The 59036-nt window shown below is 36.2% G+C and overlaps 9 protein-coding genes across 15 annotated transcripts; 4 read left to right on the forward strand and 5 right to left on the reverse strand.

The window, feature by feature from the left end:
* Positions 1-7403: 7403 nt before the first annotated feature.
* Positions 7404-8422, reverse strand: UK114 (reactive intermediate imine deaminase A homolog UK114). 2 transcript variants are annotated; one of them, XM_090162689.1, is made up of 2 exons: positions 8342-8422; positions 7404-7933 (listed from the first exon to the last, which is right to left on the reverse strand). In XM_090162689.1, the coding sequence occupies exon 2, from the start codon at positions 7856-7858 to the stop codon at positions 7445-7447; it is 414 nt and encodes a 137-aa protein (XP_090018815.1). In that variant the 5' UTR covers positions 7859-7933; positions 8342-8422; the 3' UTR covers positions 7404-7444. The 2 variants fall into 2 exon arrangements, with proteins under 2 accessions (XP_090018815.1, XP_090018816.1); XM_090162690.1 differs by having other exon boundaries at positions 7404-7902; positions 8342-8391.
* A 417-nt stretch (positions 8423-8839) lies between these two features.
* On the reverse strand, positions 8840-11364 carry LOC149921374 (protein fem-1 homolog C). Its single transcript, XM_090163498.1, has 5 exons — positions 11310-11364; positions 11172-11248; positions 10935-11084; positions 10540-10873; positions 8840-10476 (listed from the first exon to the last, which is right to left on the reverse strand). Exons 2-5 carry the CDS (start codon positions 11229-11231, stop codon positions 9140-9142), a joined length of 1881 nt encoding a protein of 626 aa, XP_090019624.1. The 5' UTR covers positions 11232-11248; positions 11310-11364; the 3' UTR covers positions 8840-9139.
* A 2528-nt stretch (positions 11365-13892) lies between these two features.
* Positions 13893-16762, forward strand: mst (misato mitochondrial distribution and morphology regulator). 2 transcript variants are annotated; one of them, XM_090162436.1, is made up of 11 exons: positions 13893-14186; positions 14243-14368; positions 14430-14775; positions 14837-15005; positions 15063-15180; positions 15247-15390; positions 15450-15734; positions 15794-15975; positions 16035-16118; positions 16177-16292; positions 16449-16762. In XM_090162436.1, the coding sequence occupies exons 2-11, from the start codon at positions 14291-14293 to the stop codon at positions 16658-16660; spliced, it is 1734 nt and encodes a 577-aa protein (XP_090018562.1). In that variant the 5' UTR covers positions 13893-14186; positions 14243-14290; the 3' UTR covers positions 16661-16762. The 2 variants fall into 2 exon arrangements, with proteins under 2 accessions (XP_090018562.1, XP_090018561.1); XM_090162435.1 differs by having other exon boundaries at positions 14255-14368.
* Positions 16692-20555, reverse strand: pr (6-pyruvoyl tetrahydrobiopterin synthase purple). Its single transcript, XM_090162442.1, has 6 exons — positions 20303-20555; positions 20158-20237; positions 20076-20098; positions 19491-19547; positions 19340-19410; positions 16692-16979 (listed from the first exon to the last, which is right to left on the reverse strand). Exons 1-6 carry the CDS (start codon positions 20368-20370, stop codon positions 16847-16849), a joined length of 432 nt encoding a protein of 143 aa, XP_090018568.1. The 5' UTR covers positions 20371-20555; the 3' UTR covers positions 16692-16846.
* Positions 20556-20829: 274 nt separating this feature from the next.
* Positions 20830-22278, forward strand: LOC149921377 (ADP-ribosylation factor-like protein 15). 2 transcript variants are annotated; one of them, XM_090162441.1, is made up of 4 exons: positions 20830-20913; positions 21096-21240; positions 21305-21573; positions 21643-22278. In XM_090162441.1, the coding sequence occupies exons 2-4, from the start codon at positions 21108-21110 to the stop codon at positions 21772-21774; spliced, it is 534 nt and encodes a 177-aa protein (XP_090018567.1). In that variant the 5' UTR covers positions 20830-20913; positions 21096-21107; the 3' UTR covers positions 21775-22278. The 2 variants fall into 2 exon arrangements, with proteins under 2 accessions (XP_090018567.1, XP_090018566.1); XM_090162440.1 differs by having other exon boundaries at positions 20836-21015.
* LOC149921378 (COMM domain-containing protein 10-like) lies at positions 22242-25629 on the reverse strand. 3 transcript variants are annotated; one of them, XM_090162438.1, is made up of 8 exons: positions 25535-25629; positions 23462-23584; positions 23308-23398; positions 23141-23251; positions 22999-23070; positions 22856-22939; positions 22468-22632; positions 22260-22413 (listed from the first exon to the last, which is right to left on the reverse strand). In XM_090162438.1, the coding sequence occupies exons 2-8, from the start codon at positions 23536-23538 to the stop codon at positions 22375-22377; spliced, it is 639 nt and encodes a 212-aa protein (XP_090018564.1). In that variant the 5' UTR covers positions 23539-23584; positions 25535-25629; the 3' UTR covers positions 22260-22374. The 3 variants fall into 3 exon arrangements, with proteins under 3 accessions (XP_090018565.1, XP_090018564.1, XP_090018563.1); XM_090162437.1 differs by lacking the exon at positions 25535-25629 and adding an exon at positions 23660-23792 and having other exon boundaries at positions 22261-22413; XM_090162439.1 differs by lacking the exon at positions 25535-25629 and having other exon boundaries at positions 22242-22413; positions 23462-23576.
* A 9349-nt stretch (positions 25630-34978) lies between these two features.
* Positions 34979-37176, forward strand: Edc3 (Enhancer of mRNA-decapping protein 3). 2 transcript variants are annotated; one of them, XM_090163289.1, is made up of 7 exons: positions 34979-35341; positions 35404-35540; positions 35594-35682; positions 35749-35923; positions 35992-36145; positions 36204-36421; positions 36618-37176. In XM_090163289.1, the coding sequence occupies exons 1-7, from the start codon at positions 35166-35168 to the stop codon at positions 36959-36961; spliced, it is 1293 nt and encodes a 430-aa protein (XP_090019415.1). In that variant the 5' UTR covers positions 34979-35165; the 3' UTR covers positions 36962-37176. The 2 variants fall into 2 exon arrangements, with proteins under 2 accessions (XP_090019415.1, XP_090019414.1); XM_090163288.1 differs by having other exon boundaries at positions 35594-35923; positions 36618-37174.
* A 16-nt stretch (positions 37177-37192) lies between these two features.
* On the reverse strand, positions 37193-38293 carry LOC149921380 (coiled-coil domain-containing protein 124). The gene is made up of 3 exons (XM_090163290.1): positions 37802-38293; positions 37636-37747; positions 37193-37575 (listed from the first exon to the last, which is right to left on the reverse strand). The coding sequence occupies exons 1-3, from the start codon at positions 38112-38114 to the stop codon at positions 37368-37370; spliced, it is 633 nt and encodes a 210-aa protein (XP_090019416.1). The 5' UTR covers positions 38115-38293; the 3' UTR covers positions 37193-37367.
* A 1076-nt stretch (positions 38294-39369) lies between these two features.
* On the forward strand, positions 39370-41787 carry LOC149921381 (U3 small nucleolar RNA-associated protein 15 homolog). The gene is made up of 11 exons (XM_090162878.1): positions 39370-39541; positions 39680-39772; positions 39838-40022; positions 40100-40223; positions 40285-40339; positions 40401-40526; positions 40626-40758; positions 40816-40900; positions 40969-41118; positions 41181-41475; positions 41583-41787. Exons 1-11 carry the CDS (start codon positions 39443-39445, stop codon positions 41750-41752), a joined length of 1515 nt encoding a protein of 504 aa, XP_090019004.1. The 5' UTR covers positions 39370-39442; the 3' UTR covers positions 41753-41787.
* Positions 41788-59036: the final 17249 nt, after the last annotated feature.

Genomic DNA, 59036 nt, shown 5'->3' on the forward strand with positions numbered 1-59036 from the left:
TAGCGCTATGGCTAAAGTAGGAATTAGAATCAGACGATTCTGCATCACCTAGTATTTCTTCTTGGAAAACATCGGCAATTATCTGTCTCTTTGGTTTAGTGTATCCGGATACTCCTGGTTCGTCGCAATCGTCACCGTCTGTTTTATTCAATAAGAGCACTTTGGTTGATTTTGTTTTAGTTTAAATTAAAAATCGATCCATAATTGAACTTTCAAGTAGCTAAACTTTCGTAATAACATTGAACTGCGAATTTAAAGAGAAACTAGCAACAAAATTGAAAACATATGAGCTCGAAAGCTTTGATGCTTATAGTTTTGGCGTTTGAATTAAAGTGTGGTGGACTGGACTACTAGATTAAGCATATCAGAGTCAAAATGTCAGAGTAGAATTGACTGATGTCACTTGTTAATTACGTATAAGTACATCCTCGAAAGGACCAAAGTTTACCCCCCCCCCCCTCACAAAGACCAGAATACCCGGAAATTAGAAAAGAGATAGTAAACTTGACCAACAAATTTTCAGCTGTTCGTGGTAGACAGTATAATAATAAATGGGGGAACCCCTCTCGTTTGGAAAGGTATTGACTTAGTTTCTACTGCATTCCTCTTCCACTCCCCTCATCACATAGCTATTAGCTACTTATATAGGGGAGGATTAGAAGAACTTAACAATCAACAGAAAAAGGCGGGAGAGTGAGGGAAAGTTGGGACACTTCAATAAGAGATAACACATTCTTTTGTAAGATCTTTTATTCCCCGAATCCCCGGCTAGGGCCGAGTTTCCCCATTCTACTACCGGATATTAACTGACCCCCGTTTGATAAGCTTTGAACAACCACCTGGCCACTGCCAAGTGCCACTGGCAGTCTGCCTGTATTTCAGGTGTAATTTTTGTAAACCACCTACTGTGCAACGAACTTTGAATGAGTGAAAAACGGGGAATATTTGGGGTATTTCAATGGTTGACCACTCTTTGCGCGAGAATCGTTTTTATTTATATACGAAAATTTTCATAACGTAATAAAAACCATTCATTTATTCCAAAATTGTATTTTGGCATTGAAAATAATAAAAACGTACTAAATACGTTGAAAAAAATCCAAAACGTATTTTTGTACTTCAAATTTCAAAACGTACTAAAAAAGTACAATTGTACCGTCCGGAACATCACTGATTGACTCGCAAACCCAGGAAACCAATGACTGTATTAGCAGAAACACACGAACCGAAATTATCAGCGAACAAATTTTTCTCGGGCGGCAATTTCCCCGTGCGACCAGAGATACTGACAATATAGAGATATGAAACTCCGCCTGAAAAGCGACCCCCGGAATTTTAAAAAAATCCTGAGCGGAGCGACGCCTAACGGCCGGGAGAAAGCGTATTTTTCGAAATCCCAAACAGCGGATTTCAGACGCAAAAATTTATATACACGTTTTGTCTTAGAAATTATCATCTTGAGGGTTTGTATCAATAAAGAAATATGCCTGGAAGTATTTGTTCTGTAAAATTTTGTAACAGTTCCAAAGAAAAGCAAAGGATCTCCTTGTTTAAGTTTCCAAAAGAGCAAGAACGGTGGGAAAAATTAATTAATAGCTTTTGTTAGGCCTATCTTTAATATGTGGTTTTTCAAGAAACTTAGCTTCTTCCGACATTATCAGCCATTTCTCAGAGCTATCTTTATTTGAAAGATGCGATACATTTACATCATAATAAAATATGCGCCCTACATTTTGAGGATTCTTGTTTTAGGAATAGTAAAAACCAAAAACAGATTGACATCAAACGCTATTCCAACAATATTTTCAAATGAATTTAAGCCAACAAGTAAAGATTGAGTTTTAAGTATTGTTTATTTATAAGTTAATTTAAATGAAACATATTTCCCAAGGGAATGATAATTTAGCTAGTTGCTCAAACGTAAAGGTTCCGGAGAACTTAGTAGAAAATGATATCAAGGACTATCATAAAACAACTGGTACGATGAAATTTATACATTGGTAACGGGGTCATAAGTTAAAACTCAATTTTCGAATAGAATCTAGTAAACGGTCTGTAGAAATGGTGGAAGAGCGTAGGAACCAGGCGGGGGGTAAGGGGGGCAATGCCCCTCCCTAGAATTTTACTGGGAGTGGCAACTAATGTTATTGCCCCCTCCAACATTTTTGTCAGTTGAAATCTTCGCAAGGCTCAAATTCTCATTTTAAAAGCATATAAAGCTTATAGAACCTCAACTGTGTTTAAATTTCAGTCTTTTCCCGCCAATGTATATAGTAGAAAAATGTACAAATGCATTTGGAAAAGCTACACTCCATTAAAAATTCAAAACCCTTCTCCAGACCCCTTTTGGTTTCACTTTGCCCCCTCCAACTTCTAGAACGTTCCTACGCCCCTGAAGAGCGCAACAATAGACCTACAAAAAGGACCTGTGTTTCAGTTGCAGCAAGTTCCAGCGAAACTTTATTTACAGAACAGGATTGTTAACAGTTTCATTCAAAACAACTCTATTAAATTTTAACATGATTGTTTTTATCTGTGGAAATTCCTACAATTGAAATTCAGCAGGCTACTAAACCTAATATCGAGACTAATTCCTTCTTAACATTGACTTATATAAGACCCATATAATAATTCCAGATGATTATGATGAAAGTCTTCAATCAGCAAATAATTATTATCCCAGCGCATGTTCGGAGGAAGACTTTCAAATTTGTAAAAATTCACTTGAAAGCCAAGGGCCTGAAAAACAAAACACACTATCTTACATTTCAGGATATGTCTTATCTCGTTGTAATAAAAACCACAATTGTGAATCATGCAAAACCAAACTTGTAGATGAAAAACAAACACTCAACCAGTCAAATATATTAGCATAATTTAAGTCTCGTGATACATCAACATTCAGTGGCTTGACAATACCAACTGAAAGATTCCAGAGCTACGTATCTGAGATCAAGGACAAGTTTGATAAACTTTTCCCAATGGTAATACAAATGAATAAAGTCAAAGAGAGGATTACCAGAATTATTTCAAGAACAATCGATCAATCTTGGTTTATTTCAAAAGATGAGATGCATCAGCATGTTCCATGTGTTGATTACTTGAAAGAAATAATCAATTTTTTTGTACAACTTTCCATTCGTAGTACATTGGTAAAACATAATTTAAACCACAAGTATGACAAAACCCCGAAACATCTAGATCGCAAATTACTTAAGGTTCAACATTAACAAATACTTACCAAAAATTTTAGCCGTTAACTATTTCGAAAACATATACTTGGATTAATCTTGGATCCCAGAAATACCCTTGGATTAATGATCATTAATTTAACCTCTGGCCATGATTCAAGTAACAAAGGTCTAAAATAACAAATTATATTGAAAATCCTCTAAGCAATCGTATTTCTTTATTAAAGCTGCACATATGATTCATTGAATTTCATTCAAAACGTAAACCTACTACAAATAAACACGGGAAGAAAAAGATTTCTCCCGGCTGATAGATGGCGCCGACGTTAACGAAAAAAAAAGGGGTCGCAGCGATGTATAGGGAGTTTCATATCTCTATATTGTCAGTATCTCTGGTGCGACAGGGGATGGTTAAATATTGAGGCCTTGTTAATTTTCCACCTCCCGCGACTACAGGGAAAATTTCGAATGCACCACGGGTAACTAGACCGCCATCTAGTGAGGCTAAGAGAAATTATTTCATCGAAGAAAATCTTGAGAAATGTGGTCTGCAGACCTAGGCTTAGCCGTGTTTGGTTTTTGATAGAGGTCAGTGGAACTGTGGAACGCGGTAGCTGCAGCTAAAAGTAGATAAATTAAAACCTTTTAAACTATTCTTACCAGACCATTTGCTATTCAGTTTTATATTTCAAATAAAACAAGTACAATTATTTTAACAAATTAATACAAATATTTATTGTTTATAATTCTTAACGTAGTCAAGTTAGTCTACTTTTTATTAGTCGTTAACTGGGCTTTATTAATTAATAACAACTGATTACGATGATATTTGTTTGAGCGATTCTTGCCTTGGACGTTTCTTCTAATAGTGACAGCCTTTCTTCCACTGACACATGATGCACTTGTAATTTTTCCCCAGCAACATATTTTATTTATATGTTTTTCGAGATAGTTTCGCTCGGCCGTCGCCAGGTAGCGTATTCAAACCTTCGCCGCGGAGGTGGGGAAGTTCTCTTTTCGAGGAGGGGAAGATGTCGTGGCCACTAAGCTGGGGGAAAACGGGGAACTTGCCTCCCGTGTTAGAGGAATAGGACGCTGATAATTTCGGTTCATGTATTTCTGGTATTGGGAATCGTAGATATCCAAATATCCACACCAAATGTATTAACAAGAAGCAAAAACCTTACCATCAACAAAGCACAAAGAGCCACTTGGCTAAACGCAACACCGAATGTCAATAAACGTTAAATGAACGCCTTCGCTGTATTGCAACTATATTTAAGACGATTAGAAAACCCATAAATAAATAACAAAAAACCAACAAAGTGGATCACCCTTTAACCCTCTTAACTCTGCTGACTGCACTAAAACAAGATTTGACCTTTAAAATTTCATACTTAAAGAATGTAGACTTTAAAAACCATTAATATACTATTCCACTAAGCTGAGTTTATAATTTTCAAAGAAACGTAATGTGTATCGGTGGTTCTGTGGTAGAACATTCGCCTGTCGTATAGAAGGGCTCGGATTCGAAACCTGGGCGGCGCATTCTTTTTAATCAACAGAGAAGACGTTACATTAGAATATCTTCGATGCAATAGTTTAAATGGAACACGAAATTTCGTTCTATTTCAAAAACCTAAATTTAATACTCTGTTAAATTGCAATAAACGCTTCCGCTTAAGCTGAGTCCATAGAAATCTCATAGGTAACTAGAATGCTGCCGTGTAACTGGCAAATGGACCAAACGCCGTGGCAGACGATAGCCAGATCTCAGCCAATCAGAGCTCAAAGAGTGGTTCTGCCAAGAATTTAATGTCACCAGAAATAATTACGTCACCCATCTCCCACTATAGTAGCAGAATCAAGAAGGATTATTATCCTCCTTGGCGGAACCACTCTACGGCCTCTCATTGGCTGAAGGTTCAAAATGAACTGGCGTCAAGCTCGGCCGTAGGCGGCAGCATTCTAGTTACCTATGAGATTTCTATGGCTGAATCCCGCCCGATGCGATCGCAAATTGATACTAAGACGAATACCGTAAACAATTGGTGGAAACCCTGCCATTGGACGTTGAGAGGTTGCATAACACTTAGCACTCGGTCCGTCCCAAAAGTCAATAAGAAGAAGTTGGAGAGTAAACAAAACGCAAACACAACTAACTCCTCACCCACAACCGCCATAACTCAAACTCAACATTCCCACTACAATAATAAAATTTCCAATGGAACTGAGTTGAAACGAAAAGAAACAACCGCACCAAACGCACATTTATCCGTTAACGCTCACCGTCAGACGCTGGTTTTGCCAACCTTTAAACTGCAAAAACGGTTTTTCGACTTTGCTCCGGCATGGAGGAATAGTAGAGGAGGGGAAAGGAAAGAAGGCGCTAAATCCGACAGCGTAGTGCCAGTTCGAGGCGGGGGGGAAAAAGGGGGGAAAGTCGAGGTAGACTTTTTAAAGAATTCAAACCCTAACCGGTAGATCGCGCTGCCTTTGTTGGAATGTATGTATAGATAAAAGTCTACCTCGACATACCCCCCATTTCTACATCCCCCTTTACGCGATTTCTGAAGAGGAATGCCAGTGCTTAGACCAATCAGAACTATCAATACCACTCCAGGGCTATTCCTCTATGGCTCCGGTAACGCGTTTTGGACTTTGCCCCCGGGAACGCGTTCGCACACAGACACACACACACAGACACGATGATTGTAAAAATGTATCTTATTGACACACTTAGGGTAATTATGCCACTTATGATAACACGAGTGATATACGCAAATGCCGAGGAAACCGGCGCGGGCGCAAACAACGACAGAAAAAGAACTATGGTCTGAATGCTATACTGGCCGCAATTTTGACCACCATCTTGAATTTCTAACTTCCGGTGACGCTTTTGTCCTCGGAAACGAGGGTAAAGTCCTAAATAACATGTGTGCGCAATTTTAAAATGGTCAAATTGATGCATTTGGAGTAAATCTAAGAAATCGCTATTTTGGCCGCCATCTTGAATGTATCACTTCCGGTCGAATTTTCATGCCTTCCATTGTGTTCCTTGACCCCAAAAACAGAAGTAGACTCCAATTTCACTAGAATAGGTTGATTTAGACGAGAATAGCGCTAATATCGTTAAAAATCGCCATCTTGAATATTTCACTTCCGGTCACTTTTTCGATTTGGCAACAGGCAGATTCGGATTGAGCAGGGTCGAAATAGTGGGAAAACGTATGTTGCCCGATTGTTACACGAAATGCTCCTAGGATGCCCATTTTTGAATATCTGGCTCTGACTAATATATAGATCTTAAAGGCTTTTTTTTGGTTGGGTTTCTTTTAAATTCTTTTATTATGGAAAAATGTTAATCAAATATTTTTTTCTAAAAACGATTTGTTAATTTACTTTAAATCATCGCTACATTTACATTAGCGTCAACGGGAATTGTAGTTTAATTTTAACCAAGTTACGCGTGAGCTCGCCCCTAGAGGCACTGCGCGTCAATCGCTCGTACTCTATAGTAGTTTGATATTCACCATAGATTAATGTTTATGATATTCACAATGAGGTAGAATAAATAGAGATCCAAACAAATCTGGGATTCGCGGGACACGTTTTATTTGAGTAGGAGAACTAGGCTTAAGTTTCAACTTTATCCAATCGTGTTGGCGCCATCTGTTTCTATAAGCAGACACTTTTGCAAAATATATTTAGGTTTAGTTTTCCAATAACACGATAGATGGCGCCAACACGATTTGATTAAGTTCCAACTCAACAGGTGGTTTTTTTTCGCCTGTCCGAGGACAAAAAGTGTAAACTTTTTACCCTAAAACGATTTATTCGCCTGTTCTCGGGGTAAGATTTACCCTGTCCTGAATTTTGTTCGCTTGTTCCGGAGCTCAAATGTTACACTTTTTACTCCTCCTCGAAAGGAGGTGTAGAGGGAGTAATCTAGCTTATATAGAACTTTTTAACCTGCTCAAAAAACCGAGAACCGGCGAAAAAAAACACCTAACAAATACTGTCTCGCGAAACGGTAGGTCCTGGAAGGCGGATTTGGATATCCATGGTTGAAGGAATACATTTATTTCTTACCGCGTTATTGCAAAATTTTTAAGTTAATAATTTGAAAAAGTTCAAATAAGATTTTTTTGGCCTTGACTATGCGAATAATTTTCGCTGACAACTGTAATACTAAAATAACAGAAATAACCGTTGAATGAAAAATATAAATTTATTAAAGGTCAAAACAGTGCTTACAAATTGGAATCTACAATATTACCAATGACAGCTACGGCTTCAATTTCAACTTTGGCGCCAGCAGGAAGCTTGCCGACTTGATAGGCCGCTCTGGCGGGGAATTTATCCGGGAAGAATTCTTTGTAAACGTTGTTAACGGTAGCGAAATCTTCGATGTTGTTCAAGAGCACGGTACATTTGACGACGTGGTTGAACGTGGCGCCGGCGGCCTTCAGTATTTCGCCCATGTTCTGCAGCGCTTTACGAGTCTCTTCCGCCGACCCTCCATCCACTAATTTCATGGTTGTTGGGTCCATTCCTATTTGTCCGGAGACGTACAGAGTGTTGTCCACTTGCACCGCTTGACTGTAGGGTCCGAGGGCCTTTGGTGCAGCCGTTGTACTTATAATTTTACGAATAACCTTCGCCATTTCAATTTTAAAGCCGAACGAACGTCAATCGTAATAATCACCAACTGGAAGATGAAGCGAGAGCCTTGGAGATTTCTTTTAAGATTGAAAAATTACTTATCTTAATAATGGGAGACCTTTTTGTAGATGCATTTTGAAGTGTAGCTGCGTCGTAACGATGATTGGTTGTTTTAGTAGCTTTAGCTTATTTCATAAATTACGCCCATTATCTCGTCTTTTTTTACGAGAAGATATCGCTTCAAATATTTCAGTTATTGCGTTTAGGTAATTTACACGCCTGTAGCCTCATCTTGCGGCTACACTTCAATCATGGACTAATTAATGTATACATTAATTAGTCCATGCTTCAATATTTGTTTCGTTTCTTTTAAATTAGTTTTTAGCTTTGCTATCATTTTTTAAATGAAATTTTCCAAAGTTTATTTATCATTAAAAATTATATCAAGGCTAAAAACTAATTAAATAACAATAAAACATTAATACCTTGACTTTATTAAAAGTATGTAAAACTTGTTCAGGACCTCATCAATTTTATCATCCGCTTTGCGTTAAAATTATAAGCAATGTGTGAGGATTCAGTATCAAACTCCACCTAGCGGGAAAATGGTTGGTCAAATAATTAGTCTTTTCAGCTTATATGGAGCTCCGTAGCGGTCAACGCCTGAAGCTCAAACACTATTATATTTTCGTCTGCTAAGCAGGTGTTTTGTCTGTCCCATAATAGCATGGTCTCCATAGTAGGCGAATATCCAACAGTTTATGAACTGACCGTTTGGACAGGATATTCTTGTTTATCCACCATTTTTTTTGTATATAGGTCCCTCTTTCCTGACCTACCATGTAGTAGTTTTACTTTTTAAATTCATTTACCTCATAAGGGGTCAAATGCTGTATGGTAAGGGACACCAAGTTGGCTGTGGTATAAGATTTCAATAAAAAATGGCGATTTATTTTTCTAAGAAATTTATTTTTATATATATGAGCATTTTTTAAAATATTTTTTTTTACAGTATAATTATCTATACACAGGTGGAGGGTATATTGTCAACTACAAGTTTTTTATTATAGATCTTTCACTCCCTGATCATAATATACGAAGGCACGAATTCCTTTTGGTTTACTTATAATTTACTCAACCATTAATCGTTAATTTAGTTAAATTAGTAACAACAGCGACAAACTGGGTAAAGGAAGTTTGATTGTTAACATTCTTTTTAATGTAAATCTTGAAAACGTTTGAAGTCTTAGAGTTATAATCAACGATAGTTAGATCTACAACTTCTAATGGTTCGACACAAACTCTTCTAAACTTTGAGGGATTACGTTTTTATAGGGTAGCTGGTGCTTCATTATTACTTGCGCACATAGACATTTCAGTGTTAGATGTTGCAAAGGATAAATGTTGCTATTACTATTAACATAGCCGTTTAAAAGTTGTAGCGGAGATCGTTTTTCCAAGTTGCAAATGTCAAGATGGGCACCGTGACTGAGTAAAACCTTGACGACATTTCGAGCAAATGGTTTGTTAGTGGCTGCTACATGCAAAGGCGTATTACGATCAAAATCAATTGCGTTGGGTGCCGCCCCAACTTGCAACAATAAGTTGACAACCTGGGCAGAAGGGAAGCTACAAATTGGGAAGCGAATAACGGAAGAATTATCTTTGTAACAGGCTAGATGTAATGGTGTCCAATTGTTACGACCTCTTGGATTCATTTTAACTAGTTTATAAACAGCCTTCTTCAATTCTGTATCTTCCTCTTCAGATAAAGTTGATTGTAAGTGACACATCAGACCCATTAGGTGCATAACAATAATTAAGGTGCGATGGAAGTAGCTTGAATCTTGTTCGGCTGATGGAATTTTTGCCATGTGACGCATGGCCATTTCAACTTCCCTTAAAGCTCTTTGGAAGACTGCTAGCAGATCAGAGAAAAGTACAACTGGTTGTCTGTTGCGATTGCGCATCCATGACTCTGAAATCATGAAGGAGAACAGCTCAGCGAAAGACATGAGGCTACTTTGGACCCTATTCGTCAATGGTTCCAATATTTGTTGCTGCATATCCAACGCATACATCCACAAACGAATGCAACGGTCAAAATTTCCAGTATCAGCGTACACTGCTCCTCGATACCTAATGTAGTAAGATGTATCTGGATGGGCGGGTCCAAGTATTCTTTCTCGGACTAATAAAGATTGCATTCGCATTTCATCAGGATCGCACATAATATCTTCCAGCTGTTGAATAGTTCTAAACTCCGAGGTATTTTCATAGGCGCAAATGGGGGACAAGACTGTGGGTTTGGGCATAGCATTTTCATGGTCATCATGTCTCTCGTGCAACGCACGACGCCAGTAGCGAGCTGCTTCAAGCATATCTCTGTTTTTATCAACATACGTGGCTCCTAGAAGTTCCAATGCGTCTATTTTAGCCATTCTATCAAAGAGTGGTAGACTGATAAGGTATTCAACAATGTTCTTTTGCCCAGCAACTGCAGCAGAGAGTAAAGGTGTCATGCCGTTTGAATCTACGTCAATTTTTGCACCCATTGAGAGTAAATGTTTCATAATTTCCAAGCTTCCAGATTCTGCGCTGTCATGAAGAGCTGTGTTTCCTGTAAATTAAGTTAATCCATCGTGAATGACCAATTCTAATCCATGATTGTTCAGTTTTATACCTTTGACACTTTTACGATTTACATCAGCTCCAAATTTCATCAAAAATCTCGCTATCCTCTGATGTCCCTTATAGCAGGCAATCATTAAACATGTGTGACCATGGCTATTTGGTATTTCAATATCAGCCCCATTTTCAATCAAAAATTTTACTACTTCAAAATGACCATCAAAACAAGCTGCTCGTAGGGGGGTAGAGTTGGTTTTTGTTGTACTATTTATGCATGCATTATGCTTCACTAAAACTTTGACAACATCTATGTGTCCAGCTGCAGCAGCGCACCACAAAGGTGGTGCTCCGTCGATAGTTTCGCCATCAAATGTTACTGATCCAACCTAAATTTTTAGAAATGTTTCAAAATCAAGCCTTTAATAATATTTACCAGTTTCTGTTTACCTGTTCAACATCTGCAAAACCATGTTCAATAAGGTATTCTACGACATCAGAGTGCCCATTTCTGGAAGCAATAATTAATGGCGTGCAACCATTTGTGTAACTATTAACGAGCGCTCTAACTTCATTCTTCACCCTCATTTCCAGGAAAAGCTTAAAAACAATGGAAAATTTGCGCATAAACAATAGAAGCGAATTGCGTAATCTAAGAGCCAAGGCCCAAATGAAAACATAATTCACCTTGAGAATGTAAAGTTTGCCTTCTCTCGCTGTATTGAAAACCACTTTTTTAAACTCCATTACAATTTGCAAATTCACTGTCAAAATTCAACTAAAATTATAATTTTTTAACGTTAAAGCACCATAAGTTCTACGTACGTGTAACAATTTGTGACTAGGCCATCGCGAAAACAAATTTATCAGAATGAACTTGGATCTGGAAAACCAAAACTTCCAGAAATCTATGATTTATAACTTCGATCGTGATTTTAGCGTACTAATTAGTAATGTTTTTGGCCGTACATAGATTTTATTTTATAGCTAACTGGCAACGATGTTTGTTTATATTCCTTTGCTAAATGTCGTCTGCTCGATTTGAAAATTCGTGCAGTGCTGTAAATTCAAGAAGGATCCTTCTTCTTGGTAAATTGTACGTCACATAAACATAATCACTGATGAAGATTTAACTTAAACTGTACAACTATTCTTTTGGGGATATTTCAATAATAGGTCCCTGAGCCCAATTTTTTTTTATTTTATTTTTTTAAAAAAGAATAAATTGCTAGGGATTCAATGGTGCAAAAAATTTTTGTCGGAAACAATTATTCGTGGAGTTACGGAAATTTAAAGTTAAGCCTTTGTGCCCTATGTTTTTGAGCATCCCACATGTGCACTGAGTATTCTAGTGGGCATTTTTTAACAATAGTACCTTTTTGTTGCGTATTTTTTGTTTGTCATCAAGGGTTCCCTATTACAGTAATGCAGGCTGCAAAAGGGGGGGGGGGGGACCACAACTTATTATTTAGAAAATATGATCAATGTAAAATGGTTACTTTTCAGCAAGTTTTACAACGGAAAGTACGCCATATTTCGAGATTTGTGTACGTGTTGGATGAGGTAGGATTGATGACGAGAACGATTCTTAAAATTCATAATTTTAATCCTTGTTGGATAACGTATGACTAATGACGAAAAAGAAAGAGGCTGGAAAGCAACTGAAACCTTGAAATTTGTCTGTTAAAACGAATTTTTTATTATTATAACTATTAACATAAGGAGAAGAAATCGTCGAATATTGAGAAAGGTTAGGCGGACGATGTGGACGCAATAGCGGTTTCAGATTCCACGGGTATGGAGCCAATTGCAGGGTTTTCAGGGTTGTACAATTCTTGACAAGCCGCGAGTAAAGTCAAAAACACGTTTTTCCCTTCTCGTCGTGCCCATGTTCGAAACATATACATTGCCAAATACCCAGAATACCATTGCTTTTTACGGCCACCTCTGGGCATTGCAGCCTTGGCGTGCGCCCACGCTCCCTCAATTGTATTCGTGTGAACACCTGTTTTGGGATCCTTGAAGTGGAGAGAATGGTTGACTTTAAGGTGTTCCAGATCGTGTTCCTTTAGCACGTCGTACGCTTTCCAAAATTCTGACAACACGGTGGTGCCCGGAAGGACCCATGACACGATTATGGGCATCAGAGTATCTGAATCTCGTTTCGGGACCGGGACCATAAAAAACTTTCCTGATTCCAGTTGGATCCCTCCCAAAACCCATACTCCATCGACGCGCTTACCCCTGTGAAATTTTCTTTTCCCAAACTTTGATTCGTCGACTTCGACGGTTTTGCCGGGTCCCCCGATGGCTTGACTCTGAATCATGACCACCTGATATGCCACTTCCCGACAAAACATGCGCCAGTCCACCAATGTTTGCTGGGAAATGTAGAGTTCCCTCGAAACGAACGATTGCGGATTGATGTTATAAACATAGTAGTACACTATCAGCAAAATTTCACGAAATGACAATTTTGATTTCCCAAAAAATGACCCATCACGAACCGATTTCTCTGTGTCGCATTGTTTTTTCTTTTTTTTCCCTATTGAGACGGCTCTTCGGCAGCGCCAAACAAAGCGATCAATTTTATCAGGTTTCTCTGTCAATACCATTGCATTTCCACATTTTGGACATTCACGTGATGCGGCGATCAATTTTTTTTCTTGTAGCCATCCAAGTATTTGTCTAGGCGACTTACACATATCATGTATTTCAAAACTAGTGAGATACTCTTCCTCGGGGACATATTCTTCATAATCCTGAAGAAAATTATCCGCTTCGTCTGGACTATCAGGTTCAGACATAACTTACGACTTAAGCAGTAAATGAAAAGGGTATCTGGACTAACCAAACGTGCGAAGACGAAAGTAAAACCAAAACAAAAGTAAAACCAAACTAAAAACGCCCCGAAGTAGAGCAGGACACGAGACTTTTTTATATTTTTGGTGTGTACTAGGGAGTAATACTGGAAACGACATCAAGTGTTCACGTATTGGCGCCTGATCGAAATATCAAGTGTTCAGCGTATTGGCGCCTGACGGCGCGCGCACTCGCTTCGCTCGAGCGCTGGGGGCGCGCGGCGCCACCCCAACCCCATACTAAAAAAAGCGATGGGCCGTCTATAATGGCACTTAGAGGACAGTACCAAGCCTTGCGCATCAAGAATTGTCCAACCCGATATGCACCCAACCAAAATACTAACGATTTAACTATAACTCCTTAAGTATTCATTACCGTCAATTAATTTTAAGAGCAATAAAGGAATAATTTAGTCATGTTTTGCATTACCACATTGTTCTTTTTCGTCATCAGCCCCACGTTATCCAAAACGCATTAAAATCTAGGAATTGGAAGAATCGTCCTAGGGAAAATTCGGGAGCCGTAAATTCCCTGCAAAAGGCCAATGTTTTATCTGTGCCGATCACACCGGCGCCAGTTCGACGGGCGCATGCACACGCGACCAATTATATATTATTTTGAATTAACTATATCTCCGTCAGTATTTAATCCCGACAAATAATTTTAAGGGCAATAGATTCCTTGTGAAAAATACAATATTATAGAACCATCAAAACAAATATATAGGAGAGGGACCTATTCTTTAAAATAGCCTTATTTGGTTATTATTTAATCGAATAATGAATTACTCATGTTTTGCGTCGCTAACATTTATATGAGAAACCAAGATCTGAGCTTAACGTATTTTATTAATAATTTTAATTTAATTAAGCCTTGGCCTTCTCATTAATTTTTAGTTTCGGTTTTAGTATTAAATTCTTAAAGTTGAGTCCCATTGGCACACTATGTGCAACAGAGAAATAATTACCTTTCAGATAGGTCACTATGCAAATTTTGTTGGAACACATTGGTGGAACATTCAGGTATAGATTTTTATTCTTGTATTGCTAACTCATATTAAAAACTTAATATTTTATAACGCAGGAATCTTCATTTTGTTACGATTCCAGTAAAGCAAATGACATACAAATAAATCATGATGTATTATTTAGGGAAGGATTAAATTCTTTGGGAGAAGTAACATTTACTCCCAGGCTTATTGCGGTAGACTTGAAGGGAAGTTTGAGAACTTTAAAGCAAGAAGGCACATTGTACTCAACACAAAGTTCTGCAAGACCATATTTACCATGGTCAGGCAATACTGATATTTATAAGACTGAACCTGAACGAAAGAACGAATACTTGCAAGATTTGGATAAGCTAGAGCAATCGCATCACTCTAAAACAGACCTAAAATACTCATATGATGAAGATAAAGATATTTGTTTGGGTGAGATAACTATTAAACAAACTCAAATTAAACATTTTTAGTTAAAAATATTAATGAATAGATGACCGAGCAAGCAGATTACCAACGTTAAATTCACCAGTAGTGACATCTCCTTCAATTGAAGATAGATTTTACGATCTAGATAATAAAGTCAAAGTTTGGTCAGATTTTCTTCGAATACATCAACATCCAAGAACGATAATAACTCTTGAAGACCATTTTCATGAAAAGTTAATATTATTTTTTATTTTTAAACCCAGTTCATGAATTCATTTTGCATCTTACAGCGAGCAAGAGCCTTTTGATTTATTTGGAGATGGAATTGAAGCATATAATACAGAAAGCACTAGAGATAATATTGAAGAATTGTGTCGTAGATTCGCTGAAGAGTGCAATTTTTTGCAGGTTATTTAACTTGTAGAAAATTAGAGCTATTTTTCAAGTTTATATTTATCATTAATTTCATTTTAGGGGTTTCAAATTCTCTTAAATGCTTATGATGGATTTGCAGGCTTATCGTCAAAAGTTTTAAACTATCTAGATGATGAATATTCAAACAAAATTAAGCTTTCTTTTCAATTATTTCAACCCGTATATCAAATGAAACCTGATACGGTAACTTTCTAATAGTTTTTACAAGTATAGAGTAACTTACCCCATGTTTATCTACACAGAGCCGAGCATCAGAAGTTCATCGCTTAATCTCCTCAATATTTTGCATTGATTCTTTAAGTAATAACAGTTCCATGTTCACACCGTTGAACATGGGCAGAGGCACAATAGGTGATGATCAAGAGCCCATTTTGTTTCCTTATTTAAATTACAAAAAGACACTCCCATACCACACGAGTTCTATACTAGCCATCGCTCTAGAATCTATCACCTCTCCGTTGAGACTTAAATTAGAACCAACAAGTATGAATGATTTAGTGAAACAATTAACGCCTTGTGGACGAAAGGTATGAAAGTAGAAAAGTGTTTGAATTCGTTTATTAATGTTCAGAACTTATTTTATTAGTTGGTATCTGCTTCTGTGTGCCTTCCGTTTCCATGGCATCAAGGAGAATTTCTCTCTGATATCTTAAGTCAACGACAAATAGGTTCAATTTTAACGCCACTTTCACCTCATTCGACATTATCAGATGCATCCATTGTTCAAAATATTGTGGTGTGTGGATTCCCAAAAAGCTACATTTATTCGTAAGGATTTGTATTGTTTACATTAATAACTTGTGTTGTAATTGAATGATTTCCCTCAGACAAAAAACAGCTCCTAGTCAAAGGTTATCAGTTGAGGAACTAATAGCAAAAAATCTTAATATAAATGGACAATCCCGAACTTGGTAAATTCGTCTTCTTTCATTATTTGTGCCAAAAGCCTTTAACATTTCGATTTTACAGTTACATAAAAATGCTGGCTCAGCCATGTAAAACCATAAATCCATTTCCAGCAATTTTTAAAGAAAATGTTAATGTTGATGGTTCCATAAATGGGAATCAAAGATCAAAATTTAACGGTAAGTTGAATTTCAAACAAGTAGTTGCCTTTGTTTTTACCATAAGGTTGGGTTTCCATCTATTTCACAAAATGCCCATGTCAGTTTTTTCAGCTTTATTTCTTTTAGATACTTTTCTAGTGAGAATCGTAATCTCAATTAAAATTTGTTTCACAGGAGTAAAGCAAGTTCCTGTTTTGTCTGGCTTGCACAATTCAAACAGCTCATCTAACTTAATTAATCATTTTTTAACACTGGCTTCTAAAACCAATTTCAAGAAATTTCATCGTTGTTTCGAATCCGGCATGGAAAATGATGATATTGAAGAAGTTGTAAATAATTTAAAAAGCTTCGGAGAAAATTATGAAGAAAATGCTTTTAAACAGTAGAAAAATTTAAAAATTTTATTAACAAGTTACGAGTACATTTTATAAATGTTTAGCAGCTTTCACATAGTAATGGTGTATAAAAATTACATTAAATGCTTTTACAAGGTTTTTGATCAATTTTGTGGCAAGTTTTCAGCTTACATGGTAACATTGGAGAAATTACAAAAAGTGGAAACATGTAAAATTTCACTCTGATTTTTCACCCATGTAGGTAACAACATTTTTATCAGTTTCATATATCTTAACTTTATAAAGACTCCCTTCAGGAAGCTCTAGTTGGAGTGAATTCCACATAAAAACAGCTAGGTTTTCTGTTGTGCTAGAAATCAGAGAAATAATAATTGCATTTTCCATTTAAGTGCTTGAGATTTGAATGAGAAATGGAACTTAATTTCCGAGTTGAAAAGAATCATGCATGTCAGATGAGCAATTCAGCAGATCAGCCTTGATTTATTGCTTTCATTCAAAAATGCCAATAGTTGATTTTATAAAATGTCTTTACGCTTGCCCAACTTGTTGAAATGTTGCCCTGGAATAGTTCAGCCAATGCCTACGAATGAGTTCATAAACTCTTTAGTGGGAGCTAGGAGTAGTAAACACACCCCTACCTTACTACTCCTAGGTGGGAGAGAAAACAGATCCACAGCTGAAGCGGGGAGGCAACATTTCAACAATATGGCCAAAGTTATTTTATAAAAAGAACTATTGATGCGATTTTGAAGTCTCTACAGCAGCAAATGTTAAATACCCCAATCAGCATTTCATGTTCCTTTTTTGTGTTCCGATCTGTCTCAAGTTTTTGCACAGTACATTTACTGCTTTTTACCCTTATGAGACCAATCTATCAATTCTAACAGATCAATGGATTGCGTGTTGCAACATGCTCTATAGCAATTTTTTTCAGTGCGGAAATTGGGGGATCTTAAAATTCATTTTGCGCGTGAAAATACGCCGCCATATTAGGATATAAAAGCAGGTAAATAAGCCTGCTAAACCCTGGCTATACTTCATAATGTAAAGGTACTATAACGCGCAAAAACGTAACTTTGAAATCGGGCAATAAAGCACTAAAATATTAAGTGTATTGATATTAATATCACTAGTTCACTTAGCTGATTACTATTATTATAAAATGTAACATTTCTTTTCAGATCAGGGTGATATCAGTGATGTTGGAGTTCATGTGAGTCATGAGTGGTTAAATGTAAAAACCCTTTTAATAGAAGATGCCATTCAAATGGAAAACCATATTATTTCCAGAAAATATCACCAGCTATAAATGCAAAGGGGCTTTAATAAAATCAAAGATAATATAACTACGTACCCAGGGTACGTAGCTATAGAAAGTGTAAGGGGGGGGGGACAACTAGATAAAATCGCGAGCGCAAGATTTTTCGTAAGCAATAACCGGCAATAACGCATATTTAAAGTACTGGCTAGACTCGGGATGAGTGACAATGTCACTTCCGCACGTGTATCAAACGAAGTTTTTTAATACATTCCCGAGAAAATGATAATATTAATGATCCTATTAATATATTTTACTGTGCTGCGTTGCGGATATTTCAATTCATTTTTACGTCTTACTGTTTATTTCTTAATGTTGCGCTCCTTTCGCAAAAAAAGAATCGGGTCCTAAGGGGGGGGGGTTGAACCCCCTAAACCCCCCCCCCCTTATATACGTCCTTGCGTACCCTAGATTCGAAATCTCGGCGTTTCTCGATAGCCCGTTTTTTCGTGAGGCTTTTACTGAGTTCCTGGCGGAAGTCGGAAAAATCGGGCTCCATAGCAGGGTGAGAAATGAGGAATTTCAATAGATACCCCAAGATTATATTACGCGCCTTTAGTTTTCTTTCGTTTAAAAACATTTTTAGAGCTACAGGCATGATCCATTATTGTTTTAAAACAATATAACGCAAAAATATCTAGTATCTTGAAAATTGCAAGTCAAAAACCACGGCGCAATTTTCACTAAAACGTTACGTTTTAACTAGATGTCGGTAGCCCTGCTAGCTCCATGGAGGCTATTTTTTCCGACTTCCGCCGGGAACTTAGTAAAAGCCTGCGTTACGTGCAGGGCGCTTGATTTCCAATCTAGGGTACGTAGTTATATTATCTTTGATAAAATCATTTCTGCGCAATTCACGAGCATGCTGCCAGAACTTTGTACATTAGCAGCTGCAATTCAATCCCATATTATCTCCTTCTGATATTATCTTCCGAAATTCACGGCCTAAGTTAGTCAATAATTTTTCATCTCACACTCGATTTTTGCCAGTTTAAACAAATTGTAGAAGTATTTTGAGAACGACCCTTAAAACAATATTTTCCAAAATGCCCAACACTCCTCGAAAATGTGTAGGGGTAGTTTAGTTCTGGGAGAATACGTGAGTTTCCCAGTGAAAGGCGACAATTTTTTCCAGGTCGGGTCGGGCAGGGCAAAATCTATTTGGTTTTTTTTTCGGGTCGGATCGGGCAAAATTTCATTATTTCTTTTCGGGTGGGGCCTAAAAAATAGTCGGCATCGACCCAACTCGTCTCTACTCATTTGCAAATACTACAGGAGCTCTTTGAAGAGCGTAGCGCGCCCATATCTGACAAATATTGGACTCTTGGAGCTTCATATTCCATTTAATGAAAGCTTTCGTTCGCGAATTAAATTTTCCTGGTAGTACTTACCTAACAATATTTTTAAAATAAGGAACGTCTTTATCGAGGTTCTTATGGTCTAAAACTTCCATGATCGCATTCTAAAAAGTAAAAAGTATAAATAATTTTAAATATTTCTAGAAACCATGTAGAAACCTATTATATGTATATTTCATTTTACGTTTATGGCCACTTTTAAATCCTGAATATTTATCAGCATTCCTGTAGTGAGATTAATCTAAACAAATAAAAAATTTACAGTCTCTGTAACGGAATTTTTTGGCCGCCATTTTGTTCTTATGATATACACTCTTTTTCGCGGTATTTTCCTGGGCGCGTCCATGTTTGATTTTTCCCCTTTTAGCCCTATCCTCCATTACGGATACCCCTTGGAGGAGGGAAGTATTACCCAAAGAGTGAATGCTAGACTCCCCGCTGAGGGCAGAGGCAATGGCCGACGAGCGGGAGGCAAGTAAGAGGGGTAAAATAATGGCGCGAAAAAGAGTGTATAACAGCCGAAATTAGCGTTTTAATTAATTAATGGCGGCGTCATTTCTTAAGTGGTCTGTGCCCTATGGGATTTGTAGTCTTGATTGATTTAAGGTAAAACCTTTCAATTAATTAAGAACATTACTGTAGAAATTTTTATAATTCGTACATTACGTTTTCCCGCAAACTTTAAAAATCGACCTGCGCTACATTTTAAAGTGGCGCCATCTTTTACTGGTACTTTTTTATATTTTGGCAAAGACTAAAAAATAATTACCTTTCCTCTTACTGTAACTTGAACTAGAAAATAATTTTATAATTAAATTATAATAATTTTTTCAATGATTACAATGTTTTACCTTTATAATTATGTCCATGCCCATTAGGGTTATTACACTTTCCGAATATTTCCACATTTTGTTCATCGGATAAAAACGGGCTTTTATAAAACGGCCAAAATATTATTATTAACTCAAATGAATTACGATTTTAAGTGAGAATTACCTATGAAGCCTATGACTTGCAGAAAAAGATTCTATTCTTGTAAGATAAACTATTGGTGCGTTTGCCATTTCAATTAATTCCAGATGGTTTATAGAATTTAAAAAGCTTAAGGCTTTCCTAAAAACTTGTTTTTTTTTTCAACTTAATCGGAAAATATCACATGTTAATGTACGTGTAAAAATACCGCGAAGAATAATCCGGTACAAACCGTAGCATCCTCTGATTTTCTTCATCAACTTGGGCTACGACTCCTACGAGAATCTGGGTTCCGGGAGGGGGCGTGGCGTATTCTGCCGTTTCCATAGAAACGGCGACCAGAGCATCATGCATGGTCATAAATAGTTATTAAATAAAAATGTCTACTTACACCAATGGATTAATTACGTAGGTAGTGTATATACAATGATAAGACCTTTTAATTAGTTTTCTAATAGAAATGTTATGTGATTTTTATAGAGATGTTCCATTATTATAATTCTTAATGTAACTCCTGGCAACCATGTCTCATACTCATATTGGCAGACGACAGACGATAAAATAATTTGATTCCCTTTTCTTGAATTTTTTGCGCTTTTAAGTTAATGTTTGTGTTTTAAAATGAACTGAAAAAGGTAATTGAATTAACAAATTATAGTGATTTATCCATAAATATGCCAAAAGTTATTGAAAACTTCCATATTGGATTGGCCGCTTGTAGATTAGGCTTTCGGAAAGTAATAATATTTTTGACAGCTATCTAAGCCTTGTTTTTTTCCCATGGATAACAATAATTAGATTAAATTATTTATTTTAGTGCTGGCAATGGATGCTTTGTCACAAACCTTTTTTGATAAAAGAGCAATTTGAGGTACTTTGTCTTGGTATGAAAGGAGCTGGAAAATCAACAATATTAGCTAGTTTAGTTGGAGAAAGTTTCAATGAGATAGAACCTACTATTGGTAAATATTCCATATTAATGCCCTGATTACTTTTGGCCTGTGTTAAATATTTTATATTTTTTAGGTTTTAACATAAAGACTTTACCTATAAAAGACACGGTCTTAAATATTAAAGAACTGGGAGGCTCTGAGAGTGTCAGACCATTTTGGAATCGTTATTTTAATGGCCAACATGGAATTTTATTTGTTATTGACTCGTCCAAAGATGATGCTCATTATAATGATGTGAGAATCGAAATGCAATCCATACTCAACGAGTCAGCTCTAAAGTCATTACCAGTTGTTGTGATATGTACTCATCAAGATAGTGAAACAAAAAAGTCAAAGGAAGAGGTAAGCTTTTTGAATTGCTAAAAATTTTAAATTAAGGTCAAGATATTAAAATGTTTATGTAAACTTAAGTTAACTGCTATATTTGGACCAATTCTGCAAGGTCGACTGTGGAAAATTATAGCATGCACAATGAATGACCGTAATGAAATACGTGATGCAGTAGAGCAATTGGTGGATCTCATGAATCAGTCGTATTACTGAGCCAAATCTATTTCATTTAAAGAAATACCGTGCCAAAACCTTAGCTTTGGATAAATAATATATGATAAAACTCTTAAGATTTAAGATGGAAATTGGCAGTGATGCGTTTAAGAAGAGAAAAAAAGTGTGGTGAAGTGTCTGTGAAAAAAATAGCATCACGTGAGGTATTTTAGCCAAAAAATTACATTATCTATTTGCACTTAAAAATGGCCTCAACGCATCATGCAAACACATTTTATTAAAAATGTGCTAACTTGTTGTACCAGTTGTTGGAGCAAAAAAAAAGCATCAACCTCTCTCCCCAGCCATTTAAGCGAAAGTGGAGTTGACAATTCTCTTAAAAAACAATTATCCATATCACATATTATTTATCCAAGGTGTATGCCATATTAAAAATTTGAATATACATGTGTAACTAGACTTTATTTACATACTTTAAGTTGCAAACGCTACATGTATTGCACAGTTCATGTTGTAAATAATAGTAAAAATTTTAAAATTGAATGTGATTTTTACAACTTGTAAATTATTCAATGAATATGTCTGGAAAACTCAACTGTTTTAATTTCTCTTAATTTACAAAAATAACAATTTCTTCAATCATCTGAGTACATCCAACTGCGACTGAATCATCTCCAACTAGCAATACCAAATAATTAGCCAAAATAGTTATTAAAATAAGATTTTTTTTACCTGATTATAAAGTGCATAGAGTTCACTATGATCAAATTCGTAGTTAATTTTCTCCGTTTTACTGCCAGATAAGAGATCCAATTGTAAAATTCCAACAGGTTGCTTCAGTTTGGCAAGTGACAATTGCGCTAGCTTAAGCCTTAATTCCCAGTTTACGTCGTTCAACTTTTACAACCAATAAATTTAAAATTTAAAATAATTTTTTGTAAGATTGGGTTATAACAAGGTGTTAGAAAACAATATTTTTGCTTGGATGTCATTTAGTCTTCTAAAATAATATTATGGAAAGGGAAAATCAAAGAACTCAGGGGGAAAATTCCTAACTAGTCTGTTCTGTATTATACAAAACTTTGTTATAGCCCAATTTTTCCATATTTTAAAAATCCACCTGAACAGGTGCTAAATTTCTTAGACGCAGTTTATCCGTAACTGTTTTAGCATGGTTGGTCCATGTGTGAATCAGTATCGCAATCTACCATAAGAATATAAATTTAAACAATAATTGTTAAACAGCTTTTAAAAGCGAGTAACTTTATTTTGATCCATTCCAACTGCCTCAAGTTGCTGTGAAAAAACTGCAGGTTTGCATAGATGATAAGCTGCCTGAATATTTCAACATATGTTAATCTGAGAGGAAGATCATTGTAAAATTTTTATAACTATCCAGTGTTACCTGTTCTAATATAAATGACAAAGTTTCTAAAAGAAGTCGAAGTTGCGTCTCATCTATATTAAATGAGGACTGTAATTTAACCTCCTCTTCCTCTGTGAAACATTCTTCTTCCTAAGTAATTGTAAGAGTAGAGTATTTATTAGCCTTTATAAAAATATTCAACAAACCTTCAAGTGTAGTTTTTGTAAAATGCGTGACAATAATAACGGAAACTTCGATTCATCTATATAATTTATTATTTTTATAGCGTCTTCCAATCTGAAATTTTTTTATTAGATTTTCAAATATAATGGGTTAATTTTAAAATTTAATAGTTATTACCGGGCAGTTAAATGAAATAATTGTGGGGCCCCTGTACTGACTTGCTCAGCTCCTCCCCCTGAACTTCCAGAAGACATTTTGATTGACCAAGGGCCAGTCTTTCGGGATTTTTTTATCTAAATCCTAAATCAAAGATTTTCAGAATTTAAATAAACTAAATTTGTACAAATAATTTTCCAATTATCTAAAAATAATTACTGATGTCCAAAATCGAAAACTATTTATTTCAATCAGTACGGCTAGCTTCGATATCTTGCAAGTTGCAACTTCAAGACGTTGGCAAAATCACGAGTGAAGTGAAAAAACGTAATAAATCGCACTATAGTAGCTTAAATAATATTTCCGAGAGCCAGGAACCGCCGTCAAAAGACCAGAGTCAATCTGCCAGAACGAAAATTCGGAAACGTACATTTTTGGCTACGGTAGGGAACGCGAAGAACGAAAATGATGTTGGACTAAACTAAAGAAACATGACTTTAACAGTTATATCCCATTTCTACTAAGAAAAATGACAAAATTTGACAAAATATTAATCTCTAAACATTACCGTAAATCTAAATTTCGAGTTCAACGGGTTTTTTTACCGTTGCCTAATGGTAACGTCCGAGCCGAATTGCGCAAATATGACAAGGCAGAATTATTTCAAATTGATACCATTAAATCTAGGTTACATTGCCTATCGAATGATATAAAGTATAGACGTGTACGTCCTAAATAACGAACTATTAATTTCTAAACATTACCGTATTTCGCGTTTAACTTTTTTCATTCCGTTTCCTGTAATGTCACCTTTCGGCCCGAATAGCGCAAATATGACAAGGCAGAATTATTTCAAATTGATACCATTAAATCTAGGTTAAATTGCCTTTCGATTGATTTAAAGTAAAGATTTAATGGTATCAATTTGAAATAATTCTGCCTTGTCATATTTGCGCAATTCGGCTCGGACGTTACCATTAGGGAACGGTAAAAAAACCCGTTGAACTCGAAATTTAGATTTACGGTAATGTTTAGAGATTAATATTTACTCTTGTTTAGGACGTACACGTCTATATTTTATATCAATCGATAATTTTGTCAAATTCTGTCATTTTTCTTAGTAGAAATGGGATATAACTGTTAAACTCATGTTTCTTTAGTCTAGTCCAACATCATTTTCTTTCTTCGCGTTCCCTACCGTAGCCAAAAAGGTACGTTTCCGAATTTTCATTCTGACAGATTGACGCTGGACGTCAAAAGCATTGAGTTGGGAAAAAATAGAGGTACAACTAAATCTGGCTGGCGCGGGACCAATTTCGTTCAATACGGAGACTTTTTCAACTATATCGTTCAACCGTGGCGGCATCTGTCTCTAGTGGTGGCAACTATATTGCAATTGAATTTTTGCGCGAATCATATAACTTTACAAAATATAGATGGCGCTACCGCCTAATTATAAAGATGAATTTCGTAGTTCGTACAGTCTTCTCAGAACAGGTCCCGCGTAACCGTGGCAACCGAAATCGTAATTGTAATTCTAGCAGTATTATTCCCAATTCAATGGTCAAAAGGCGTCAATTCGCCGAAATCATTTTCAACGCAAAATAATTTTGGGGTAACGTAGGACTCAATAAGACGAAAAAATGGTTAGACTACACTAAATTAATTAAAATGAAAACAGATGGCGTGATAATACAATAGAATTTCTCTGCTTTGGGACGCGCGCATTTTTAAAAACAACAAAATATTTCGCCAGGTAGAACATTCTAATTCTTTAGTATGTTAATGTCCATAAATAGACCTATTAAACGGCCAAATAATTGGCCGGTGATCTCCGAGACGAGCCGAGTTATTTTGATTTTAATTACGGAAAAAGTTCTCGAAATAGAAGGTCTTATAAAATCGGGGTCATTTAGTTTTCCTGATATATTTATATTCTCGCAAGGTAGAACTGAGTGGTTTTTAACTATGTTAATCTACATTACTTGGCCTTTTGAAAGAACCAATAATTGGCCGGTGAGATCTGAGACGAGCCGAGTTATATTGATTTTAATTACGGAATAAGAGCTTGTGGAAATAATGGAAACATTTCACCTGTAAACAGAACGGTTGGGGTTCATTTCTCCAACTTCTCATTTCTCCAACCGTTCATTTCTCCAACTACATATTACACTAAAATTGTGGAGTTGGAGTTATGGTTTTCTGATTCTACTCATAATTCCAACTGCTGATAATTCTACGGCAGAGATAAATCTCCTAATCAATGTAGGGGTTTCCAAGAAGAATTACATTTGGGGGGTACGACATAAAGCATCATATTTGGGCGGTAGTTTTGAAATAGGATGTGGCCGATGCGAACTAGTTAATCAAAAGATTTATGATAAATGATTTAGGAAATTATACCGTAAGTTACTATATTTCATCAGACCAGGGCAAAATACGAGTGAATTTCAACAATCCACTCACTCCAGAATGAGAGTGAAAAAAATAAATATCTTCACTCTCACTCTAAATATTTTACTTCTTTCACTCTAGAGTGAGAGTGAAAATATTTTATTTCTTTCATTCTCACTCTCTTACGCTAGCTCTAATTCGGGGAGTGACGATAAAGCGAAAAATTCACTCTTAGGAGTGGAGTGAATTTTCAAAGAGCGGAGTAAAAAAATTGGAGGACGGCAGCACCCGCGAAATATCACTCGGAGTTTTGCCCAGTTCTGTATTTCATATCCTTAGGAAAATAAATGTGAAGAAATCGACGGGATATGACGGCTTATCTGCTATAATCCTAAGAAATCTTTCTGCAATCATCTCAGATAATTAACCTATCTTACAAGCTAGGAATATTCCCTGATAGATGGAAGATTGGTAAAATAACTCCAATTTTCAAGAAGGGTGACGAAAAAACCCGGATAATTATCGTCCAATCGCGGTTCTTTCCCATTTATCGACTCCCTGTGAAAGAATTGCAAACACGAACTTAAAGGGATCCATCCATTGAATAGACCCATGTTGAAAGTTGGGGGGCCAAAAATTAACATTTTTACCTGGCAACTCAGCATTTGGACGGAACATCCGTTTCCTTACTTCCGCCTGTATATTTCAATGGCGGTCACGTGGTTCAAAACGTCACAAACAGGATGTTCCGTCCAAAGGTCTCACTTAAGCCGCGTCTGCGGCCCCTCTTTTGTTATGGGTCTATTGGGAATAATACTGGTAGAATTACAATTACTATTTTGGGGGCCATGGTTACGCGGGACCTGTTCTGATAAGACTGTACGAAATTCATCTTTATAATTAGGTGGTAGTGCCATCTATATTTTGTAAAGTTATATGGCTAAAAATAAATAATTATTAGCTAACTCACCGTAACTTGAGTTAAAAAGGATCGTGTTGACAGAATAAAATTATTTTTAAGCAACGTCAAAGGTTTGTTTGTTACGAGTAATCATACATTTCAATTTCGCATCAGATTCGCGAAAAAATTCAATTGCAATATAGTGGCCACCACTAGAGACAGATGCCGCCACGGTAGAACGATAAAGTTGATGAAGTCTACTTTATTGAACGAAATTGGTCCCGCGCCAGCCAGATTTAGTTGTACCTCTATTTATTCCCAACTCAATGGATCCATCACTCACAACAGGGGGAGGCCGAGGGGTAACATAAAATCCAGACTTGCAGTGTGCTTCAAAGCCAGTTTTTTTTGGGATCCCTTTAAGTCAACACTTGGAAGAAACTAGAATGTTATACCAAAGACAGTCTGGCTTTTGTAAACGCCACTCAACAACTACGTGTATTTTTAACGTCTATGAAACGATTTTATCTAATCTCGATAAGGAAAATTACGTCATTATAACATTTATTGATCTTTCTAAGGCTTATGATACCGTACAAAATAATATATTAATACACTCTTTGAACGACATGGGTATAGAATGTAAAGTTTTAAACTGGATGACCTCATACTTAGAAAAAAGACAGCAATGTGTCACACATAATGGGCACTTATCTACACTTGAATACTTTAAACACGGAATACCACTCTCTACAATGTTTATACAGCCGATCTCCATCAAGCACTTCATCACTCAAATGGGAATGAATATGCAGACGACAATGCCGTCTTAACAGCAAAACAAAGTCTAAATGAATTAATTGCTACGGCTGAATTAGACTTATATAGCTTAGCAGACAAACTAAAAACCAAAGGTTTGTGTCTAAGCAAGAATAAAACAAAATTTATGCTTTTCGCGCCAACTCGAGCGAAAAAAAGAGAGGCTGCTGGCCTACAAACACTATGTGCCAACACTATAGAGAGAACACAAACTATGAAATATCTTGGACTATGGTTCGACGAAGATCTTACATGGAACAAACATATACAATGTACTGTAAATAAAATGAATTCAAGAATATGGCTGATTAGACCTTTACAATATTATCTTACTATAGCGATATGTTGCGCATTAAATACACATCAATAATAAAATCAATAGTGGAATATGGAATAATTTTTTACGCCAATGCAAATAAGAATGAAACCGGAAAATTAGAAGGTGTAATAAATCGTGCCATAAAACTATTCGCAAAAAAGACTAAGTTTTCCTCCCTAACAGAACCTAAACAGCTTGCGAAAGTTGACTCCTTTCAAAAACTCTATATTAAAAATTTGCTCATATTCATGTTCAAAGTCCAAAATAATTATAGTTCCTACGTTTATCCTGCAGTGGTTCCCGGAACACACTTGCGATATTATAACTAGGGGTGTAAAATTAAATTTCTTCTTTCTTACAAAAAATATATTAATAAAAGTACTAATGACAAGGGTATAAAAGCGTGGAATGACTTAAATAGTACTTTAAAATAACTTCAAACTGTTAATAACTTTAAAAAGAGTTTAAGAGTGATATTAAAGGAAAATTACATGACTGTTAAAATATGAACCTAGTCTCATATTACCTCTAATAGTCAACAGTTTGGGTTTTTACCTCTCCGAGGGGAAAGTCCCCTAGGATGGGGTTATACAATCACCGTGTCTGTGTGTCTGTCTGTCTGTCCTGCGAACGCGTTCGCATTTTCCGTGCAAAGCTTATTCATTGCGAGCGCAGTTTCTCGAAATCTCTGCGTTCGCAGTTTCTCGAAGGGTTGGCAAAACCACCGTGTGACGGTCATAGAAATAGAGTCTAATTTCTATTTCTATGGTGACGGTGAGCGTTAACGGATTAATTTGCGGTTGGGTTTGGTTTGGATGGTTTTTTTTCGTTAACGCTCACCGTCGCGACAGTTTTAATTCAGTTTGATTGGATATTTCGTTATTGTAATGTTTATGTGTAGGGTGTGAATGTTGAGTTTGTGTTATGACGGTTGTGGGTGTTGATTCTGTTGTGTTTGTGTTTGTGCTTGTTGTGTTTGTACGGGCGTTTTCTCTCCAACTTCTTCTTATTAACTTTTGGGACGGACCGAGTGCTGAGTGTTATGAATAAATTAAACTCGGTTGTTTCGTCTCAATTATTTTAATGAAAATTAAAATTTTATACCGGGCGGGATTGAACCGGGATTACGTTTTTAGTAAATAACTCTGAATACCACTAGGGACAATTCTTCCGAGGAGAGGTATATTTTGGCTTGTCAACTTGTTTTAATTTAAACTTAAATAATTTTTAATTTGTATGATTTTAAACAAACGGACTCTTTTGTAAATAAGATTTATCTTAAAAGATGTTCCAAATAGAGCCTTTTTATTATTATTATTACAAATTTAAATTTTAATACAACTTAATATACCTCTTACGAGAGATGTGTTCATCTTCTTATACTGTTAAATGTTATTCTTTTGAAACACGTACCTTCACAGGCTCACGCTAATTTTCCGACAGACGGTTCGGAAGATAGTTTGGTGCGGAGCCAAATACACCACGAAGTGAATTTTTTAAACTATTATGTCGAGCATGTATGAGTTATAAATATTCACACATCCCTACGAAGTGTAAGCTTAACATTTTTCATCGTTACACATCCACGATTTGGCGGTAAATTCGTGCCTAATGGTATTATATGGTGTAAGAGATATTTTATAAGTAATTAAAAGCATGAGCATGGTGCTTTAATCTCTCTTCTCACACAACTTCCACGACACATCCGAGCGTCAAGTTGTGTTGCCCTTTAAACTTCTGATATAAGTTTTGAAAAATAGTAACTAATTAAGTTTTATTGGAGCAAAAGGTAGATCGCGCCATGATCGCGCTGCCTTTGTTGGAATGTATGAATAGATAAAAGTCTACCTCGACATACCCCCCGTTTCTACATCCCCCTTTACGCGATTTCTGCAGTAGCGGCGCTAAGGGTGGGCTGAAGTGGGCTTTAGCCCCCCTTCATTTCTGAGAGGGGCCACATATTTATATTAAAAAGGCCACATATTTATATTTAAGAGGCCACATATTTGAAATTTCTTTATGTTTTTATTGCCAAGTAAAGTTTTTCGGGGGGAAAAATCTTTAAAAATCAATTCGTTTACTCAAAAAGATAGTAGACCATAAACAGATAGATTCGGGAGGCGAAGGGAGCGGAAATGGAGAGAAAGTTTAATGAACAATTGAAAGAAAAGAAAGGGGCTTGAGGGAATTTCGGGAAATACCCCAGCGGGCATGCACGTCAATGCTCGGAATCCGACGCTCGGATACAAGCTCAGAAGGGGTCCAGTAAACGCGACAATAGCCACAACAATAAAACGACCTTGCTCTTCTCGCTTCCTGGAAAATTCTGCGGTTTTTCGATTTCACCACTTTTGCGAAATATGGTTAATGCATGGGCCAAATAATGATAAATCCAGGACATGACTCTATGCGAAAAACCCGTCCAACAGCGCTAACACCCGATCACTATTGCCCCCTATTGGGAAAAACGCGCGATCGCGGACCTACGTCATTTTGGGAGCAAATTTTTTAGGGACAGTTTTCAAAAATAATACACGTGGTCGTCGTAGTAAATATCCTGGAATATTTATTCACAGTTATCATATATAGTGTGGTTATTAAAGGAAGTACTTATTTTTATACGTACTAAGTTCATAATTAGTATAATATATATAATTATTTAATATTAAACATATACTTTCCTAGAATCTTTAAAATTTATCAAAAAATGAGGGGCCAAATATGGCAGGATTTTCGAATTACAACCGCCACTTATTTCCGAATTCCGACTCAGTCATCACTAGATGGCGTTCGGGAAACCGGAAACTTGCTTGATTTTGCGCCCAATTATTTTTATTTTTTCCTCCTTTTCCCCCCTACTAAAATGGCCGCCTGTGTCTTTTAGTGGACGGCCGATTTAGTACGCGTGAAGGTACCAGAGTCATGTCCTGGATTTATCATTATTTGGCCCATGGTTAATGCCAGGCTCGACCGCTAAGCTGCTTTTTTTTTTAAACATTTCTTTCCATTTCGTCATGAGCTCCAGAACGAGTCAGGTCTATTTTGAAAGTCTTCCTCGAATTTTAAGTCTTTAGTCTTTCTGTTCTATTATTTTGGCATGAGCGTACTTCTACCTCCTCGAGGTTTAAAGAAGCCCTAATGCGCTTGTTTAAAATATAAACACTTAGCTAAATGACTAGTTGATAGTTTAATTTTATTTCAAATTATTTCAACAGCCTTTTAAAGGCTAATTAACTATTAATAATTAATTTTTCCAAACAGCCTTTTTCAAGGCTAGCTAACTATTAGTAGATATATATTTTGAAAGTCTTTCTCGAATTATAAGTAGTTTAGTCTTTTCTGTTCTAATATTTTAGCAAGAGCGGACTTCTACCTCCTCGAGGTTTAAAGAAGCCCTAATGCGCTTGTTTAAAATATAAACACTTAGCTAAATGACTAGTTGATAGTTTGATTTTATTTCAAATTATTTCAACAGCCTTTTAAAGGCTAATTAACTATTAATAGTTAATTTTTCCAAAAAGCATTTTTCAGGGCTAGCTAACTATTAGTAGATATATATTTTCCAAACCGCCTTTGTCAAGGCAAATTACTATTATTAGTTATTTTTCTAATATCTTAGAAACTTATTATTTACTAAGATAAATATTCCTCGAGAATTAGAAGGATTTTAGAGATACATTTTAGATAATTATATCCGGTAAATTTAACTATTTAAGTATTGACAAATAAAAATAAATTGTAGAAATGAGTGGGATAAAATTTCCGTCCGGAAGCCAAAGTCGCGAAAAGCTAGTCAAGAATTTTTAAATTCTCAAAAAGGGGCTCTAAATAAGTACTTCAAAAAATCAATTCCAGTCTTAGAACAAACTCAATTAAATGCAATTGCGAACAAACTTGACTTACCAACCACTACTGAATCTTTAAAAAATCAACTTTCCCACAATTAAAACAAATCGCTAGAATCCGAACCAAAACAAAATAGTACTGACAATAAAATAAGCTTATTGAAGGACGCTATAGGGGTTCATGTTGAAAGTAATCTTTCAACTAATAAATCGAACGATGTTATAAATAAACATTCTATGTTGCAAACGAGTCAAAATGTTTTCGATAAAGTTGTAGAAGGCATTGAAGAATCAGTTATTGATAATATCTTAATAGGAGCTCCTAGTGAAAGTGAATCAAACAATTCAAATGACATTGCACTTTCATTTGTCGCTTCCAGGAATTCCCGAGAACTCCATGAGAATAGCAGTATCGTGCACCATTTCACTCCTGCTCTATCTGATTTAAATGCAACTCAAATTATTCCTGACATTAGTATCGACATGGATTCTCCACTCGCTCTTATCATTTCCCCAAACGATTATTAGGGGTCAAAAACGAAGTTTCAATAGTATTTATTATGTAAAATATCCCTTTTTGGAATATTCTGTAGAAAATGACATGGTATACTGTTTTTGCTGCCGTCATTTTCCAAGCAGTGGTAAAAAAAAACATATTTCACAACTGGTTTTAAAAATTGGAAAAATATGAATGAGAAATTTCACGAACATTTTACTTCCGAGAAATCGACCCACCAATTAGCGGAAACGAAGTACATACATTTTTTACAGCCTAAGAAACGAGGAGCTATAACTTCACAGATAAATAAGCAACACCGTTTAGATACTATTCGAAACAGAGAAGTTTTATCCGCCCATGTGCAAATTGTTTTAACATGCGCTCAACAGGATATCGCGTTAAGAGGGCATCGAGAGAACGACGATCAGCAAAATCGTGGAAATTTCATTGAAATCCTAGAATTGTTAAAGCGCATTTCACCTGACTTAAAGAAAAAAGTAGATAGCATGCACAATGTAGCAAAATATACCCACGGATCAATACAAAACGAGCTTATCAACACTAGTGGTGCACTTGTTCAAAGAATGATTATTCAGGATATTAATGATTCGGGTGGTTTTTACGCAATAATTTCTGACGAAACTATGGACAAAGGCGGTGTAGAACAACTAAGTGTTTGTGTTCGATTTACCACCACTAAGGGAGAGGTTCTTGAACGGTTTTTGTCTTTTGTTGATTTACATAAATTTGACGCTGAATCTTTATCTTCCGCGATTATTAATATTCTTTTATCAAATGGGTTAAAAATATCAAACTGTGTAGCGCAAACATATGACGGAGCGAGTGTAATGAGTGGAAGTAAGTCGGGAGTGAACATTAGGATTAAGGATGCTGTGGGTGGGATGTGTCCATATGTGCACTGTTACGCCCATCGCCTAAATTTAGTTTTGGTGGATACCTGTAAGAATGTACCAATAATTCGTGAAACACTTGGTTTGTTGCAGGCAATTTATACATTTCAAAGTAATTCGTCACTTCGAAGTGAGTATTTTCAAGAGGCCCAAAAAGAGCTTGAATACGATGTAATATTAAAATTACCCCAGAGTTGTGACACTAGATGGTCCAGTAAAAAAAAATGTATACATTTTTTTAGAACTAGATATAATGCTGTAGTTTTAGCTTTAGAAAACTTAATTGAAAGTGGCAAATCTGAGGAAGCAGCCGAATGTAGAGGGTACCAATTCCCAGCTTAAAAATTTCAGCATTTTATTAATGGTCGTAGCATTAGATGAGATTTTAGGCGTAACAAATGTGTTGTCTGAATATTTGCAAAATCCAAAAGTAGTTATAACTCAAGCCGTAGCAATTTGCGGTGCCACAATAAAAAAGTTAGAAACAGACCGAAATTCTGAAAGATTCGATCAAATTTGGGATGTTGCGAAACAATTAGCTCTCTCAGCCTCAATTCCAGTACCAGAAAAGAATAGTTCCGTCAAAGTACCCATGATAAGAAAAATTATTCAAAACAAAAGGTTAAAAGGTACCATAATAACGGGTACTATAGGAAGTCGGGAAACGGAGTTCAAAACTATTGGCGACCAACTTAAAGCAACTTATTTTGAAATTTTAGATAGATTCGTATTAGAAATGAAAAAAGATTGTTAGAAAATTGTTCTATTTATGAAGAACTTTGCGCATCAGACCCAAATTCGAGCGAGTTTTTGAACGTTGAAAAAATTACTGCGTTTTGTCAAAACTACAAAAGATTTAATTTTGAAATGGAGTCTCTGAAAAATCAGGTCAACGTTGCTAAAATGTTATTTAGTACCAAAAGCGGTGAAAACATAAACACAGAAAGTTTGCAAACGCAGCTTGAAAGCAATGAATATCTTAAACCTCAAAATTTCCAAAATGTTTCCGATTGCTATAAATATTTATTGACATACGAGCAGGCATTCCCAGATCTCGTAAAATATTTCCAAATTGTATTATGCATACCTGTTGCTAATACTATTTCAGAGCGTAGTTTTAGTACACTTAATAGACTCGAATCATTTTTAAGAACAACAATGTCTGAAAATCGATTAACAAATTTAGCCTTGCTCTCTATAAATAGAGATTTATCTAATAGGTTAAGAGACAATCCTTTGTTGGTTGTTGACGAGTTTAGTAAAAAAAAAGAGAAGAGTGCAATTTATACTTTGAGTTAAATTTTAAAATTTTTAAATATGTAGAAGCTATAAGAGACATATTGGAGGGCAAGCCACAGCTGCCACCAAATTATAAGGGGTAACTAAAATGGTAAGGGCCACAAAATTCTTAGGGGCCACAAAATATTTAGCCCACCCGTGAAAAAACCTTAGCGCCGCTACTGGATTTCTGAAGAGGAATGTCAGTGCTTAGCCCAATCAGAACTATCAATACCACTCCAGGGCTATTACTCTATGTTCTCATCCACGGAACAGACGAATAAAACGATTGGGGTTAAAGGGCAACGCAAGCTCTGTGGCAAAATAAAGAAAAAGCAACGTGCTTTTTAACCACCTACATCCCCACTCGGTACTGGCGAGACCACGCAGAGTTTACCGTAAATTTCGCACTTTGCATACATATTCACACAAATGCCAGCTTACTTGCGTTGCCCTTTAAATAGAGTACACTTTTAGTCCGAGAACAGGCGAAAAGAAACCACTAATGTGGTTGATTTTTGTCTGTTCTTTTTATCTTTTATTTTGGTGTTTGGGTCAATATAAAAAAAAAAGTTGGCGGATGGCGGTGCGTTTGTTCCGGGAAAATCCTTTATTACTAGAGCGAATCGTCTTAAGCAAAGCTATTAATTAGTTTCATAGAATCATGGTAACACTAAACATAAAACTGTTCAATTAAAACATCCATTTCAGTTTCTGCGTTTTATTATACAAGAGTCGCAAAAGTTAAGCCTGGGTCCGATGGCTTCTTTGGCTAGTAATATGTGGATTGGTTACGTTATCACAGTTAATTGTGGTTCCGTACTTGGGAAATACACTGGAATTCTTACAGCAGTTGATTGTAATGATCAAACTATAACTTTGACCAGTGTGAAACGTAATGGAGTTTCTAGTTCATTACCTAAAGTTACGTTAAGGTAAAACTGATGATGTTTTCCAAGAATATGGGTTATATTTATTCAATATTTTTTCATGTTAGTGCTGAAGACATTGAAGATATACAGATAATCAGTTGCAAATCAAATGATGAAATGTTTTCGACAGTTACAAATAATACTTATGGCCCTGATGAACCACCTGATTCTCCCTTAAGACATGATGAAATGAAAAAGAAAGGTAATATTTGCCTGTTTCTTCGTATAGAAAGTTATTTATTTACTGTTGATCAGGCGACGTACGTAGAAAAAATGCTACACCTAAGAAAATAGAATCTCGAAGAAGGTTGACTGATAGAGACGATGCAGCATTTAATGAACCTGTTAGTGATTTTATTCTGGAGAATGAGTTTGACTTTGAAAAGAATTTGGCCTTATTTGACAAAAAGGCTGTAATTGAGGAAATAAGCGCACTTTCCAAACCCGATGTTGTTCGACTCACAGATTGCAACAGACGCAATCAACCTACTAAATATAGAAATGATGAGAATATCCTGGAACATGACCCCGTTGTGTATAGACAAATTCACGTTCCTTGTGTTGTTGAAAAAGAATTTGTTACTGGTAATATTTAGGTTTGTTAATTTTACCATAAATGATTTTTTTCACTTTAACTACCCTTCTTACTGTAGATAGTGGTTTAATTGTGCCAAGCGTAACGAGACAACTTAGAAATAATATTCTGGCTAATGCGGAAGAAATTGGGTTTTCATTAGATCGGAGGATCGAAGTTATTGGTAGAGCAGCGACTGAAATGATTTTGCATTTAATTGGTGGAAGTCATAGGTAAAATTATATAATTTTCTGCTGTGTATAACAGTTCTAATGGCATATTTTTGGTTAGACTTAACCCTCAAAATACTCATCAGAAACCAATTGTGGTTGTTATTTGTGGGAATCATATTCAAGGATCTCAAGGCATTAGTTGCGCTAGGCAACTTTCAAACCATGGTGTTGAAGTTCATTTGATGAAACTAGTAAATGGCCTCTCGGAGGAGCACTATTCCAGGGAATTAACACTATACGAATACACTGAAGGAAAAGTTTCATCCCAAATTGGAGGTGAATATGACTTTCTTATATTTTAAAAGGAAAATCTTGTACTCTTGTAAAAAAAATATACCACAGGTTTCATTCAATCTAAAGTAGATAGTGTTAAAGTTTTATCTAATTATGGTAAAACCTTTGTTTTATAATAAGAATTTGCTACACAATTTTTTTATATGGAAATAGTAATTCAAATAGTTTTAATCCCAAGATTTGCCCCCGAATGTTGATATAATTGTGGGAGCTTTGGACAGTGTGGAAGACACCGAACATCTCCATACAGAGACAATATGGTACAAGGCAGTTACAAAGTGGGTTACTAAGTGCCGAGCTCCTGTTTTATGTTTGGACCCACCCCCTTCTGGAACCAGCTTATGCCCAAAATGGGTTCTTTCTCCACTGTTACCTTTTGCTTTTAGCGAAGGAGTTGTTAGTCTTTATCTATGCGATTTAGGTGTCCCAAATCAGGTTTTTAAAGCGGCAGGCGTTAGTTACGTTTCAATTTTTGGTTCCAAATTTGTTATTCCATTACATGATAAAAGTAATGTCAGGTAAATTACTATGACTTGGCAATATGGAATAATCATTTTAAAAGGCCTACTATAGCCTCATATTTTGTTATCCAGAAATTGACGTGCTTATGGTTGTATGTAAATATTGTCTCAAAAGGTATATTTTGAATAAATGAAAATATTTAACGATTTGTACAAAAACAAAATAGATATTTAAAATGCTTGTACTTAACTCTGATAAAAATAACTTCGTTTTGTAATAAATTTGGAAAATGGTTAAAATGGAAACTTTATTCACCTGAATTTAATGGAATTTGAAAAAAAAAAATCACTAATTTGAAGCATTACTCAAAAAATAACGGATTGCAATTTTTTAAATAATATTTAAACAAGCTCTATACAATATACATTTTTACGATAGTTGAAAAATAATGTATGTAATGCAAAAATCAGCTTTTGGAGTTGTACGACATATTACGCTGGTTTAAAGGATTTTCTGGTGATTTCATCCAATCTTTTTTAAGCAACTGTTTGAGTTGAGATAGTCGCAAGTTGGGGTTTTCAGCTTTCAAACGAGGCAAGTGAAATTCCTCAAATGCTTCGTACGCAGCCTTTAATCTTCTTTCTGGATGACGATCTAATTTCTCCGAACTTAAACTAAAAAATATATTATTCAGTCATCATTTAGTGCTATTATTTTCCATTGATATAACAAACCTCAACACTGATATAGCATCGACAACTGAACGAGCTTCCCCTTCGACTTCTATCCTATTTAGATTTTCTTCTAATGGTTCTTCAATAACTTTCGCTTTAGTTGTTTTAGCAGCTAGAAGTTAAATAATTAAAGCTGAATCTTAGATTTAAAAAAGATATTTTGTACCTTGTCCAGAGACATTGTCAGCTATTTCTGCTCGTGTAACTTTAGACGGAACTACAACTTTTGTAGCTTTAATAGAACTCATCTCTTCCTCATAAGCTTTCTGACTTGCAGCCTTTCTGTCTAATACGTCTTGTTTTTTCTTATCCTTTTCTTCCTTTCTTTGTTGCTTGCGAAGAGCATTTTTATCTTCATCTTTCCAATATTCATTTTCAATGTCTTGCTCTTTTTTAAGCTTCTCACTTTCCTTAACAGCAGCTTTACGAACCCTAGCTTCAGTTGCTTTTGTATTTTCTGATTTAAATTTTTTTGGCATTTTGTAATTGCAGAGTTGTTAAGCTTAGAACTTTTTAGAAACAAAAATCATGCAACATTTTACAGTAATTTTATTAATAAAAATACATTGAAAGTAGTTAATTAACCCCTCACTTTCTATTATTCTATAAATGTTGTCTACTAAATAATTCCGTCAGGAGACTCAGGGTTGCGTCAAAAATTGCGATGTAAGTGGGGCTGCGTTCAGTTACGCTTGGGGAAGTTGGGGTCAGGCTTGGAAATAAGGTTTATTTCTAAACTGGTCTATTTGGCCAGTGACTCTCAACTCTTGAATTATTTAAGTGATCACGTAGACCAGTTGGTTAATAATACGGTAGATAATTTTGAATTAAAAAACTGGACACTGGACCAGTGAACCCCTAGCTTTTGAATAAAAAAACTGGTCCGAGCAATTAATAAACTGGTCTTTGACCCAGTGACCACCACTTACTTCCAAGCCTGGTGGGGCCATAGAAATAGAAATTAGACTATAAGCACGTTTGGATTGGGCGGGGACGTACCAGCTAGAAGGCTGCCATCAGAGTGGAATAGCGATAGTCGCGCCATCTCATAGTAACTATTTACATGACCCGTTTACATTAGTACCGTTTAATTTATAACCTAGTTTTTTTATTTTTTTAGGATAACAATTTTTTCCAATTATTCAACCTATCAATTCCTGGTCCGTAATCGCGATTTAAACATTTATTTTCGTTCATGGATTTTTTAATAAAGTAAGCTTCTGAAATATCTAATTCTATTGAATTTTTACAATGTTTTTTAAGTGTGGCATTCTCAAAATTAATTACATGATTGGTTTGTGATACATGGGTAGCTAAGGCAGATTTTTCAAATCGCTTATGTTTAACGTCAGCGTAATGTTCTTTTATACGTTATTTTATACTGCGTTTAGTCTGGCCTATATATTCTTTATTACAGTCACATTTAATATTATATATACCTGATTTATCTTCTGTTTTTATCGGGTCTTTCAGTGATTTTAAACGATTAGTTAATTTGTTCAGAGGTTTAAAAGCAATATTACAGTGTAGCTTGCTTTTTAAATTATTAGCAATTTTTGACGCGGCCCACAAATACCGGTTGTCTGCTAGCTATCGCTCCCGTATTAACCCCCCGTAGAATCTTGAGTCTATTCCTTTATTATGTCTATGGATATATCCTTTCCGAACCACCGCGCGCCGTGCGTTGAAGCTTTACAAATAAATCATTCTGAAAAGCGAATTCTGCATTTCTGCTACAATTTCTGTAATGTACCCTTCCCGTTCCGAAATAAAATATTTTAAAAATTTACTGTGAAAACCAAAAAAAATGAATCACTTGACAGAATTTAAACATTCTGAAATAATTAAAACTTCTTACGTTCATCATGAAATAACAGAAGACAATCAATATTGGAAGAGGTTAGGTGTAAGTATAAAAAAATTGTTAAATTATTGTGTTAAGGCTTAATTTATAATGCACGTGCATTTATGTCTCTTTGGACAAAACTGAACGCAGCCTATAAAAACGATATGGCTTAATTAACTGTTAATTGAAAAATTTTAGTTTCCAGTTTCCATAAAAGATTTTGGTCCAATCGATTATATTGATGTAGCCAAGGTGGAACCGTTTGATTTTGCAATTACATGTTCCTCAAAGGTAAAGTTTTAAAATTACCTATTGAGGATTTGAGTGTTATATTTTAGTTATTTTTTTATTCTTAGGTTCAAATTTATGACTCCAAATCCAATCAAGTTAGCCGTACAATATCTAGATTTAAATCAGCTGCCTATGGAGCTAATTTCCGTCACGATGGTAAGCTTCTAATCAGTGGGAGTGACGAAGGGCATGTAGCATTATTTGATGTAGCATCGAAGGCACAACTTAGGCTTTTTAAGGGGCATAAAGCGTAAATGTCTTTTTATTATTATGTTGTTTTACATATTTCCGCCAGTAATTTGCTTTGTTTCTAACATTTTAATTTAGAGCTACTCATCGCTGTGCTTTTACCACTACTGGTAACCAAATTGCCAGTTTCTCTGATGATAAAACAGTAGCATTATGGGATATACCCTCTGAAAACAAATTATTGACATTGGAGGGTCATAATGTAGGTATTATATTTGGTGGCAAAAATTTATCTGAGTCTTTTTCGATTTTTGTCATTTCAGGATTACATTAGATGTGGATCTGTTAATCCTGCTAATGAGTCTATCATTTTCTCGGGTAAAAAATTTTCTATTTTCATTCAAATTTATAAGTTTGATTTAAAAATGCTATGTTTCAGGAAGCTATGATCATTCTGTTAAATTATTCGATGTTCGATCATCTGAATGTGTGCTTTCAGTAGATCATGGATCACCCGTGGAAGCTATCCTGGTGTTCCCATCAGGAAATCTCTTTGCTTCTGCAGGTCAATATCATTTATTTACTATCGAAATACTGTAAATCCCAATTTATCAGCCAATGTTGGTACCACTTTTTTATTGAAATTTTATAATTCGTACTTTAGGTGGTACCTTTTTGAAAGTATGGGATGCTGTGAATGGTCGTTTATTGACTCAAATGAGTCAACATCACAAAACCATCACTTGCTTAAGTTTCGCTTCCGATAATAAGCGAATTGTATCCGGTTCTTTGGATAAGTAGGTTAACAAACCCATTTTAAAATTGTAACACTGTTTTCATTTTGTTTTCTTCAGACAAGTCAAAATCTACGATACTGTATCATATCAGGTGGTCCATGCCTTGGACTATCCCTGTCCCCTTCTTAGTTTAGCTGTTGCTGTAAGATTTTATTTGATAAACTTCCATTTACAGTTATTTACAACCTATTTCATGTTTGGTTTTGCTAGCCTGATGATAAATTTGTCATTGGAGGCATGGCTGATGGTCTTATTTCAGTTAGACATTTAAAACTTCCGAAAGAAAAGCAATTACAAACTGAGTCAGCGAAAGGAAAAACCCATTTTCGTTTTAAGATGTATGGAAGTGATTATCAGAAGGTATTTTTTGTTTCTACTTAATTTTTTTTAAAGATGCATATAAATTTTTATTCATCAAATAGGCTGATTTTGTTGTGTCTGAAGAAAGAAGGCAGAAGCTTAAAAGCCATGATAAGCTTTTGAAAACGTTTCAAAGTAGTAAAGCTCTTGACAAGGTTTTGAAAGATGGTATTCGCATACAAAGGGCGCATTTAGCTGTCACAGTTATGCAAGAACTAATACGAAGAGGAAATTTAAGAACAGCACTAGCTGGTCGTGATGAGAACGGTCTACTGCCAATTACTAGATTTGTATCTCGGCATCTTCCGGATCCACGCTATAATAGAATTTTAATGGATGTTGCCTCAATGTTAATAGGTATGAATGTTAATTAAAAATATAATTGCAAGTCTGTTTGTGGTGACACAAAAATGGACTTTGCAAGTGAGTTTATAGTAATTTGCCTTTTTGTGAACTTTTTTCAGATATCTATGGGGAGTCGCTTGAAGTTAACCCCGAGATGTGTAAACAATTTGAAATAATTAAATTGGTTATGGATAAAGAATTAAAGTATGTAAAAGAAATGATGGAAGTAAGAGGTATATTGCAGTGTATTTTATCAATGTCAAACAATGGTAATGCAGCTGTAACGTAATGTAGTTATAATTTTGTGTATTAAAATGTTTTATTTTCAAGTATCTAATTTGCACCTTTAAATACAAAAGATTTCTGTTATTACAATTTAGTTCTATTCTATTCTATTTAGTAATAAAAAACTATAGTTTATTTCTCTTAAGTAACACCAGCAGCCAGAAAGGATCCTAATTTCACATCTTTAATCAAAGATGTGATATATATATAGTGCCGCTTGTAAGAACCTTGGCAGAATTCAATGGTGAACAACATGCTTTTTTTTGACGGAATTTATTTTTTATTGTTTGTCCGAAATGATTAGTAAAAAAAGTATCGGACAATTGATAAACTTAAAGGGCAACGCAAGTGACCATGCAGGGGGGTAAATTATCTTCTGCCATAGCCTTTCCCTCTGTAAAAAAAGCAGAACCATATTTGCCGAATTTATTTTGTATAAATGCGCCTCTCGCGGTTTTTACGCAAAATCCATGCATTCTTTAGTCGCGAAAATGGCAGAGGAAAGTGAAGTCTCCGTGCTTACCAACAAATCGGATCCTAAACTTCTACCAAATAAATGAAATAATTTTATTCCAAAACATTGTTAAATCGAAAATATCAAAGTCCAACTCTCCGAAACTAACCCAGTTCTTTTCTTCATAATAAATAAATTAAGTTAATCCTAAATTCCTGGGTTCGTTGATTGCGAGCTAAAAGTTGGGCACTATCATATCTTTTGATTGTTTTGGTACTTGATATGATAGGGAATCAAATTTCATACTATCAAAATATCATTTTTGATAGTGATCTATCATCGATTTAAACTTCTAAATGATTTATTGAGTTGAAATCTCGGTAATGGCTTTAGTTTTTTGATAGATTTGACGAAAATTTACCCGAAAATTTATAGATTTTCACTTGAAAGGAGTACTTATTCTAGTTTAAAAAATTACGAAAAAAATGATGCGACCTGCGTTTTTGGGATAAATATTGAAATTTTGAAACATGTTTTTCACGCCATCTCTTAGTAAAAATTTCAAAATTTGATAGTTACGATATGAAAAGCTAAAGTTTTTATAGAAAAATTTATTCCTGTACTATAAAAATTTTAAAATTATCTTCTATAAAATTTATTTGACGATTTTTGATAGTTTGATTTGAAAGATTTAATTTACCTTTAAAAAGAGTTGAAGCATGCAGAAAAGGCGAGAAAAGGGCAGATATTAAGGATGATGATGTGAACCATGTGACTGTTTTTTTAACTTCAAACCGTTTCCTCCCTCCTCAAAGTGGGGGGATGAAGGAAGAGAGGGGAGGGTTACACGGATTTCTTTATGTCTCGCTGCAAACGTGAAAAGGCCGTGAGGTGAGTCAACTGAGGGGGTATTATCATGTGACGGTTAAAGGCCAATGGGACGTTTCGAAAGTTCTATCGAAAGTTTTAGTTTTGGATTTGTTTTTGATTTATAGAATGTTTGCATCGCATTTTTACTTATTACCTAATTTACCTCATAATTATCGTTTTATTAACTGGAAGAGGCTGGGGCGGTACAATGTCAAACTCCATGTGAAAGCTATTGAGCCTATTGTGATATATATCTACTAAACAAAGCATTTGTGATTATCATTATTTTGCAAACGAGGAATTAAAATGGATTGTTTTGAAAAAAATTATTTAATTATTTCGCTGTATATTATTTTATTTGATAAAATTTTAAAAATAATAGTATTGATTCGATAGGTTAATAAATAACATTGCATTGGTATGATTGATTTGATAGGCTAGATTATAACATATTTCATTGATGAGTTTGATTTGATAGGATTACAAAAAAAATATTTTTATTGGGGGTATGATTTATAGCTTTTTATCTGTAAAAAATTGATATGAGAGAAAAATTTATATGTAGAATGCAAAAAAATATATAATTGATAGTTACCAATAAGTCATTAAGGAAAAAATTGATACTGATACGATCGTAAATTTTCAACTACTAACTTTACGCGAGTAAATTTATATATAGACACAAAATCTCGGAAATTTTATTTATTCATTGAGAGTTTACCGCCATCTATTGAATCTAAATCGCCAAAAAATCTATTCTTTAAATATTTGAAATAAAAAAATGAGAGAAAATTGATAGCATCACCATCTACTATATTTTGATAGGAAAAAAATTTATCTGGAAAAGTGTGCCCAACTCAGCTAACTCACGTCGTCAGCGAAGAAAATCGAAAAATTCGCGAATGAGAGCGAAATTGCGCCACGTGGCTACACCAAGGAGAATAAGGCTTTCGCGCTGTATAAAATCATCCTTGGAAAACCTACTTACGGCTTGTTGAAGAAAACATAGTCCCCCCCCCCTGCATGACCACTTGCGTTGCCCTTTAAGGACTACAACAGAAACTTTCGGGACTAAGGGTAACAAGTCGGCCCAGGCCGTAATATTAGTTCCACGTCAGTGTATTAGAGTGGACAAATATATACACCCTTAGTAGACACAGGTAGGCAAACTAATACAAAAGCTAATGAGGCTACGTGATTTATTATCTTTTTATAAATAAATTGCCACCCTAAGTTAAAGAGTGGATGCCGCCCACCATCAGCTGACCCGGGTGGGCAAACTAATAAAAAATCTGTTGGGCCCATGTGATTTCCTATTGTTTGAAATAAAATTCACCATCCTATGTTAAAGAGTGGCCACCGCCCACCCTCATGAAATCAACTTTTTTTTCCGGTAACTCTCCCTTTAAGGGGGTTGGTCGGAGGGGGCGGAAATTAACGGCACTGCGTGCGTGTTAAAGAGTTCTATCGAATGAGACCAACTGGTTTTTTTCGGTCACTCTCCCTTTAATAAGAAACTGCCACACTTATTTATTACTTCTGACCATACACGGTTTCGATAAGAAAGTGCCACACTTATTTATTACTTCTGACCATACACGGTTTCCATAAGAAAGTGCCACACTTATTTATTACTTCTGACCATACACGGTTTCGATAAGAAAGTGCCACACTTATTTATTTCCTCTGACCATACACGGTTTCGATAAGAAAGTGCCACACTTATTTATTACTTCTGACCATACACGGTTTCCATAAGAAAGTGCCACACTTATTTATTAATTCTGACCATACACGGTTTCCATAAGAAAGTGCCACACTTATTTATTTCCTCTGACCATACACGGTTTCGATAAGAAAGTGCCACACTTATTTATTACTTCTGACCATACACGGTTTCCATAAGAAAGTGCCACACTTATTTATTAATTCTGACCATACACGGTTTCCATAAGAAAGTGCCACACTTATTACTTCTGACCATACACGGTTTCGATAAGAAAGTGACACACTTATTTATTAATTCTGACCATACACGGTTTCGATAAGAAAGTGCCACACTTATTACTTCTGACCAAACACGGTTTCGATAAGAAAGTGCCACACTTATATTATTATATAATATTATATGCTCTCTGCTGCAATGTCTAACGGATCTATCTCTCCTGCCTTTACGGGCACTACTAGTTAACAATCTACTTGTACCGCTATAGAAAGTGCCACACTTATTTATTACTTCTGACCATACACGATTTCGATAAGAAAGTGCCACACTTCTTACTTTTGACCAAACACGGTTTCGATAAGAAAGTGCCACACTTATTATCCCCAGTCCGACCCGCAGACCGCACCGTCAGCGGGGCCTCGCGATTCAGGGGCGAGGGAGAAAATTGACGGGCGAAAAAGCCTATGTGATACGAAAAGAGAACGGAATATGGCTGTCTGCAAATACCCAGTCCGACCCGCAGACCGCACCGTCAGCGGGGCTTCGCGATTCAGGGGCGAGGGAGAAAATTGACGGGCGAAAAAGCCTATGTGATACGAAAAGAGAACGGAATATGGCTGTCCGCAAATCCTCAGTCCGATCCGCAGACTGCACCGTCAGCGGCGCGCTCTCCTGCCTTTACGGGCACTACTAGTTAACAATCTACTTGTCCCGCTTTTGAGTAAACGCAAAATTTCGTCCCGCCCCCAATGGAAGAAAAAAACTGTTCAACGGTAAAATTTCAAGCGATTTTTGAAGACGGCGTAGCTAGGTTGGTAGGCCGTGGGGTTTTCAGAGATTACGTGGCGAGCGGCTGTCTGTATTCGAGCCCCGGCCAGGCCAGCTAATAAGTTATTTTTCGCAGCTCCATCTACCGTGTCGTCGCTTTTCCACAACAAACACACAAACAACAACACTTAACGACAATCCGTCCATAGCAATAGTCCCACTTCGATATATATATATATATATATATCTCGATGTGGAACTAAAAAGTGGGGTTACGTCGCCTAAAAATTGACGGCGCCGCGCACTCACTTCGTGTATACGAAGCTGGGCCGTCTACAACGCGACCGCAGCGGCGACCTAGAGGACAGTACCTAGCCAAACGCACCTAGTAATGTCCAACCCGATATAAAAAATAATGGTAAAACTCGCCTAACCTCGAGGGACGCGAACTAAAGCCAAAGAATGCTGAAAAACGTTAGTTTTTCACAACCAGAATTTAATTTTAAAAAGTAGAAAATAAAATTTCCGCCCCGAAATATTAATTGTGTAACAGAGAGAAAGGGGTAAATAATTAGTTGCTACTAGTTTTGGTAAGATTCATTGGCGGGGGCTATTCTAGACTTAGCCCAAAAAAATCTCATTACCGCCAAAACAAATTAAAAAAAAAATATTTCCGCCAAAAGAAAACATTTGGAAAAATAATAACAAAATTTCCATTTCCGCCCAAAAAAAATTGCATCGTGTTCAACACTGAATTCTGCATACTTTGGCGCAAAAAAAATGAAGTACCTATTGACGCATTCACATCTAGGAATATGAAAACTCGAGTTCACATATTGCCTACAGGGAAATATTCAAAAAGGGGTGAAATCCACCCAAGGTACCTTCCTATTTAATAATGTTTGAGGTAGTTATAAAGTTTATGAAAAAAAAACTTTTTAAAAATTTTATTAATTAATTACTAAATTATAGTGCTTTATTATATATAGAATTTTTGTAATTTAAATTTACAATTAATTTTAACAGTAGTTAACACTCTTCGCCATAGATGGAACTATAATACGATTTTAAACTATCCAATCAGGGAAGATAATTTTGTATTATAAATCTCGACAAAACCGTTCTCCACTAAAACTGAAAACTTTCAACCTTGGAGGAGGGAAGTATACTTCTCTTCTCCAAGTTTCAACCAATCGTTGAAAATCAAAATTATGACGTCATGTTGCTATCAGAGCGCCATCTACTAACAAATAACTCCATCACCACGTTACCTCGGATGAATTTTACCCCTTTAAAGTCGTCTTTGCCCGTTTTAAATTGTAAATCGATCAATTTATTACATTTGGTTAAAAGTAAATTTATTTTTGATTTGTCCACGTATCGTGGAGTACGAAATAACAGCCTATGTGGGTCGTTTAAAAGTTAAACTAATAGACATAATGCCAGCCGATCAGAGATCGGCTCTACATAAATGTTTTTGATACTTATGTTATTCGGGCGAAGCGATGTAGTTGTGGAGAAAGGCTGTTAAATAAGTATCTACAGATAACCTTGAAAAAGGCTGTTAAATAAGTATCTACTGATAGCCTTGAAAAAGGCTGTTAAATAAGTATCTACTGATAGCCTTGAAAAAGGCTGTTAAATAAGTATCTACTGATACTAGTCTGATCGCCTTGAAAAAGACTGTTAAATAAGTATCTACTGATAGCCTTGAAAAAGGCTGTTAAATAAGTATCTACTGATAGCCTTGAAAAAGGCTGTTAAATAAGTATCTACTGATACTAGTCTGATCGCCTTGAAAAAGACTGTTAAATAAGTATCTACTGATAGCCTTGAAAAAGGCCTTTTGAAAAGAGTAAATACTAATAACCTTAAAAAAGGCTGTTTGAAAAAGTAGTAGCCTTTAAAAAGGCTTTTTGAAAAATTACACTAACTACTGACTGAGAGACTTGAAATAGAGAACTGTTCCTTTCTCGTGAAAAAATCGAAATGAAGACTTGAGAATTCTACGATAGAGGTCCGAGGAGTCAATTAAGTCACTTTCGTCCGTAGCTTGTTGCAAAAGTAAAGACACCAATCCAACGGAACTTGCATCGGTATGGACCTCCTTTTTTGCGTTTACATCAGCTATTCCGAGAATGGGTCTATCCGTAAGTATGACCTTGAGAAATTCGAATGCTCGTTCTTGTTCGGTATTCCAATTCCAACAACGTTTTTCCGTAAAAGCGTAGTAATTACTACAGAGTCTGAACATAGGTCTATATTCTATGGTCTGAAATTCTGGAAGCGCAAATGCCTTACAAAAGCGTGGGGGGTAAGTTTCTTTATCGTTGAAAATTCCACCCCCTCAAAAGGAGAGAAGATTCTCGAGGGACGCTGGGTAACGATACCACCATAACGTGTATTTTTCTCTACGAACCTTGCATAACGTGAGCTAACGAAATGAAAATATCGTCTGCTATATATCGTACGTTTTATAAGGCTTAGATATTAAGTGTTGTTAGACATGAAAGCGTGGGACTGGGATGACACCTAAGCAAAAAAAGTTGTAAGTTTATTTGTTCAGTCAAGAACTGCATTATTTAAAACATATGCTTCAATGTTCCATACATTTTTTTATTTATCATTATTGCCAAAATTCCTAAGTACAAATTTACTTACTTCATAATTTAATTCTACATGATAATTAAAATTGATCATCTTTGAAATATCACAAACTAATATCCCAACTACCACTGATTCCGTAAGGGTGGATTAACTCTTCGTTTTGATGTCAACATTGGTAAATTTGTTAGCTTTTGAATCGTTTTTACACACAATCCTAAGGATTTGTGTGTATTAGTCTCACGTACAGTGTAGCCGTTGCCGCCGATGCCGCCGATGGCGCCGTGCCACGCATAGCTCTTCAACGGTTATAACTAGAAGAGTCAATGATATCTCGTTCAAAAGTACATATATTACCATTGATAGCCTTTCATAAAGTTTTCAAATCGGAGCGCAAGAAGTTGGGAATTTGCCCAATTTACTATTTTCGGTGATTTCCTTTATGTGGTAGATATTTTGTTTAAAATTAAGTCCGATAACGTTAAAAAAAATTATTGGATAGGTTAGGATTCAGCGGACCTACAACTTCGGTCATATCAGTAAATATTAAATTTAAGTATGGTTTTCAGGGTAATTTACGGGACCCCAATTTTCGTGGTTTTATATTTCCGCCTAAAAATCTACATATTTAAGTCCGATTTTCATGAAAGTTATATTTTTGAATAGCTGTGGTTTACATATAACCTAGAATTGTAAAAACATTCCTTAAATTTAATTCTAAGTAAGGTTTTTTGGGCAGCGTATACGGACCCCCGCAATTTCCAACATTGTAAATCCGCGTGTTTATAAAGGTCTACGCGCCCGTTTCCCTCTGGCGTTTTTCAAGGCCGTTCAGAGTGGGCCACGCTTTCAACGTATGACCAGAAGTAACAATTAAGTATGACACTGATCTACCTAGTCTTCGGCGTATGACCAGAAGTAATAAGTGTGACACTCAACGTAACAAATAAGTGTGATCAGAAGTAACAAATAAGTGTGATCCGAAGTAACAAATAAGTGTGATAAGAAGTAACAAATAAGTATGAAACTAATGGAACTAGTCTTTGTCGTATAACCAGAAGAAATAAGTGTGACACTCAACAGCTGACTAGTAGTAACAAATAAGGGTTATCAGAAGTAAAAAATAAGAGTTACACTGATCGAAGGAATCTTCGATGCTTTCAAAGTATGACTAGAAGTAACAAATAAGTGTAAATTTGTATATATGTGTGACCGTCGATATATTTTGGTTGTGATAACGGCGCTGCAGGTTGCTGTGAATAGCTCAAACAAACTTAACACATTAGGAGGATTGTGTGTATTCTGACCGTCGTACGTCTTGTTCTCTGTAATTTCCGGCTTAACAAACCGATTTAAAACTTGCCGAAGGCCGAGGGTGAAGGTTTAGTATTATTTGCCGTTTTTTGGTTACTATTTGCCAATTTCTTATCGAAATTACATGGTACAGACTTATTTTTCGTTTTAGATTTGCTAATTAAATATTAACTTTATTGAGTTGATGCATCCTAGGAGGTTGGAAATTCACAATAGATCGCAAAGACGTTTCCGCGGTTATATCGGCTGGCATTTTTCCGTGTTTCTATAAATTTCCACCCGGTACCAATCTCGGTCTTACTCCCGTGATAGGGGGTCCAAAATTGTCATCCCGCCTAGTCTTCCCCCTCTCTATCTCTGGTAAGTCAAATGCGCCATGGACTAATTAACATTATTCATAATCAGAAAAAGGTAAACAACTATTAAGCCTTGGTACAATCATTTATATTTATGAATAATATTATATTATGATAATAATAATTACCGTAACAAATTTGGGAATTGCTTTCAGACGGTAAGCAGAATATTTTACTGTATGTACGATCGGAAAAGCTCGACATTCTAAATTTTTACGACGATTAATTTAAAAGACTAATATATTAGCACCGCATGGTAATCTCGTGGTTCAACTTTTCAATTCCAAGCATTCCAAGGAAACTTCTTTCCCTATTTTCTCCCCCCCCCCCGCTTATTTTGAATCACCAGCCTATACAAGCATTTCCTGATATGCCTGCGAGTCGATGCTTGTTCTTTTTACTTTTTTCCCGGGCCGGACCGTCCCTGTTGTTAATTAGTCCATGAATGCGCCCACAATGGGCTCTATAGCAACTTCCTCTAATCTAATTCTGGAAGTTTCGAACGCCATCATCTTTCCGCTATCCGGGTCTGATGCCGTGTTGATTTATTTCAAATCCGAGGTAGTCGATTTCACTCAGTAAAAATCTGCATTTCTTCAAATTAAGACTGAGTTTAGCGTTTCGTATGACCTCTAAAACTTGACGTAAGTTTTCGAGTTCTTCGTTGACATCCACCGACTGAATTAGAACGTCATCGACATAGGTCAAAGCTATAGCGTATCTCAATGATCCTAATTAAATACGAAATTTATCATCTTCGACAGACCAAACGGCATCGTGACAAACTGATAATGTCCGTCCGGAGTCACAAATCAAGTCTTCTCTTTCGAATCTTCGTGAAGGGGAATTTGGTAATAGTCCATCATATCCTGTAACAAAGTGATCTGCCCCTCGGTAGAAGATCAAAAGCTTCTAGATTTTCGCTAGTAAGCAGACGCTTGGAAAATTAATATCTGCTTGGCCTTAACGTCGCTCTACCTTGGACGTATGGCAAGCCATTCAGGACTAAATTAAATTAAAAATATAAGCCAAACTTTCAAGATATAAGACAAAATGAAAGAAAGTGGTTAGGCTTCGGAGCTTTGCCGGGAAGAAAGAAAACACTCGTCGAATTTAATTGACGCAAGAGGATAACTCGGACAACTGAATTCACGTTAGAAGAAGCTCTCGACTACGCCATTCCCGATCCGCGAAATGCAACATATGTCGGAATAACGCCGTAACCGAGGGTCAAGATTTAAACACCGAATTACAACCATTAGCAGTTTCCAACGACTCAGAAGCTGCAAATCACGAAAATTCCAACGAAAATCTTGAACCGTACAACGATAACGATAATCACGATCGCTCAGCGAATCACGACGAACAATTGAATAGAACAGAGAATGAAAGCGACAGTGATTTAGTCGCCAGTAACGAACCTGGATTGTTTCCCTTCAAAGGTTTTGAGAACGCCATCAAATTAGCGATTAGTACCACCGTCGAACAAACGTTGGCTGCTGCAGGAGGACACCCAAATGGGAACGTCGTTACGAGTAGCAAGGATGCCAGTTAACTGATACCCGATTTCGATCCTATCGCCGCTCCACAACAAACTATATAAATCAATGGATTAAAATGATCGACGACGCAGCTTCAGCTTATGGATGGTCTGAGCTTTTGGAATGGAATAACGTGGAACCTGAATAACGTGGAAAAGATCGGGCCACTGGAATAACGTGGAATTGGAATAACGTGAAAACTTAATAACGTGGAAAATGTTTAAACCGGAATTTCCACGTTATTCCAGTGGCCCGATCTTTTCCACATTATTCAGGTTCCACGTTATTCCATTCCACGTTATTCAGCATATCCCAATACTAGGAGCAGTTCGCGGAGAGTTGTCAGTCCGTCGGGGTCGGTACGTAATGGTTTACATTGTCATTGTCGAAACAGACTATCATTAAAAAAATTGCATTGGGTGAATAGGAAGTGGCATACTTATGTTTATTATCCCCTTATGATCATAGGAAATAGGAATTTGTTTCTTCACCAAACGTGTTCTTTCAACATGGGCCAATAAATGGTTGAAGAACGAAGTCATCGGCAGTAAAAGCAAGTTTTTTCATTGCTCAACGGTCACGAGACGTCGCAGCACGGAGGAAAGCTACCATAAACGAGGGTTGCCAAACCTTTTGTACATCAATATATCTTTTTGTTTGTAAGATGTATAATCTGTGAGTGAACCGTGTGCGGAAATTGTTGGTCCACATGTTCGCGAAACGGTATGGTGGTGGAATTTTCCGAGAACAATCCGAGTGACGTTGCTGATGACGTGGACCATATAAAAAAATAATTTTGAAGACTGGACTCTGAGCAAGGCGAAGAGACACAAGTCTAAGAGCTCCTTTTGACTCTGCAAGAAATAAACTAGTCTGAGCTATAATGTTCTAATTTAAAAGTCGGAGGTTATTGCTAATTCAGTGCCGTAACGGAAATGTAATGTTTTAATTTTAAAATCGGACGTTGTGCTAATTGAGTGCTGTACCAGAAATCTTCGGGTCCCGATAACTATCATCAGGACTCATAGTTGCTTTCATCAGCTACGACTCGTACTCTTCAACAATGGATCTCCACCAGTTCCCCCGCCAGCAGTAGGCACAAGTAGGCACGTGCCTATGTTTAAAAATTTTAGGCCTATTTTAGGGGCCTCTAAAAGTTTAAAAAAATTGCCTCTGGGGCCTCCAAATGTGATTTTTAAATTTTATTTATTTTTAAAAATAGGTCATCTAGCCCCCTAAAAAAAGAACTCCCATTCAATTCCAATTTCCAAGAGTCCTAAATGGCCCTAACAAAACAATAATAATAATAATAATATTTATTTTGCAAAAACACAAGCATTGCTGGCAACCACAGAGGCAAAGCCTATTCGTGGTGGTTAACGGGACAAAACAAACAAGAGATAAAAAAAAATTATTCGAAATGAATAGATACAAAATCAATTAAAAAAAATTAAGAATTATATAAAAAAGGAGAGTACAAGTTAAGAATTTGGATTCAGCCAATTTGTCAATAGAAATTCAGACACTAAAGAGCGAAAATGCGGGATAGATAACTGAGCAGAGGCCTCCCTGATGTCTGTGGGCAACGTGTTCCAGGTTCTAGCACTCCGGATGAAAAATGAGTGATCCAGGGCTAAGAATCTAGCAAACTTGATATAGTATGAAAGGCCAGATTGTCGAATACTAACAGTCATAAAGTCGCTTAGAAAGAAAGTCGTATCTCTGATCAATTTCAAAAGCGTGACCATATCAAAAACATCTCTACGAACAGATAATGGTAAAAGCGAATGCTCGCTAGTCGTTTATCGTAAGAGACATGGCCAGGGTAGTTTGGTCGCGGCGACTTCAGGTAAAAACGAGTAAACGATCGCTGACCACGTTCCAACGCGGCAACGTCCTTTTTCAGATAGGAATTTCAAACAGGAGAGGCGTATTCAAGAACTGGTATACACATTGAGCGAAAGAGCGTGACGGATGCGCGGGTATGACCGGTAGTACGACGAATGAGTCCACACAAACGACGGGTCTGATTACAAGCGTGATTAACATGTGTTGCCCATTTAAGCTAGGTCCCTCGTGATGAAGACGCCGAGGATCTTCATTTTATTAACGCGAGTAATAGCCACACCGCTGATTTTGTAGGAGACATCGTCGTTTTGCGTATTTCTTCTAGTGATTACCATGAAATTGCATTTCTTGATGTTGAGCGAAATGACATTGGCAACTCCCCATTGGAAGACCCGAGAAACATTATCTTGCAACAATATACGGTCAGCCGCAGAACGAATCGCGATCGAAATGTAACTGTCGTCGGCGTATTGGTAAAGGGAACAGTTACCGGTCAGAGCTGATGGAAGATCAGAGACAAACAAGTTGAATAGTAGTGGTCCTAGTATCGAGCTTTGAGGTACACCAGAAAGAACCGGTCGGTAAGAACTGAACTCACCGCGATAAACAACACCTTGGAAGCGATTGCTTAAGAAATCTCTAATCCACTTCAGAAGGACTCCACTGACACCAGCAACATTGCTCGTTTGAGTTTAAACAAAAGTCGCCTATAAAGGTCGTTGAATAACTTGGATATTAGTCTACACAGAAAAAACAACGTTTAGCTTTTCAACATTTGAATTGCAATTTAACGCGTTATAAATGTAAATGGATACTTTTGCCGTTGATTCACTAAACACCAAAGTGTTTAAATCCAAAATGGCTAAACGACTATAAACACGAGGAGCAAGCGAAAATCTATAAAAACGCGTAAAAAACCTAGGCGTTTAACAAAATCAACATAAATCTAAACTACTGTGTTTTAAAGTGTTCAAAACGGATCCACTCAGAAAAAACAACGTTTAGCTTTTAAACACTTGAATTGCAATGTAACGCGTTATAGATGTAAACGGACCAAATGGCTAAACAACTAAACACGAGAAGGAATCGAAGATCTATAGAAACACGTTTGAAACCTAGACGATTAACAAAATTAGCATAAACCTAAACACCTGTGTTTTAAAGTGTTCAAAATGGTTCCTCTGGGATATAGATTTGAAACGGCTTCTGTTATAAAAGCCAAAGTTTCCGCTAATAACGCGTTAGATCCGACTGCGCCGATGTAACCGTTTATTTTGCTTCTTTCAAATTCTAATGTTCCTCACAGATTTAGTTATAATTCGTAAACTAGTTATCCTACGAATTTGCGGTCGGTGAAATTCGGTACTAAACAATACGTAACATCCGAAAGTATGGTTGGTCTTGTCCAATATTTAGTGAAATTTCGAGAAAATCACGTTTTTGAGTGTACTTTTGGTCATAACTCGGAAACTATTAGTACTAGCGACCCGCGTTAACTCATACTACAGAACGATACCCAACTCGACCAGAGTTCTAAATTTAAAAGGTTTTTTCATATCAGAGAAAAACGACCACGTAATTCAGTACAAATTACTCGGAAACAGTTCATCGTACAGACCTGTGGTTGGTCTCATTCGACTCAGCGTGAAAATTATCATCGGGCACAACACCAAACGCGGTCCAATTCGTTGAAAGCAAATTTCGGGGCCAACTGCCCGCTATTGCCTACTTTGCCCCACCCCCCAAAAACTATGTTCGCCACCCCGCATCCCTGCGGACTCATCATCCTTAAAGTAGGCCAAATTGCAAGTTGGGGCGAATTTTGCCGTTGAGCTATAGGGACGGTTTGCAGTCGTATATTTTATTATACCTCTCGTGAAAAACGTTCGTTTACAAGCCACCCCCGCGTCCCCCGGCTTGAAATTTGGTGATTCAATTCGGAAACTACTTAGTTCTTAACGCCATCTATCGTTCGGTTTTTAAACAAATATACGGAATTTTACCCGCCAAAATAGTCAAGTCGTCTGCTAAGTTTATATATGTTTTATAAATGATTTGTAATTTCTGACAATAGAGTAATGGCCGGCACTCCGTAGTTTTGACCATGGTCGACATTTTGGTCGCGATTTTTTATCTATAGGAAAAAGCATGGGTGACGTGCCGTGACGTCACACTGCCATTACTCTATACATTACTTTCCTGTATATCATTCCAATGACTTAAATTAGTAAATATCACTAGATTATCATCGCTGTCATGTATTTTAAATAGTTTAATTAACTTCAATATTCCAATGACCAAGGTCTTAGGCCAAGGAATAAAAATCAACCTATCTGAAAAACTAATTCCTTCATCATCACAAGGTGCTCTTTTTTAATATTCCCTACATTTACAAAATAGAATTAATGGGTGCGCCTCTGATGTCTGCATGGCTCCTGATTATTATAGTTGCTAGAAGACTTGGAAACAGCGGTAGTCCTGGGGCCAATGGCCCTTAAAAAATCAATTGAACGGGGGTAGCGGGCCACCAGGGCCCTCATATTAAATTAAAAAATATTTTTTAAGCTGTTTCTTAAACGCTGTCTTCCTACCCTAGATGAGAGCGAAATCTAGCGTTACTGATAGTCTGATGTGTTTCAAATTTTACTACTTAAGCCCAGTTCACACTATACAATTAATTGGGCCACTTAATTGTATCCAACTAATTGTAAGCAAGAACATTGTACAGTGTGAACAGAAAAAGTGGTGACATATAGTATAAACAGAAAAAGTGGTGACATATAGTATAAACAGAAAAAGTGGTGACATATAGTATAAACAGAAAAAGTGGTGACATATAGTATAAACAGAAAAAGTGGTGACATATAGTATAAACAGAAAAAGTGGTGACATATAGTATAAACAGAAAAAGTGGTGACATATAGTATAAACAGAAAAAGTGGTGACATATAGTATAAACAGAAAAAGTGGTGACATATAGTATAAACAGAAAAAGTGGTGACATATAGTATAAACAGAAAAAGTGGTGACATATAGTATAAACAGAAAAAGTGGGGACAATTCTTACAATTATTCTGCTCACACTATACAATTTTCTTGCTTACAATTAGTTGGATACAATTAAGTGGCCAATTAACTGTATAGTGTGAACTGGGCTTTAGTTACGTTTAATATGTTTTGAACATCTGGCAACGCTGTTCCTTAGAAATATTCGCATAGTCGCGTTATTTATGCTTGACTTCCATTTCAAGACGATTCCGAGCTGATCACGTTTTTCTTTGAAAGTTAAGGCCTTTTCACACGAGCCAACTTTTTGACCCAACTAGATGAGTCAACTTGAGTTGAGTCAACTAGTTGGTTCGTGTGAATAAAAGTTCGATGAGTTGATCCACCAAAAAAGTACGCGAGTAAAAAATGGATCACTGATCCATTTTTGCTGACTCAGCATTTTGATTTGAAAAGTTGGCTCGTGTGAAAAGGCCTTAAGTCTACGTGAGAGATGATTTTATCTCTGATTAACAATTACTTGCAAAATAGAAGAGTTGCTTCTTCTTGTATATTAATGTAATTACAAATATCTGCGTAACGAAAATTTAGGCCTAAGTTAAGCTTGGATGTAGTATTGTACTATTATCATGAATACCAGTGCTAGTCTGCCTAATGAAATCTATAGCTAAACGATTAGTAAATAAAAACTTAAACATTTTAGTTCTAAGCTAATTATTAATTCGATCAAAAAATTAATATGAAATTCAACAATGTTATTACAATTTAGGGAAGACAATAATTATAAATGCTGGAGGTAAAGTTAAACTAGCGAAGAGGTTAAAAGTAGGAAGGGGTTAGTCTAGAAATTAAGCTTAGAATATAATTATTGGCAAATTGATATTATTGAAGTGAAGTAGAACTCATGAATGCATGCAATGTGGTTTAGACAAAATTCTTACTAACTTGACCACCTGACTCCTATTGTCGAAAAACCGATGGTGGTAATAAATAAAGTCAGTACCATTGCGGAGGGGGCGGTTTGATCTGGGCTGCATTTTTAACGTGAGGCAATGTCATTTTCAACGTATTTTGCGTTGGTACAGGACCGTTCTTAGAGCGCTCGTGGCCCCGGGCGAAATGCATGGGCGAAACTGAGAGTAGAGGCCCTCCGGTATATACATCCCTATGGTCAAATTTTAGAGGCCCTGGGCGACCGTCCTGCTCGTCCCTCCCCCCCTTAAGAACGGCCCTGTATCTTGGTATTATAACTGCCGGCCAAATTAAATGTTAGCCCAGGGCGCCAAAACCTCTATTTACGTCACAGAACGAAATCGTATACTTGTTGCTACGAATCTAAAGTGTTATATGTAAACACGCAAATTTATCGTCTAAATGATTCTTGGGCATCTTTCGTTGTAGACACACAACTTACTAAATATTGTCCACGCAGCTCAAAAGCTTCTTTATGAGCTCTACTTCACTTCACATCAGTTTGGTTGGGTCAAATAATAAAGAAAAACAAAAAATTAAGTTTTAGGAAAGAACATAGCTGAACGGGCTCGTATCACACCAAGTCGAGCCCGAGCTCGATTTGAAGCTAAGCTCAGCCTTTTTATGCAAATGATACGAGCCCGAGAAGAGACCAAAACGTTGTGGTCAATTAATTTGAGCCCGAGATGAGACCTTTATATTATAGCGTATTTTTGTGTGCTCGAACTGAAACTATTTTAATACAGCGTATATTTGTGAGCTCGAGATGAGACCATTAAAATATAGTAAATTGCAGTGACCCTTAGCGGAGTCCAATATAATGTACTACTACTACGAGTCCGGGCTGAGACCATATTTTTGTAACGAGGCCGATATAAGACCTTTTTATTTTTAAGAGACGGTTGTGTCCGTTTTTGCACGATTATATTTCCCCTTGACCACTGGGGAGCGCTGCGGAGCAGAGCAAGAGTACGTACTTAATAATCGGTCCCCAAAATCGTTATTTGTTAAAACCACCAAATATTTAAAATTTGTGGAAGAACATCATATTGATATAAAATGTTTGATAATCAATAAAATATTTTTTTCAAATAAAAATTTTCTTTAGAATCAATTTTTTCTTTGAATAATCCGAAACGTCTCAAGAACTCGATACGTTTGGAATTCTAATGTTGCGGGAACTTGCCGCGTTTGAATCTTAAACGTTTCAAGAACTTGCCGCGTTTGAATCTTAAACGTTTCAAGAACTCGACGCGTTTGAATCTTAAACGTTTCAAGAACTCGACGCGTTTGAATCTTAAACGATTCGACAACTCGACGCGTTTGAAACTTAAACGTTGCGACAACTCGACGCGTTTGAAACTTAAACGCTTCCAGATTTCGACGCGTTTGAAACTTAAACGCTTCCAGATTTCGACGCGTTTGAAAATTAAACGTTTCGTCAAATAGACGAGTTTACATTTTAAGCACTACAAGACCTCAACACGCATAAAACAATCATTTCTAGAACTTAACATGCTTTAACCGAAAACGTTTTGTAATTCGACGCGCAAAAAGACTTAACGTTTCTTCTACTCAACGCGTGTTGGTATAGCATATGTCTGTGAGAG

Source organism: Leiobunum rupestre, chromosome 11 (assembly GCF_980474605.1).
Source record: "Leiobunum rupestre chromosome 11, qqLeiRupe1.1.hap1, whole genome shotgun sequence".
Taxonomy (NCBI): Eukaryota; Metazoa; Arthropoda; class Arachnida; order Opiliones; family Sclerosomatidae; genus Leiobunum; species Leiobunum rupestre.

Coding starts and splice junctions, on each gene's coding strand:
- LOC149921380 (XM_090163290.1), bottom strand. CDS start 38,114: ATGCCAAAAAAATTTAAATCAGAAAATACAAAAGCAACTGAAGCTAGG. Junction 37,748..37,801: donor TGACAATGTCTCTGGACAAG/GTACAAAATATC, acceptor TTTAACTTCTAG/CTGCTAAAACAACTAAAGCG. Junction 37,576..37,635: donor GATGCTATATCAGTGTTGAG/GTTTGTTATATC, acceptor TATATTTTTTAG/TTTAAGTTCGGAGAAATTAG.
- UK114 (XM_090162689.1), bottom strand. CDS start 7,858: ATGGCGAAGGTTATTCGTAAAATTATAAGTACAACGGCTGCACCAAAG.
- LOC149921378 (XM_090162439.1), bottom strand. CDS start 23,538: ATGTCTTCTGGAAGTTCAGGGGGAGGAGCTGAGCAAGTCAGTACAGGG. Junction 23,399..23,461: donor TTATTTCATTTAACTGCCCG/GTAATAACTATT, acceptor AAAAAATTTCAG/ATTGGAAGACGCTATAAAAA. Junction 22,940..22,998: donor TTGGAATGGATCAAAATAAA/GTTACTCGCTTT, acceptor TTCTTATGGTAG/ATTGCGATACTGATTCACAC.
- Edc3 (XM_090163288.1), top strand. CDS start 35,166: ATGGCTTCTTTGGCTAGTAATATGTGGATTGGTTACGTTATCACAGTT. Junction 35,342..35,403: donor TTACCTAAAGTTACGTTAAG/GTAAAACTGATG, acceptor TTTTCATGTTAG/TGCTGAAGACATTGAAGATA. Junction 36,422..36,617: donor AGTTTCATCCCAAATTGGAG/GTGAATATGACT, acceptor TTTAATCCCAAG/ATTTGCCCCCGAATGTTGAT.
- LOC149921377 (XM_090162440.1), top strand. CDS start 20,953: ATGCCAAAAGTTATTGAAAACTTCCATATTGGATTGGCCGCTTGTAGA. Junction 21,241..21,304: donor TGAGATAGAACCTACTATTG/GTAAATATTCCA, acceptor TATATTTTTTAG/GTTTTAACATAAAGACTTTA. Junction 21,574..21,642: donor CAAAAAAGTCAAAGGAAGAG/GTAAGCTTTTTG, acceptor TGTAAACTTAAG/TTAACTGCTATATTTGGACC.
- LOC149921381 (XM_090162878.1), top strand. CDS start 39,443: ATGAATCACTTGACAGAATTTAAACATTCTGAAATAATTAAAACTTCT. Junction 40,224..40,284: donor TGACATTGGAGGGTCATAAT/GTAGGTATTATA, acceptor TTGTCATTTCAG/GATTACATTAGATGTGGATC. Junction 41,476..41,582: donor TGTTGCCTCAATGTTAATAG/GTATGAATGTTA, acceptor AACTTTTTTCAG/ATATCTATGGGGAGTCGCTT.
- pr (XM_090162442.1), bottom strand. CDS start 20,370: ATGGCAAACGCACCAATAGTTTATCTTACAAGAATAGAATCTTTTTCT. Junction 19,548..20,075: donor AAGTTACAGTAAGAGGAAAG/GTAATTATTTTT, acceptor TTATTTGTTTAG/ATTAATCTCACTACAGGAAT. Junction 19,411..19,490: donor ATTTAAAAGTGGCCATAAAC/GTAAAATGAAAT, acceptor TTTACTTTTTAG/AATGCGATCATGGAAGTTTT.
- LOC149921374 (XM_090163498.1), bottom strand. CDS start 11,231: ATGGAGTTTAAAAAAGTGGTTTTCAATACAGCGAGAGAAGGCAAACTT. Junction 10,874..10,934: donor GTTTTGCAGATGTTGAACAG/GTAAACAGAAAC, acceptor CTAAAAATTTAG/GTTGGATCAGTAACATTTGA. Junction 10,477..10,539: donor AAATCGTAAAAGTGTCAAAG/GTATAAAACTGA, acceptor CTTAATTTACAG/GAAACACAGCTCTTCATGAC.
- mst (XM_090162436.1), top strand. CDS start 14,291: ATGTGCAACAGAGAAATAATTACCTTTCAGATAGGTCACTATGCAAAT. Junction 15,181..15,246: donor AAGAGTGCAATTTTTTGCAG/GTTATTTAACTT, acceptor ATTTCATTTTAG/GGGTTTCAAATTCTCTTAAA. Junction 16,119..16,176: donor AATGGACAATCCCGAACTTG/GTAAATTCGTCT, acceptor TCGATTTTACAG/TTACATAAAAATGCTGGCTC.